The sequence below is a fragment of the Carlito syrichta genome, unplaced genomic scaffold, assembly GCF_000164805.1.
Source record: "Carlito syrichta isolate Samal-C Ts95f unplaced genomic scaffold, Tarsius_syrichta-2.0.1 Scaffold304408, whole genome shotgun sequence".
Classification (NCBI taxonomy): Eukaryota; Metazoa; Chordata; class Mammalia; order Primates; family Tarsiidae; genus Carlito; species Carlito syrichta.
In genome coordinates, this window is record NW_007248504.1 from 781312 (window position 1) to 853400 (window position 72089).

The window sequence follows — 72089 nt, forward strand, 5'->3', positions numbered from 1 at the left end:
GTTAAGGAATTGCATATTATTGGGTCAAAGAATGCTATTACATGAGAAGAGCTGAATAATGAATGGCAGGAATATTTTTAACAGTGTATTTCAACCTATTAATAATTGATCATTAGTTACTTGTCTCATTGACAGCCATTTAACCTTGGGAGGGGAATAAAGTTTTGCAGAAAAGGATGGAGGTAGGACACCCCAGGTTCTTAATCTGAATCTGCAGGTAAATATGTGTCTTCATTTTTTCACATGTGAAAATATGGTATTTATGTTTGGTGATGTTGCTAAAATGTGAGTCTGTAACTTTGATGAAAACACAATGAATATTTTAGTGTTTTTTTTTTTAATTCAAGGAAGAATGTTTTTTGAGCATTCTGGTTTGGTGTCTGAAAAGGATCAGATTTTCCTCTGTACTGTGTGATGTTATATAAAATAGAGTTCTAATGCTTGTAATGTTGTCTTTTTAAAGCCCCCAAAATCCTGAATATAGCCCCCCCTCCCCCCAAAAAAACACAATTTAGTGTAAATGTCAACTCATTTCCATTTATCCTGACTAGAGATTACCTAAACCTGCTGATGGATTAGTAAATCACAGTTGGGGAACATTGTTTTATTGACCCTCGTTCCTCAATTGTAGGAAATTGGTTTCCTGTGCTTTCTGCATAAACTGAAGGATCTCATTAGAAACAACATACAGTTTAAAAAGTTTTGGGGGAAAGTTCTGAGATTTGAGATTACAGGGGTAATTTCTAGAAATTCTTAGTTTCTAAGACAATGTTATTTTTTTCCCTTCTAAACTAGTTTAGTTAATGTCTACTAATTAAGTCACTGTAGTTGTAGCATATTGTGGGGGCTCAAGGACAGACTTTTCCTTTTGATTCTCTGGAGTTTTGCTAAAAATCATCTGATGAAAGGCAGATTAATAGGGGAAAAGGCATACAAATTTATTTGATCATAGTTTTATGTTACACAGGGACCTTCAGAATACAGACCCAAAGATACAGGGGGAAACCGTCCATTTTTTTTGCAACAAAGTATGGACAGCCATGTACTGACTAGGGAAATCGAGCAAGTCTTGTCGTTATGTATTTCTTGGCCTCTCTATGCAGTATTTCTTCTTTCTGAGTATGGAACAGGACTCAGTGGAATTTGGGGTCTTATGACCTTCATTTAAACAAAACAGGTTAAATAATTTCTTGATGATTAGTTTTTCCACAGAAAGAAAAGGAAATGAGATTAATATTTTTAGGATCTGTGCTGACTTTAGAAAAGAAGGATTCTAGTTTCTTTGGCTAGCCTCAGGGGACAATGAAGGACCAAAGACAAGAAGGCAAGAGAAAGTCAGAACTGCTTCTGAGGCCTTCATTTCAGGGTATCATTTCCAGAGCCCTTACAGTGTTATATATATTTAAATTCAACAATGTAAGCATGGCAAAGGAACATTAATCTAACTGAAGAGAGGCAAAGTTCTAACATTTTGTCCATACTTTCTTTTTAAAAAAAATGTGACCCACACATAAACAGTAGTAGAATTTGTATTTTGCCTTTATTCTAACAAAGGAAGAGTATAGTGGTACTGTTTTTGGAGTTTGCTTCAGATACCATCTGGAAAGAAAGCAGTGTTAAACATCTTTTGATTTACTGAGTGTTCTCACAAAGTAATGCTCCCATCTGCTGGAACTTTTGAGTTTTGCTCAACAAAAGTCTGTTAAAGAAAAGAATATAACCATGTGTGTGTTTTTAATGGGATTAACAGTAGCAAATATCTGTCTGGGAACGGGGAAACACTCCATATCAACAGGATGATATGAATGAAACGCAATTGTATACCCAACCCTTAACTGTACCCCACAACTTCACAATAAAAAAAAAAAAAAGAAATGTTAAGCAATTAAAAAAAAAAATTACCTTTTTTTCCCGCTCCATCCACCAATTTTACTGAAGTTTTTGTAGAAATTGTTAGTAAATTTCATCTTTTCTGATATAAATTACTTGTTCTTGCAAACTGATTGGAAAGTGATTTTTTAAATATCTTTAACATATGGATATGAGAAAAGAAAAACAGCTCCGAGCATTTGAGCTCTATGAGATGTGCAGGCCCTGAGAGACATGAGTATGGGACTTTAGTCATAACCCCCCCATTCCCCTGTCATATAGCCAATGGATGGCTTATGCTATATTAATGTTAATTGTGGGTGAACAACTCATGAACTTCCTCTTCTTTCCCTTCAAAAATCCACTTACTAATGGAAGTCTATATTCAGGGCAACTTGAATCTATGCAAGTTGCATCCCTCAAGCTTGGCCCAAATCAACTATCTACTTATATTAATTTTGCATCAGCTTTTTAGTTTAACAGATATAAAATTCACTCATACTTTTGTAGAAATATTTGTTAATAGACTAGAAAGTTATACCTATAAAAGTGTTTTAAGTGTATAGATGTGAGAATTTTATAGGTAGTACTACTTTTCAGCTATGAAATCAGTAATGGAAACATTTGCAAAATGCTGTATAACACAGTTTTCTTTGAAAACGAAACTTCTTTCCTACTTGTATTTTAAAGTTCTAGATTTAAATACATTTTTTGCTTTTTATTTGCTAAGCAACATACAGTTAACAAGCAGCCACTTTTCATCCCAGGAAACAGCTTCGGTTGGAACACCTGGAGTATTTAACTTTTATTTAAAAAATAATAACACCTTTAAGGTCAGCAAGTCAACTGAATACAACAATTCCTCTCATATATCTGCATTGAAGACTCATAGTCCTACATTGTGTCTTAAGGAGCTGAAAGTAAATAAATATGTGATAGTGCCCTTGGAACCTCTTTCTGTATTGATCTGGAACTTAGAGGTCCTGGGTTGCTGTTAGTGATATTACTTAACCTGCTGATACAGGGCCCAAGTGAAGATGTTTCCATTTATATATTAAATATGTGTTAAGCTTAATTTAGCTCTTATTTTTTAGATAAATATTTATAACTTAAAGTTTAAAATACTTTCTTATTACAGAAGGTTATTTTGTACCATCTACCTTACAAATCATTGATCTGCGGCATGGGAAAAATTATTTATCTGTTCTATCTTTGACCTACTTGGACAACTTTGAAGCTAAATAAGTAGGACACATTCACACCTATATTTTCTTGTAAGTGCTTCTTTAGGTATAAGCTCCTGCTCATCTTATGAGTATAGGCTTAATCTGATTTTCCTTTTTCCTAACACCGTCCCTTCACTTGAAACTGTACAAGTATATTTCTGTATGTCTTGCCTCACTATACCCAGTTTGCATTAACCAGTTAAAAAAAAAAACTAAACAAATAAAACTTGTCTGTCTTGTAGTAGTGCTTCGTTTAAAAGGCAGATGATTTCATTTTACTTCAGAAGATTTTAATAAAAATTTTTTTAAATTTATGTTCCATTTGATCCTAGAGTAAGTATTTTTGATTATCTTGCTGAGGTGCGTGGTTCTTTTTCTAACAATTTGGTCTACTGATTATTTTTTTTCCTTAGGTAGTACTGTAGGGAGAATAAGCTATATGTAATATACTTTACATGTGTAGATATATAGGTGTAGAAAGTTGTTCACGATTTTTTTTTTCTTTTTAGACATTATTGTCCTCCTACTCTGTTGCCCAGGCTGGAGTGCAGTGAGCCCGTAGCCCATAGCCCGTAGCCACCGCAACCTTGACCTGCTGGGCTCAGGCAATCCTTTCACTTCACCTTTCCAAGTAGCTGGAACCTACAGGTGTGCACCTCCTCGCCCAGGTAATGTTTTGATTTATTATAGAGACAAGTGCTCACCATGTTGCTCAGGCTGGTCTCAAACCTGTGGGCTCAGGTAATCCTCTCACTTCCACCTACCAGAGTGCTGGGATTCCAGGTGTGAGCCACTGTGCCCAGCCTGTTCATGATCTCTTAAGTGATATATAGCAGTATATAGAGGATCCATTTTGGTTTTTTTAAAAAAATGTGTTTATATACACCACCAGTAGCAATTTTGCTTGCATTCAATTTTTCTGAATTTAACCAAAAAAAAAAGTAGAAATTGCTCACCTTTGGATAGTGATGAAACCAAAGCAATTATTTTTCTAAATCCCAATCTTAGATTAAAAAAAATCCTAGCAGAGCAAAGTATACATCCAGCTACTTAAGAGACTGGGGCAGGAGGATCTCTTGAGCCTTGGAGTTCAAATTGAGCCTGAGCAGTATAGCAAGACCCATGTCTGTACAAAAATTTTTAAAAAAATTTAAAGTTCCTTTTCTATATTGCATGTTTCCATTTTAGACATTATTGTCCTCCTACTCGGCAACATGAAGAAATCAGCACACCTATGTTTTTTATTTTTTGTATGATAATTTTCACACTATCAAGACATATTTACCGCCTGTTTTGCGACTATATTTTTTGTGTTCTTTTTAGTTCCTCTTCTTTATTTTAGTGGATTCACAGCTCACTACCATGTTTTGTGTGTGTGTCAAATTGAATCATACTTTAATTGTCTGGATTTTATTGTTGAGCTCCCTGTATCCTATATGTATACACATCCCCCAACAACTCTATTTGTTCTGTGTACTAAATAAGTTCATTCTCATTTGATACAGCTATACCTGTTACCTTTATATGTGAATGACATCTTTGCTGGCTATTAATCTTGGGTTCTATCTTTCTCTCAGAATTTTAGATACACTGTCTTTCAGCAAATTTTTTTTTTCTCCCTTGTAGATATTTTTCAGTCTGGAAGCCTTAGAAATTCCTTTCTTAAGGTTTGACATTTAATAATTGCATTAGGATTTTATTCAGTTTGCTTTCCTGTATAGTTAGTTGGCACATTAGTGAGAATTTTGAGAATTTTGTTTATACCAGTCCAGCTTTTTTTGAAAGTGAGGTTGAAGTTGTGAGCAGTGCAGAGCAGTTGTAGAATTTTCTGGGCTTTTGTTTATTTTTGTTATTTACTTCTGTCTCTTTATTTGTTTAGTTACTTCTAGAACATTTCTGTTAAACTATGTTTTTGTTTGCTTGCTAGATATTAGGAAAGAAAGATTCATTCCATTTCGTTTTATTTAATCTGCATGATATCTTATTGGAACCTCAGAGTTTCTATACTAAACATGCATTACTTTCTAGTGAGAAAAATTTACAATTTTAAAAATAAAGATGTCTACAAAAACTTCAAATTGTACAAACAGGTATTCAAAGAGAAGTGGATTGTCAGTCTTGAACATCTGGGATACCAGCCATGTTTTTTCAGAATGCATTGATCTTTATTTTTTGTCTCCTAAAGAAAAGCCCAGTGATAAGTTTGATGACTTTTCTTATGTTTACAGGGTTTTTTCATGCCATTTGAGACTAACCAACCTTAACTTGGAGTCACTCAACCTAGCAGATACCACTAGTATAAGTAGGTTATGTGCTCTCAGTCAACTCATTTAAAGTCTCTGTGCCTAGTTTCCACTTCTGTAAAAAAAGTAGACTGTGTGCTCTTTAAGGTGCCTTTCTTTACAAATCCATGAGTTTATCCCTTGTTTTGAGTTAATAGTGCCTTATTTGTTGGAGACACACACACACACACACACACACACACACACATATATTATTTCAACAGGACTGTAAACTATTTAGAATAGAGACCAGGTTTAGTATTTGTCTTCCACAGAGCCTTGTAACAAGTAAACACTCACTAAGCAGTTTCTAATTTAAATTGATTGAGAAGCTCTTGCACTGACTTGTAACTATTGATTGTCTTATTAACTACAATATAAGGAGGCATTATAAAGAATAAACATTTTATTTATTCCTTTTCCAGAATGCACTTAGTTTCTATAGCATTTGAAATGTCATTAAAGTAAAAATTTGTCTTTCGATTTTTTTTTAATGAAAGTGTATCCTTAAACAGTGTTTGAAACTGAACGCATCTGTTTATATATATATATATAAATATATATATATATATATATAGAGAGAGAGAGAGAGAGAGAGAGAGAAAGAGAGAGAGAAAGAGAAAGTTTTGTTTTCTCTTTCTAATTCTTCCTAGTCTTGGTTCTTCTCTTCAATATAATCATTTGTAAAGGGTACTATGTACCACCATGCTTGCATTTGGCAGAATTGCACATCAGGTCAACTATTCAATTTAATGCCCATAATGACCCTAATCTCAAATTTTACAAAGGAGAAAATTGAGGCTTAAGTTGACTTGGAGATGTCACACTATAGAACTAAGGACTCAAATCTAGATCCAGCTGGTGACAAAGCTCTTAAAAACACTGAGACTACCAGCAAATCCAGTTTTCTACTTCTACTTCTGTTCCATGACTTTGTCTTATTTTGCACCAATTGCAATTTGATATATAGATAGTCTTTTTTTAGACTCTCCTTGCTTACCATTCTGATTTAAATAGTATTCTTAAATATATCTTTTATTTCATCACTTGTGACTTTTTTAAAAAACTTAAAATTTTTGGAAAAAAGTTGGTATTTTTATCGTTACTTTTTTTATTTTTATTTTGTTCTGGTTTAATATTATAGATGAAAACCTTTGAACCCTATCTTTTAATTTGTTCAGTAATAGGTTTTAAATCTGTGAGACATACTTTTCAGATAGGCTAAAACTGGCATCCTAACTGCAAGTGTGAAATGAGTGGGGAGGTTATTCTAAATTGGAGCAGTTTTAAGTATGAATGTGGAGGATGATTGGAGTGTTTGTGTTTATTAATAAAATAGGTACCACTAGATTTAGACTAGTGGTTTTAATCGTCATTGGAAATAATCCTCTTAGTCCTCCAGATCTTAATTGAAGGCAGTATAAACAAAATAAGAAATGTGTTGTCCTAAATTAGAAGGAATATATTACTAATCTTTTTTTTACAATGTGTTACTAGCAAGCTGTCAATTCATGATTAAGAAGATAGAAGTAACTTATATTTTGTTTGTTTTTAATTTAGTTTTTGTAGAGATGGGGTCTTGCTATGTTGCCCAGGTTGGTCTTAAGCTCCTGGTCTCAAGTGGTCCTCCTGTCTCAGACTCCTAAAGTGCGGGGATCACAGATGTGAGCCACTGCACCTGGTCTTTTTCTAAAGTCAATTGAATGTACCATCTCTGGAATCACCACACTTGGCAGCTTTATAAGGTTTGCAGCAACCTGGTATAAAAATTATTTGCTTAAAGAAATTATCATGTAATTTATTTTTTTGTTATTCTTGTGGCTTCTCTTGTAAAAGAAATACACTGTAGTTACTTTGAAATTCCGTTGCTATAACAAACCATGATTAATAACATACTGCATTTATTTTAATTAAATTATGAGAAAACTGTAATTTTTTCCTTTTATAGTTGGGAGTTTTTTGAGATTCATGACATGTAATTATTTAAAACTATTAAATTTGGCTAAGCTGTTGATTTAGCCTTATCTTACTGCTTTTAAGAAAAGACTGTTACCTGTGTTTTTTACCTCAGTTTACCTATGGTCCACCACCCACCACTGGCTAGCATTAACTTATTCAGAAAGTATTCTTTTTTAAAACCCACTGTGTGGTAATTCTGTACTGGTTGATTTGGATAAAATGGTAACATAATTTCTGATCCCTTCCTTCAAGAGCCTGTGCTCCTGTGGAGGAATTAGACAACCACACAGTTACTTCACTGTGTGTTAAATTCTGTGACAGGAGAATATGGCATATATTCTGAAAGCACATAATCCACAGACTTTTCCTAGAATGGGAGTATAGAGAGATGTTACAGAAAGCAGTTTCTCAACTAAGATCTGAGGTTGGAATGAGAGAGGGTGCAGGGAATTAGTAAAAGTTCCTGGCAGAATATTTAGAGAAGTAACTAGTGAGTTAAACTGGGAACTACCAATCTAGAACTTTCCTCATAAATTATATTGGGGCTGAGTACAGTGACTCACAACTGTAATCCCAGCACTTTGGGAGGTGGAGACAGGAGGATTTTCTGAGTCCAGGGGTTTGAGACCAGATTGGACAACTTGGCAAAGCCTCATATTTACAGTAAATAAAAAAATTAGCTGGACGTGGTAGTACACTCCTGTAATTCCAGCTACTTGAAAGACTAAGGTAGAAGGATCACCTGAGCCCAGCAGGTCTAGGTTGTGGTAGCATGACGGTGCCATTGCACTCCAACCTGGACAACAGAGTGAGACTCTGACTCAAAAAAATAAATCAAATAAGATATGTTGGAGAATTTTAAGGGTTGGACTTGGAATGGAAAGATTTTATATGAAAATGTTATGAATGGAGGCTAGATTTGGAGAGGGGTAGAGAAGCTTATATACTTCCAATCAAGAAATAATGGTCAAAACAACCCGGTATTGGTAAAAGAACAGACATGTAGACCAATGTAACAGAATAGAGATTCTGGAAGCAAAAACTCAGTCTCTCAACCAATTCTTTTTTGACAAAGCTATCAGTAACAGCCACTGGGGAGAGGAGACCTTATTTAGCAAATGGCACTTGGAAAACCTGACTGGTCACCTGCAGAAGAATGAAACTGGCTACCTATCACCATATACAAAAATCAACAATAAATGCATCAGAGGCCTAAACTCAAAACCTAAAACTGTAAGAATCTTAGAAGAAAATGCAGGAGGTACCATTACTCACATTGGAGTAGGCAACCGATTCTTGATCATAACCCCAAAAGCATATGCCATTAAAAGATAAGATAGACAAGAGGGACCTCATTAAACTGAAAAGCCTTTGCATAGCAAAAGAAACCATCGAGAGAGTGGGGAGACACCCCACAGAATGGGAAAAAAGTATTTGCTGTATCTCACAAAGGCATAACATCCAGGATCCACAAGGAACTCAAACCACTGTAAAGGAAAAAAACAAACAAACAGCCTTGTTAAAAAGTGGTCAAAAGGCATGAAAAGAAGATATATGAATAGCCAACAGAAACATAAAGATGCTCAGCCTCACTAATCATTAGAGAAATGCAAATCAAAACCGCTTTGTGATACCACCTAAGTCCAGTAAGAATGGTCATTAATAAATAAATAAATAAACAAATAGAAAAACAGGTACTGGCAAGGGTACAGAGAAAAGGGAACAATTCTACACTGCTGATGATAGTGTAAACTAGTTTAGCCTTTATGGAAAGCAGTGTGGTGATTCTTAAAAGAGCTAGAAACTGACCTTCCATACAACCCAGCAATCACCCTTCTGGGAATATACCTGGAGGAACTCAAATCATTCTACAAAAAAGATACTTGTGTACGTATGTTTATTGTTGCACAAACATGGAACCAACTCTGCTGCTTTCAAAAGTGGACTAGTTAAGAAAAATTTGGTACATACACACAATTTAGTATTATACAACCATATAGAAGGACAAAATTATGAACTTTGCAACAACTTTGATGAATTGAGTACATCATACTCAATGATCTATCACAGAAACAAAGAAATGAATACTACATGTTCTCACTCATAAGTGGGTCCTGATCATTTATCACAGTAGCAGAATACTGCCAGGGAATTGGGGGGGGACGGGAATCACAAAACATCACTAAGGGTACATGATCCTAAAACAAGGGGAAGTGAGGACCAGTTGGAGGCCCAAACTTCACCTGCACATAGACTACTTTTTTCTTTTTTAACCCAGTCCTGACTTGTATCACACATCTTTATAATAAAGTTTTAAAAGGAAGGGGAGAGTCTGGGTGCAGTGGCTGTAATCACAGCACTTTGGGAGGCCGAAGTGGAAGGATCATTTGAGGGGGGGAAAAGAAAGTGATCCAAACTGAGATAGAGATACAAGTAGATTGGGTTGAAATTTCCTAGGTAGTAGAATAGACTTAGTTGGAACTTTGAGAAGGAAAATTATGATTATTAGCTCTAGCAGAGCATAATTTGAGAGGAGGATCTATTGAAAGCCAATGATATAGCAAGTAGAGAAGCTAAAGGAATAATATAATGGTAAGCTGTTCCTTGGGTTACCCATTTCAGAGCTTCCTATAGTAGTGTGAATAGGTACTAGTGGGATCTACCAAAATATGTGCAACTAAATAATTGTAGTCACCTAGGTTTGCATTTCGTGTCAACATGACTAATCACTTACTTATGCATAGACATGCAGTTCTGAAACTGGCCCAAAGAGTTTAAAAAATAAATAAATAACAAATCCTTAAGTTTTCAGGCTGACAGATAAGAAAAGAACAATTGTTGAAACAGTGAAACTTCCTCCACTTGTAATGTAACAAAACTGACTGAAATTGGATAGAACTGCTATGGCCAACTGGAGTTTGTGCAGAACTCGTAGTCTAAATATCCACTATATATTTCATACTAACTCCCCCTAAGTTTATAGATGGAACCCATGAAGTATCATGAAGAGGTAACTACATATGCCTGAGGACTTTCCAGACCTTCCCTTTTCTTACACCAATTACCTGCTAAATATTTTATTTTAAAATTATTACTGATTCACAAAAGTTGCAAAAATAGTACATATTGCCTTAGAGTCCTTCACTCAGCTTCCCTTAAGGGTGACATCTCATAATTATAGTGCAGTATCAAAACCAATAAAGAGACATTGATCTAACATTAACTAGACTACTGGTCTTATTCAGTTTTTGGCAGTTTTTATTTGTACTTATTTGTATGCACATGTGTAATTCTCTGTAACTTAATCTCATGTATAGATTTGTGTGACAGCTACCACAATTGAGATCATAAATGTTCCATCACTACAAAGCATATCCTTCATATAATGTCTTTATAGTCATTACCTACCTTCCTCAATCCTTGCCTGTCTCCTGGCTGCAAAGAATTTATTTTTTTTATATCTCTTGTTTTCAGATTTCAGGAATGTCATATGCCTTTAAGATCTATCAAGCTGTTGCATGTGTCATTGATATTTTTTGCTGAGTTATATTCCACTGTATGAATGGATATTCCAGAGTTTTTTTAACCTCATTGGCTCATTGAAGGACATAGGAATTGTTTCCAGTGTTTTGGCTATTAGAGATCAACTTACTTATTATGTACATACATGTTACAGGTTTTTTTGGAAACATTAGTTTCTCTCTGGGATAAATACCCAAGAGTGCCTTGCTTTGTAGCTTGGTAATTGTGTGTTTAGTTTTTTAAGAAATTTCCATTACACATTCCCGCCAGTGGTTGTATGAGAGATCCATTTTTTTCTGCATTCTCACCATCATTTTGAGTTCTTTCTCTTTTATTTTAGCTTCCTAATAGATGTGTAGTGATATCTCATTGTAATTTGCATTTCCCTAATGGATAATGACATTAAACATCTTTTCATATGCTTGCTTGCCACCCATATATCTTCCTTGGTGAAATGTCTATTTATATCTTTTAACCATTTTCTAATTGAGTTGTATCTTTTTTTATTAACTTTTGAAGGTTCTTTAGGTACAAATCCTTTGTCACATACATGGTTTGCAAATATTTTTTCCATGTCTGAAGCATGTCTCTTTATCTGGAGTGTTAGAATTGTCTTTTTAAACATTATTATGTAGTGGAGATTTGACCATTATATGAAAGGGCAAAATGTGTTAAAATAACCTCAGATGAAGACTTTTTGTACAGTAAAATTTTATGAGGTTGTAAGTTAGACATCATAGTAATGTGTTTGTTATTTTGTTCATGAATGATGGCCTCAAATAAAGAAAAATGAATTCTCTTAATCACTTACTTGAATTACATTTGATGGATGCAAAGAGGCAGATTAGCTACTTACCTGGAGCTTCAGGCATTTATTTAGCCTTTATGAGCAATGCTCTTAATCCATGAAGTGGGTAAAAAGTATCTTTAATTTCCGACAAAACTGTAAAATAGCTAATGAAACTCTAAAAAATAAGCATTACAAAAGCCTTTTCCCCTTTTAAAATTTCAGTCAGTCTTTTTGTCTGGGGAACAGTTATTTCATGATTTCTTGTGATACTAGATGTTAGCTGGTTAGACAGTCAAGAGCATCATAAACTAGAGGTGGGGATATCATTTTATGTAGCTAAGAAGGTTTTTCTCTCCCACCACACTCATAAGGGGGAAAAATAAACAAATGGAATAAAGTAAAACTTAAAAAAAAATTAAGGTAAAGATTCTCAAGCAAGGTGCTTTCTTAAACATGAAAGGCTGCTAGAAGATTTCATAGGGCCCCTGAGAAGACTACTTTCTCCAAAGACAGAAGATTCTTACAGGTAAAGGCTTAAGTACTCTTTAGTTTCTAATTTGGCAACCTGGAGCCAGATACCTTTTAGTGGTTGAGACTTTGGCTACCTGTTTTGAATAATAAAGGGGACACAGATTTGCTCTCTATCAAGGCTAGCTCAGCTACAGACCTGTTAACATTTCTGGAGAAGAAAATAGTATTACCATGCTTGACTTTCTAATTGTTACTATATGAAATTAATAAATGTGAATATAAAATATGATATTGCCACAGTGGTTGACCTTCAAGTTATTGAAATGTGTTTGTGCTTCCTTTTTAAAACAGTTGCCTAAATAAATCATAGTTGAGTTTAACTCTTGTGGATTCAAATCCTGGCCCTGCCACTTACACATTTTTTTAAATGTATTTTACAATTTTTAAGTGATGAATAAAAATTGTATCTATAGTACACAGCATGATGGTTTTACATATGTGGGTGTGTGTCACATACACACTGTGGAATGACTAAATCAAGCTAATAAACGTATCTGTTACCTCATGTACTTTGTGTGTGTGTGGGTCTGTGTGGTAAGACATTTAAAAATCTACCCTCAGCAGTTTTCAAGTTATACCATGCATTGTTATTAATAATCATCATGTTGCACAATAGATCTTTTGAGTTTATTTCTCCTGTCTGAGATGTTGTATCCTTTGAACCAGCATCTCCCTCAAACTCTCCCACCACCCCCCATCCCCTAGTAACCTCCATTCTACTCTCTGCTTCTATGAGTTCATCTTATAGATTCCACAGACCTATCTGTGGAATCTATACTTATCTCCCCCCTTATCTGCTGTTTTACTTTCTATTGTTTGTGTTATGTGTGGTCAACCGTGGTTCAAAAATATTAAAAGGAAAATTACAGAAATCAACAAGTCATAAGTTTTAAATTGTGCTCTGTTCTGCATAGTGTGATGAAATCTCACAGCATCCTGTTCCATCCCACCAAGGACCTCTGTAAGTTGCATCATATGGTATTTGTATTTCTGTACCTAGCTTATTTCACATAACATAATGTTCCCCAGGTGCATCCAAGTGGTTGCAAATAACAGGATTTCTTTTTTATTGAAGGCTGGATTAGTGTCCAATTATGTATTTGTCCCACTTCATCCATTTATCCATTGACGGACACTTACGTTGATTCCATATCTTGACTATGGTGAATAATGCTGTGATGAATATAGGAGTGAGGATATTTCTTCAACATACTGATTTCAATTCCTTTGGATATAAATACAGGGGGTGCCAAGGAAATATCTACACATTTTAAGTATAACGTTTGCTTAGAAGATGGTGTTAATCAAATGAATGTTGGTGATTTGTTGGCATCACCATGCGACAGGCAGAACAGTCAAAGAAAATGGCAGAAGCATGGTTGAGTGAATGTCATGCTACACATTGCTACCATAATTTAATTCAACTTCGAAAAGTCTCTTAAAATGTGTATACCTTTTTTTGGCACCTTCTATATATCAGGAGTGGGGTTGCTGTATCATATAGTAATTCTATTTTTAATTTTTTCAAGAGCCCCCATACTGTTGTTCATAATGATTATACTAATTTATATTCCCACCAACAGTGTATGATGGTTTCCTTTTTTCTGCATCCTCACCAACACTTATCATCTCTTGTCTTTTTTTGATAATAGCCATCCTAATAGGTGTGAGATATTATCTCATTGTGGTTTTGATTTGTACTTCCCTGATGATTGGTGGTATAGAACATTTTCTCAAATACCTGTTGGCTATTCGTATGTCTTTTTGTGAAAAATGCCTGTTTAGGTCCTTTGACCATTTTTAATTTGGGTTATTTGTTTTCTTGCAGTTGAGTTGTTTGAGTTGCTTATATAGTCGTCCCTTGGTATCCATGAAGAATTAGTTCCAGGACTTCTCTCCTCAGATATAAAAATCTGTAGATATTCAGTTCCCTTATATGTATTTTCCCTTATATGTATGTTATTTGTATTTTTTAATTGTCTCATTGTTATTTTTTGCCCTGAATATTGTCTATCCATGATTGGTAGAATCTACTGATGAGGACCAACTGTATATTTTGGATATTAATTTTATCAGAGTATGACTTGCAACTATTTCCTCCTATTCTGTAGATTGTCTCTTTCCTCTGTTGATTGTCAGTTTTGCTTTGCAAAATCTTTTTAGTTTTATCTAATTCCATTTGTCTGTTTTCACTATTGTTGCCTCTGATTTCATGGTCATGTCAAAAAGCTTTTCTCTTTTTTTTTTTCCTAGTAGTTGTACAGTTTCTGGTCTTGAACCCACTTTTAGTTAAATTTTGTATTTGGTGTGAGAGAAAGATCCAATTTCATTCTTTGGCATGTAGATATCTAGTTTTCCCAATACCGTTTATTGAAGAAACTGCTTTCCCTATTGTGTGCTACTGGCACCTTTATTGAAGATCAGTTGACTGTAAATGTGTGGGTTCATTTCTGGACTTTTTATTCTTTCTTTTTTTTTTTTGAGTGGGAATCTCACTTTGTCACCTAGGCTGGAGTACAGTGGCACACACACGGCCACCACAGCCTCTATCTTCTGGGCTCAGGCAATCCTTCCACCTCAGCCTTCCAAACAACTGGGACTACAGGCATGCGCCACCACGCCCAGCTAATTTTTTGATTATTGTAGAGACGAGGTCTCACCAGGTTGCCCAGGCTGAACTAGACCTCCTGGGTTTAGGCAATCCTCTTGCCTCTGCCACCCAAAATGTTGGGATTACAGGTGTGAGTCACCACTCTGGCCTCTGGACTCTTAATTCTGTTCCGTTGTTCTATATATCTGTTTTTATGCCAGAACCAATGTGTTTTGAATTATGGTAGCCTTGACTAGGTTTTGAAATCAGGTCTTGTGGTACATTCAGGTCTGTTCTTTTTGTTTATGATTGCCTTAGCCATTCAATGTTACTTGTGGGTCCATATGAATTTGAGGATTTGTTTTTCCTCTAAAAAATGTCTTTGGAATTTTGACAGCAGTTGCATTTAATGTATAGATTGCTTTGAGTAGTGGGGCCTTTTAATAATATTGATTCTTCAAATCCATGAACACAGGATATCTTTCCATTTGTTTGTGTCTTCAGTTTCTTTTGTCAGTGTTTTGTAATTTTTAGTTGTAGATCTTTCACCTCTTTTGTTATATTTATTTCTTAAATATTTTTTGTGTGTCTGTTTTGGTAAGAGCAAAACCGAATTTATTTTTATGTTATTGTAATTGGGATTTTAAAAAATATTTTTGTTCAAATAGTTATTAGCATAAATAAATAAATTTATTGATTTACTGTATTCATTAGTTCTAACAAGTTTTTGGTAGTCTTTAAGATTTTTTCTATGTCTGATCATGCCATCTGCAAATAGATCCTCTATGATTTGGATACCTTTTATTTATTTTTCTTGCCTGATTCCTCTGGCTACGACTTCCAGTATGCTATTGAATGGAGATGGCCAGAGTGATGTCCTTGTCTGGTTCTTTATCTTAGAGGGAAAGCTTTCCATTTTTTTTTCTCCCCCTTTCTCACTTGCAGCTTTTTACCTTTGAATATAATTTTAGCTGTGGACTTACCATACATGGCCTTTATTGTGCTGAGTTACGTTTCTTCTATACCTAATATGTTGAGAGTTTTTATCATAAAGAGATATTGAATTTTGTCAAAAGCTTTTTCTATATTAATTGAGATGATTATATATAGTTTTTATCCTTTATTCTGTTAGTGCATTGTATCACATTTATAGTTTTGCATATGTTGAAGCATCTTTGCATCCCTGGATAAATCTCACTTGGTCATGATGAATAATCCAATGTGCTATTCAATTAGGTTTGCTAGTATTTTGTTGTGGTTTTTTGCATATGTACTCATCAAGGATCTTGGCCTGTCACCAAAACGATTCTCCAAGACACTCAGGAAAAGGCATGCACACTAGTGCCTCAGAAGACAGGCCCATTGTCCTTGATGTCAACTATAAACCTGAAACAACTCTCCAGCTTGGCTCCATTCACTCTCACTATGATCTGAGTTCAATCCAAGGACCCAGAGGGAGATACCCTGTCAGTCCCTGGGGCAGACTTGCTGTACTTTGTTCCACAGTAGATCCTGATGCAGCCTTGAAACTCAGCTCCTGCCACTCTTGACTGCATCCTGAGAACAATCCTGCCTGTGCAAGGGACTGATGGGAAACTCACTTGTTTTGCCATCCATACCTGCTTTCCAATTTCAGTCCCACAGCAGAAGCTGAAACAGCTCTGAATCTTGGATCCAGCCCCACTTCAGCCACAGTGTTACAGCAGTCCGCCCTTCTGTGTCCCCCCAGGCAAATTTCAGTCCCACAGTAGATCCTAAACAGCACCGAGTCCTGGCCATCTGATTGCAGTCAGAGAGCATTTCTTTCCACCTGTCAGCACCACACCAGACAGGCTGCCTGACCTACATCTCACAGGAGACCCTAAAACAGCCCTGAAAAGCAGTTCTAGCCCCTCTCGGTGCAGCTTGAGAGCAGGCCTGCTTACCCAGGGACACACCAGGCAACATGCACATCCACGACCCTAGAGACAGGCCTGAAGACCTTAGTCTTGATCTTAGACCCTGAAGCAGCCCTGTGGCTTAGTACCAGCCCTACTCAGCCATGGACTAGGGGCAGTACTGCCTGCCCAGCTCTATATGCAGTGATCTAGCAGGAGCCATCTCAGGGTCTTGCAGGAGAACACCTGTCTGCTTACCTGATAGCATGCCTGTTACCTGCAGACCCTCATCCCTTGTACAGTCCAAGGTCCTAAAGATGATCGAGTCACCCGGGAACTAGACGGAATTCACATCCCACCATATCCCCTGGTAATCAGGTCATACTGGGTTATAGCTAAGCCCTTGGGTACAAGGCCCTTTCCAGGTCTGGAGCCTGGACCACAGTTGAGCAGTCTGTCACTTAGGTGAGGTGCAGCTTTCTCAAAACAACCTTCCTAGTTTTTGGCCTCCATTGGGGTTTCACAAATTCCTACCTGGATCTCAGGGCCTCCCACAGAGATATTTTTGGGGTGGATGGCTGTGAAATTATTGTTGCTATATGGGGATACAAGCAGTATATTTTGCTGTCGTCACCCTCACATTGTGATAATGTTAATTATTAGTGATTTTATGATAGGTCAGCTTGCTTCAAGTTTTAGGAGTTTGGGATGTCAGAAGTTCCAAAATGTGTCAGTAGGGCTGTGTTCTTTCTGAAGACTACGGAAGACCAGAGTACATGACCAAAAAGTATGGGTTCAAATCCTGCCTCTTCCATTTTTACACTGTTTGATTTTGGTGAAATTACTTAACGTTTCTATACCTTCTTATCTTAAAGGAGGATTATAATACCACTTATTCCACAGGATAATTTTGATAATTAAATGAATTGATAAATGTAAAGCATGTGTAATAATTTCTGATATCTAAGTAAATACTGCTGAGGTACTCCTATAGGAAATGAGTGCTAAGAAAATGAAATCTTTTAGTCAAAGGCATTTGTCTATAATATATACTTGAGACTTTTCCAAAAATTATAATTTTTTTCATTATTTTTTTTTTATGTCAGTTATTACTTAATTGCCAACTTTGTTTTGGGCATTATGCTACAATGCTTAGATTAAGAAAATATCTTCAATTTGGAAATACTAGCAATTAAACATGTTTATTTTACATAATTTGACTTTGGACAAAGAGAAATACAGGCACTTAGGGCATTTAGAGAAGAGACATTTAACTAGTCTATAATGGTTATTTGTATACAGTTCATGAGTAGAGCAAGAAAGAGAAGGCTTTTTGTAAAGGACAGTTCTTTGGGATCAATGAGTGAGAGAAACATAAAGGAAGCATATAGGCTTTAAAAAAAAGGAGGGAAGAGAAGATGAATCATAGATTTAAGGGAAAGAGAGGAGTAGCTATAAGTACCATATACTGGCATACCTCAGAGATATTGCAGGGTTCATTTCCACCACCACAAAAAAGCAAGTCACAAATTTCTAGAAAGTGTATGTAAAAGTTATATTTATACTGTACTGTAGTCTATTAAGCATGCAGTAGCATTATGTTTTTAAAATATACATACCTTAATTTAAAAATACCTTCCTGCTACAAAAAATGCTGACACAGAGGCACAAACTGAGCATATGCTGCTGGAAAAGTGGCATAGATAGACTTGCTGGATACAGGGTTGCCACAAACCTTCAGTTTTTAAAAAAGGAAAAAAAAACACAGTATCTGCATAGCGCAATAAAACAAGAGGCAAATAAAATGAGATATACCTGTAAAATGTAGTATGAGTGTCAAATAAGTCTGTACTTAGACAAAGTGGAGCCATTGAAGATTTTTAAAATTTGAGAAATTTGAACATTTTGTCCACTAAAGAATTTGTATTTATTTTGGTTCTTGAATAATAAATTCTTAAATAATCTCTATAAACTAGTATTTGTTTATAATATTCATGCTAATTTTTTTTTAAGGATTTGAATTTGTTGACATGAGCAGTCGTAAATCAAAGAGTAACAACTTAATTCATGCAGAGTGCCTTTCACAGGTAAGTATGTATTTTCATTTATCTCAGGGTCTATTACTATGCAAAGGTGATCAGAAATCCTTTTTACTGGCCATACTATTTTACTGAAAATCTAGAGTTGCACAAATAGTTCTTTAGAACATAAGACTAAATGGATTTACACATAACAATTACACATAACAAAAAAAAGCATTTCAGAGATCTTAGCTTGAATTTTTCCCTTAGAACTTAAGAATCTCTCTTTCCATTCTTAAGAAGATATCTGCACAAGGTCATAAGAACAGTCATCTGGAAGCAAAAATTTCTAAATCCTTTGTCAAAATTAATGTGGACCAACATATTTTGTTGTTATGGTTGCTCTCTATCCTTCTTGTCAGTTCATGTTGTGCTTTTTTTGTTTTATAAATGTCATGCTACTTCTTAATTTCATCCTTTTTAAGTGTGGATATTTGGAATCTAACTTTTACTCGTCCTAAAGTTTTACTAAATATCTACAATTTCACATGAGTAAACTTTTATTGCAATTTAGTTAAATATTATCTTCAGAGGGTAAGTTTTACACTTCTTTTGTTAATGTATTCCTAAGTATTTTATTCCTATTGTAAATGGAATTATTTTCTGAATTTCATTTTTGGTAAGTTCATTGCTAGTGTGTAGAAATACAATTGATTTTGATAAATCTTGTGTCTTGCAACCTGGCTTAACTCATTTACTAGATTCAATAGCTTTTCAGTTTACTTCTTAAGATTTTCTATATACACTATTATATCCTTGCAAATAGAGATAGTTTTCCTTTTTTCCGAAACTGGATGCCATTTATTTCTTTTTCTTGCCTACTAACTGCCTTAGCTTGAACCTTCCTTAAAGTGTTGAACAGAAATGGCAAGAACAGACATTCTTGCCAATTGTTTCATCTCAGGGGGAAAATATTCAGTCTTTCATCGTTGTGTATGATTTTAGCTGAGTTTTTTATAGATGCCATTTATTAGGTTGAGGAAGTCCGTTATGTTTCTAGTCTGTTGATTGTTTTTATAATAAACATTTAATATTATCTTAAGTGTATACTGTATTTCAAGGGCTAAGTGTGTGTGTGTGTGTTTGTGTGTGTGTGTGTGTGTGTGTGTCTTCCTTTAACTTAAGAAACCTAAAGTTTAAAGTTTAGTAGGGAATGGACATATTTCTATTTATCTGCCTTGACCTGCTCTATTTTTATTTTTTAAATAAAAACTAAATGCTATTGGTATCCCTTTATAAGGCCTTACTCTCTTTTTGAAGGAAAATGTTTAATGCTGTTTCAAAAAATGTTTGAGGTATAATTCATGTACCTTTGTGTGTAAAGTACACACATCTTCCATATACAACTGAATTAAGTGCCTAACCACTTTGGGATTTGTGAACCTTCTATTCGCTATAGCTGCGTTTTCTTTATGTCTGTCTTATATTTTATATGCAGTTATGCCTGATGAGTCCTTTTTAAGACTAGGATTAAATTTTGCTTTTTGATTTCTAGTGATCTTTTCTAGATAGAGGAATGCACATTATGATTAGTTGAGTCTGTATATATGCTCATTTAAGTATTTCATAGTTATCAGCTATAATCTCTACAAATACCTATATTTTGTTGCAGATGAATGCCTTATCTACTCTTAAAAATTGGCCTGCCACAAAGTTGTTATTGTTCCCATTTTGTAGATAAATTAAAATTTAGAAAAGACCTAACCTTTGTAAATTCACATTTTTGTCTCTTCTGGAATCAATCCCCTTATTTTTTAACTTATTCTTTATAAGTGTGGATTGCTCTATACCTGAGATTAATTTTCTTTGCTTAGCCTCTGGTACATAGAAAGGAAACTCAGATTTATCTCTTCGGTACATGAAGGATTAATAACCTGCTGTTGGTCTGGGAGAAGCAAATATTCTTGAAGTCTTTTTATTTCAACTCATGGAACCAAATCTGAGACAATCCTATAAAGTTTTTGTCCCTAAAAGACCTCTGTATTAGCTGAAGATCCAAAAAAAGGAATTACTTTAGTGGCCATCTTTTTAAAGACAGTGCTAGATTATCTGACATAATTTGTCACAATTAAGTCTAAGACTTTCATTCCAAAGTGAACTCAAAATAACTCCTTACAAGAATTTGTTTCTTAATTAGTTTCATTGATTCCATACTTTATGGCTTAGATGAATGTGGTTTCTGTCACTTAATTGAGCATCTGCTTTATGCTAAATATCTGCTTTTTTTTTTTTTTTTTTTAGTTTGTTTCTTGAATTGGTTATTCTAGTTTATTTGCAATTTTTTTAAGGTATGGATATGCCCCCTTTAGTAATACTACACTGTCAATCTCATAGGTCCTCAATAATTATGTGAACTTTTAAACTTTGATTTCCATAGAATCCTGACTTTTATGTCAGATACAGATTCATGGGACTTGAACTAAGCCATGTTTAGATTTATTGGTCCCCAGAAGCTGAATGTGTGGTACATGAAGCATTATTAGATTTCTTCCTGTCTTTATTTCTTGGCTGACATATTATGCAAAGTAGAGTATTTATTCACATGCTTTAAAACAGCCCTCAAGTTACTTATGTAGCTAAAGTAAGTAATTCTCCCTCTTGTTGAAACCTTCACTACTAAGTTTTCATTGTTTTTTTGTGGGGCCTGAGATAGTGAAAACACTGTTAAGTTTAGAACTCATGAAAATGGTGCCAGAATTGTTAAGGACAAATAAATAGGAAGAGTTGAGTTGATTCATTAATACCTATTTCTGACTATATTAAATGTACTTTGTACAATTGCTTGTGTAGTATAATATTTTTATTTATTCATCCTATTTTCATCAGGTACAAAGAATTTTGCGTGAAAGATTTTGTCATCAGAGTCCACATAGTAACCTATTTGGAGCGCAGCTACAATGCAAGTAAGTCTAGTTATCCCCTTGTCTGATTTGAATCTTACTTACAGACGCCTTCCAGGCTTTGAAAAAATTATATACAACTTTGATTTTAAATCTAACAAACACTTTTATAGAAGGAAAAATTTTGCTTTGTGTATACAAACACTACTATAATGAAGCAGGAGCAGATATAAATATTACCATAATGAGAAAGCCTTTTAAATAGCAATCTTATTTGGGTTCTGTTATCTGGTTTTATAGAGAGAATCCTGACTTACTTGCCCTTAATACCCAGTAACAAGCTATGGAGTAAAATTCAGAGTGTTAGTAGGAAAGGAGATCTGAATCCAAGAGTCCCAAGAGTTACCCCTCTTATCTTTTCCCCACCATCATAAAAATCAGTATATTCCCAAGTTACTCAGTTTTCTAAGGTTTTCAGAAAATCAGTGGTACCCTACTGCTTATTCTATATGCTTCTGAATAGGAATACTTAAAACCTAAGTCAAGTGTCCAGAGGGAGACAAGAAAGGAATATGTGTGCATATTCAAATTCACCTTTTAAAAAGTATTACTTAGCACATTAATCCAGTTTTATTTTTTAAATTTCGATTTATTTATATTATTTTAGACACTTAATTGAGCTGCTAAAAAGAACTGCTATCCATGGAGAAAGTAACTCTGTACTTATTATTGGACCCCGAGGATCAGGAAAGTCTATGGTAAAAGCTGTTGTTGATTCTGTTATTTGCTTTGGTAGTGTTTGTTGATTCTTATTGTATGTAATATTTAAAATGTTATTCATTATTTTGTAACATCTTGCTTTTTTTTTTTAGATCATAGAAGACATGCGAAACCTTAGAAAGTTAGGGTGGTAATTTGAGTGTAGCATACCTTTTTTCCTCTTACATTTCTTTCAGTGACAAGTTTCAGATGATATTTTCTTCCACCACAGGCTTTTGTCCTCAAAGAATTAGAGATTGCTAGTGGAAAAATAAACTAGCATTTATTGAATACATATTTTGTGCCTTTTTATCTGTGTTCTCTCTTTTATTCTCTGCATCAAGCCTGTAAAGAGGTAAAAGTAGGTTTCACCCCTTTTTTATAGATTAAGGAACTATTATATCATGCATTCTTTTTATTTTCTCTATTTTTTTTTACTGATTGTTGTTTAACCCTAATGTACACATTTTTTCCTATACATGCTCATATCTTCTATAATTCTCTTCTATTTTTTGTCTTTATCATATTTGCTTGATTACCTGAGAAAGGTCTTGCTCTTTCCTCCTGTTTTTTCTTTCACATTCTTTATTTAATATTGGAGACAAATTATGGGTTTTAACATTTGAAGGCATTACTATTTAATCTTAAATAGTTAGGCCATGTAAAATCTGTAAAATATATTCTCATGTGTAACAAATTTAGTTTCTTGACTGATACAGTTTTTACGATATTAAAAAGATATGTACCAGCCAGGCTCGGTAGCTCAGCCTGTAATCCCGTGTTTTGGGAGGCTGAGGTGAGTGGATTGCTTGAGTCCGCGGGTTTGAGACCCGCCAGGGCAACTTGGTGAGACCTCATCTGTACAATAAATCAATATATATATATATATATATATATATATATATATATATATATATATCAGCTGGGCATGGTAGCGCGTGCCTGTAATTCCGGCTACTTGGAAGGCTAAGGTGGAAGGATCGCCAGAGCCCAGTGGGTCGAGGCTGCAGTGGCTGGGAGTGGCCACTGCATTCCAGTCTGGGCGCAGAGTGAGACTCCAACTAAAAAAAAAAAAAAATTTAAAAATTTAAAAAAAAAAGATATGTACCATCTTAAAGTGGAAAAATCGTAAGTCAAACCATTGAATGTTGGTGACTGTCTGTATATAGATTTTACTCAATTTGTGTTTTCTGGCAAAACTCTGAGGACAGGCTTTTCTTTTTTGCCTTCATTATTTTTCGATAATCTGGATAGGCTAGCTTGCACAGTCATAACAACGCCAAAGCTCAGTGTCTTAACACTGCAGAAGTTTATTGTTGCTCTTGTTCTGTGCTCAGTGTGAATCAACACAGTGGCACTGCTTGTTGTAGCTACTCAATAGGAGTAATCAGGTTATCTCAACCTGCTTTTCCACAAGCATCCCAGTGGAGGGAGAAGATCATGGTGAATCATGGACACACTCAAAAGTTCCTTTCTAGAGGTGAATTGAGCACATCTCCTCAGGGTACACTGGCTAGAGAATTACCACTCTTAACTTTGAGAGCAAGGAAGTACATTCCTAATTAGGTACCTAGAAGAGCAGTTAACCAGAAGTATTTGGTGAATGTCACTATTGACTACCATAGCTAACTTGTTTTAGGTTTGTGTTTGATTTTTTTCATGTCTGAGTATTTTCTTTATCTTGGAAATACAAAAAATTCAAGGGTTATATCTGAGGTTGATCTTTAAACCTGATAGTCTGTAAACCCTCTTGATATGAATTTAGGTCTGCTTTCAGTAAATGATAATTTTTTTCTAGTTTTTATTATTTTATTATCTTTGGAAAAGACATCACCATAGGGATGTTTAAAGTGCATCTTTAGATAATGCATTAATTTTTAAAGAAGCTCCATACTGATTCTCTTGTATCAGCCAAGGAAAAGATGAGATCTAAGAAATCAGTACATTAGGAACATTTCACAGTCAACTGTGACTCTTGAAACAAAGTGGCATTACAGTAAAAAAGTTGAATCTCAGTTATTTCTACATCAAGGTGTAGGTTGGCAGGTTTTTGGTTTTTTTCTTTCAGTATTTTAAATGTATCATTCCAACCGAGCTTGGTGGCTCAGCCTGTAAACCTGTGCCTTTGGGAGGCTGAGGTGAGTGGATTGCCTGAGCCCGCGGGTTCAAGACTCGCCTGGGCAGCAAGACCTCATCTCTACAATAAATCAAAAAATCAGCTGGGCGTGGTAGCGCGCACCTGTAATTCTGGCTACTCGTAAGGCTGAGGCAGAAGGATCGCCAGAGCCCAGCAGGTCGAGGCTGCGGTGGCCGGGAGCGGCCACTGCACTCCAGTCTGGACGACAGAGTGAGACTCCAACTCAAAAAAAAAATAAAATAAAAAAATAAATGTATCCTTCCATTCTTTCCTAGCCTATAAAGTTTCTTCTGCGATATCTGCTGTTAGTCTAATGGGAATTTCTGATATGTGACTTGACATTTTTTCTCCTGCTGTTTTTTTTACAATTTTTTTTTTTTTTTTTTTTTTTTAGTTGGAGTCTCACTCTGTCGCCCAGTCTGGAGTGCAGTGGCACACTCCCAGCCACCGCCCCCCGACCTGCTGGACTCTGGCAATCCTTCCGCCTTAGCCTTCCAAGTAGCTAGAACTACAGGTGCGCACTACCACACCTGGCTAATTTTTGATTTATTGTAGAGACAGAGGTCCTGCCAAGTTGCCTGGGTGGGTCTCACACCCGAGGGCTCAGGCAATCCACTCACCTCGGCCTCCCAAAGTGCTGGGATTACAGGCTGAGCCTCTAAGCCCGGCCTTTTTTAGAATTCTTTCTTTGACTTTTGGCAATTTGATTATAATGTTATTTGGAGGACCTGTTTTAGTTGAGATTCTTTGAGTTTCCTGGATCCTGCTGTCCATCTCTTTCGTAAGACTTGGAAAATTTTCAGCTATTATTTAATTAAATGTATTTTCCTCACCTTTTCATTATTTGTTCACTTAATGGTGAGCTATAAGTCTTGTAGGCTTTCTGCTTTCTTTCTTATTCTTTTTTCTTTTCTGCATGTGTTATTTCCAAAGATTTACCTTCAGTTTCAAAAATTTTGTCTTATGCTTGGTGTAGTCTATTGTTGAAGGTCCTGATTATGTTTTTTATTTTATTCATTGAATTCTTTATCTGTAGAATTTCTGTTTGGTTCTTTTTCATGATATCTCTTTGTGGAATTTCATATCAAATCATAAACTGTTTTCTGATTTTGTTGAATTATCTATTTGTATTCTTTTATATCTCACTGATTTTTTAGCAGTCATTTTGAATTTTTCTGGCATTTCATGTATTTCCTTATGATTCAGGTCTGTTACTGGATAGTTATTATTTTCCTTTGAAAGTATCATGTTTTCTTTTTTATGTTTGATACATCTCTACGTTGATTTCTACACATCTAGTAGAGGGTTTCCTCTTTCAATTGTATGGAGTTGGTGTCACAGAAAAAGACTTATTTGTAAGAAAGGGGCTTAGGGTGTTATTTCAGTGTGATGCATTGGCCTTGATTCTTTGTGGATATGGAAGTGTGGTCTCCATGTAGTTTTTCAGCTGTAATTCATACTATTGTCATTTGCAAGTGTCTTAGTGGCCTAGACTGAGACAGTTTGTGAGGTGGCAGTATAACTTTGGTCTGGAGTGAGCTTGCTAAGCTGTTTCTTGGGTTGGGGGGTACATGTATGCATATAGTAAGCCAACCAGCTTTGGGTCTGACTTGCTTTGGGTCAACCAACTTTGGGTTTGAAGCCATGTGGTTGTTACTCTGTCCAGGAACACAGGCACATGGTTGTACAACTGGTCTGGGGCGTGCTTCCCAGGAGTGGCCTGGGCTATTTTCAGATCCAAGACTCAGACATACTGCTGCTTAACTGGCCTGGGGTTGTATTTTCCCAAAGTGGTCTGTGGGGCTATTTCTCAGGTCTGGGATGCAGGCACAAGGCTGCTTGGCCAGACTGGCGTAGTACCTATCACAACTGCAGGCATACAGTTGGTCAGCTGGCCTGGGGCATGTCTGCTGAGGGGTTCCACAGAGCTATTTCCCAAGTGCAGGACTGGGAAGTTGGCACAAGGCTGCTCAGCCAGCCTGTGGGCATGTCTGCCAGGGGTGGCCCACAAGGATGCTTCTTAGGTTGAGGACAAGGGTATACGTATGCTTTATTGGCCTTACGGAATGTCTGCCAGGGGCAGGATCCTGAGTTGTTTCTCAGGTTAGGGACATGGGCACAAGGCTGCTCGGCCAGCTCAGGCAAGTGCCCACTACAGTCAGCCAACAGGTCTGTTTTTCAGGCCTGGTTTCATGTCATAGGCCTGTTTGGCCAGCCTGGGTGTATGTCTACCAAGGGTGGCCCACGGGACTGTTTCTCAGGTCTAGGTCATTGGCTCACAGCTTCTTGGCTGTGCTGATGACGTATCCACCAGAGGCAGCCTTCAGAACTGTTTCTTAGGCCCTAATTGTAGGTACTGGGTCGTTGAGCAGGCCATGGTTGTTTCTGTGAGAGGGAGGGAGTGGGGCACTATGGAGCCTTTTCTCAGGTTCTGAGTGTGAATGCATAGTTGCTCTGCCAGCCCAGGGGTCCTGTCAGCTGCTTGAAGGCTTGGAGGGCTCTCCCGCTTGGGAGATGGCATGCAGCGATTTGACTGGCTCAAAGGAAGGTTTGCCCTGTTCAGGACTGCCAGACTGGTTCTTTTGTTGGAAGTACAGCAGTGGGAATCTTGATTTCTGTGCTGTGCAAGATCAGAGTATTAGCCAGTCATGGACCCAAGGTCTGCATGGCTGAGTTGTTTATAGAACATCTTTAGATAAGACGTTAATTCTGGAATGATTCAGTGGTCACAGGCTTCCTGAGCAGGGTGCACTCCAGAAGTGACTCTAATCTCAAGTTGGCACCATGCTCCAGCAGCTTGGCCTACAGGGTGGGCGAGGATGGAATGGGGAATACACACCTTGTGCTCCCAATCTGGGGCAGTGCAGCTGCATGAATTCCCAGCAGCTCCCCAAACTGGACTCAGGGCTTGTGAGGACTGTGGCATTCTCCTGTGGTAAGGACTGTGGGTATTTGCAGTGCCAATGAGGGCTGGTGGAGATCTTATGCTTAACATTTTCCTAAAACAGAAGTTAGTCTCTTCTAACTCCAGTGAGATCTAGGCAGGGGAAATGGCAGCTGCAGGGGCTGGGTATCTTCATGCTGTCCTTCTGGACCTCCAGTCACCATTGGTATGTCTCCACTCCCCTGCTGCACTCCAGCACTCTTCCTTCGACATGCCGGTCAAATCTTAGCTGCTTATCCCTTGTCTTGGCCCTTTTTTGTAGATAGGGATGAGCTCTAGGCACCTCTAATCAGCCCTCTTGCTGAGATCTCCTCCTATGATGACTCTTTTAAATCTACTTATGTTCCCTTTTTTTCATGTTATATCATCTTTTTATAAGTTTTTATTTGGCTCTTTATTCTTTGTATTAAAGCTTAATGAAGACAGCATTAGGCATGGGATTTATCAGTAAATAAAATGGATCAATTATTCTTGGCCACGGTGACAGTTTATCTGCTTTTTGTTTTGTTTCTTAAACCAGAACCCTGTTCTGGTGCTTTTAAGTCACTTATCTGGTATGGCTTCACTGGAATCTAGAAGAGTCCCCTACCTGTTACTCTATTTGGGTATAGTTATATTTTTTCCTACTACACTCCAATATGGAGAAGTTGAAGAGATGAATATCTTCGTTTAGCTTGTTCCACTTTTATAAATTGTTGTGTGTGTGTAGAAGAGTATCCTAAGATTTAAAAAAAGGATTGAATAAATTGTCAGTTATAGCTTATTCTTAGACAAGAACTCTCAATAGTATAATAATGTAAATTTAAATTTAGAAAATAAGATTTTAGTATGTTTAAAATATTAACCTTGGCCAAACTATCTCTAACCCAAAAACTCAAAATCTGCAGTTAACTAGAAAAGGTAACAGATAGTGTGGCTTATTGTAGTACAGACATTTTATTTTTAAAAAATAGATATGGTTTCAAGTGACAAGTTGAGTTCTAGAAAACACATGGAAGTTACTGTAGATAAAATTGCTAGATAGTTAAATAGGATGTTTTCTCTAGTTGTATATTGGTGAATCTTGTGTTTATTATAATATTTGGAAATATTAATACTTTGTGAGCAGAAAAATCCCAAGATGCTGGCTGGTCTGAGAAAATTATCTGGTGTGTATTTGTAAAATTAATTTTTAGGCATAAAGAATGTGAAAAGGAAATAACCAAATGGGCTATATTGGTCAGTGCAACATTAATAACCAACTAAATCTTTTTAGTGTATAATGTAGTTTACAGTATATAAATAGATGACACTGTATTTATGAAAAAAACTAACTTAAATTAAATGGTTGATTACCTAGCTAATTGCACAGTAAATTTTAGCAATATCCAGATTGAAACTAAAATTATTTGAAGACACACTTGCTAATACATTTAAGTTATAATTTCAGACCATACACACATCCCATAAAACAGTAGTTGGCTAATCCAAGCAAAGCATAAGTTAACGTTTAAAGTAAAAGTGAGTTCAGTGGAAAGAGAGCTAGCTATAAGCCTGTTGTAACTCTTTATGCATATGTAACATGAAGAGGATATTAATAGCCCCATTCCTTCTTGCAAAGGAAGCAAAATGATTTAGAACAAAATCAAAACATAAAACAAAATACTTTATGAATTAAATCAGAAAATTAGAGCCAAAGAAAATACCAAGAAATGGAGAAACAACACCACAGATTACCAAGAAAATCATGCTGAAAGCAATAGTTTGAGGGACCCAGTTTGTATTGTCTAGGTGTGTGCTTTTATGATAGGGCCTGATCTACCCAAAGGTAGAGAAGTATTATCTCTCCTTCACACAGGTCTTTAATGTCATTTCTTAGCTAGGTTATTACTAGTATTATAACAGTTGATATCTTGAGATTGTCTCCTTTTAAGAGGACATAGACAAGCCGGGCTCGGTGGCTCAGCCTGTAATCCCGCGCCTTTGGGAGGCTGAGGTGAGTGGATTGCCTGAGCCCGCGGGTTCGAAACCCGCCTGTGCAGCGAGACCTCATCTCTACAATAAATAAAAAAATCAGCCGGGCGTGGTAGTGCATGCCTGTGATTCCGGCTACTCGGAAGGCTGAGGCAGAAGGATCTCCGGAGCCCAGCAGGTTGAGGCTGCAGTGGCCGGGAGCGACCACTGCACTCCAGTCTGGGCAACAGAGTGAGACTCCAACTCAAAAAAAAACAAAACAAAACAGGACGTAGACTACGTAGACTACTTGTCTAAGGTAGAATTCTCTGTGCTTTAAAAATCATACAAGTATACCAGGAAAAGTTATTGTAAAATCCAATGATTTAAAATAAGTATAATATTTGCTTTTTCCGTTTATACAGACATGTCACAGTAACAAATAAAAGTAGCATGTTGCAAATACAAATATATAGTATTTTGTTTTTGTTTTTGAAAATAGTTTACAAGTTGTCCAAGTACCTTTGTTGAAGAACCCTTTTTGTCCTTACTAAGTTTTGATGCCGTGCATGCAATTTTATTTGTTTATACAGCCTCTTTTCTTGGTCAGTTTATTCCGTGACAGTATACTCTATTTTAATATTAGAAGGTATACACATCATAACTCTTATTTTTAAAATAGTTTTTGGCTGTTCTTAATTCTATTTATTTTTTAAAATGTATGCAGTGGTAATATGAATAGAAGTATAATATTGCAATAGAAGAATAATAGGATGTCACAAAAAGTAGAGAATGTAAGTATGTTGCATAAAAATCTTTTAAGAAAATGTGAAGCTTTATAATTGATATAATTGAATAGTTTAAGGTGATGTAACACTTTCTGAATGTAACATTGAATCTATTTTAGTAATAACTGTTGTTAGTAGTTTTTTTCTTCATTTCAAGCCCTAAGTTTCTTTAATAAACACTTTATCTGTAGCAACTATCAGAGGGAATATCTCATTTTCAACTTATCATCTTAGTATTTCTTTTTTCTGATTTTCATTCTGTGATAACGTACAAAGTAGTTCACAGCATTACATAGAAATTGATGTATTGGGAGTACACATTTTACAATCATTTAGCGTTTTTCTGGTACATATTTTTCAATCACTTTTAACTGATTTTAATTATATTTAGTTCAGTAAATGTCAGAGAGATGTATAATGTACTAACAGATGTGAAGTTTAGAAAGGGCCACAGTTTAGTGTGACATGTAGAGGAATATTTATTTTAAAGTCTGAGGCTTGTTTCTGAACTTTTGTTAAACGTTTAGGTAGATAATTGAGAGAGTGTGGTATCGGTCTTGGATCTGATAACTTAAGAATAGTCAGACCTGAGCTATCTTAGTTAAACCTTTTAATTGTAAAAAATTTTAAAATTTACTTAACTAAAAGGGCAATTTGTTTATATTCTGTTCCCACCACTCATAGTTTGAAAAGAAATATGAGCTTCTTTTTGTCTTTTAAATATTTTATAAACTTTTCATATTTATTTAGTTAATAAATCATGCTTTGAAAGAACTCATGGATATAGAAGTGAGTGAAAATGTATTACAAGTTCACCTAAATGGTAAGTGTGTCATCATTTTGCCATTGGAAATGATAAAAACCATGTGGAGTTTTCATAGCATTAAACTAAGTTGACTTGTCTGTTTAAAGTCTGTATTAATAAGTTAGATTATTTTAAACTAGATCCATTTGTCACATCCTTTAGTTAGCATGCCATACTCAATATTTTTTGGAAATTAAAAAAGGAGGCACATAAGGACTCTGGCTTTTGACCTTTTTTTTTTTTTTCTTTTTTAAAATAATTCCAAAGAAGATTGTTCTTTGGCACTACCAAATGTCCTTATTGCTGAGTTTTAAAAAGGAATTAATGTGAACTAACAGGCTTTGACTTTTATTCCAGTTAAATTTTTAAATAATCGCGAAATATACTTAACTGGAGAATAATCTGCTATATCAAATACATATTTAATTTTAATTAAATAAGTATAAATGGACTTTATTTCAGGACTACTACAGATCAATGATAAAATTGCCATAAAGGAAATCACAAGGCAATTAAATCTGGAAAATGTAGTTGGAGATAAAGTTTTTGTAAGTATCATTTTAGTCATTTTATTAAATAAACTTCAAAGTCAAGTGTTTATAGCATAGATCTTTTTATGTTTCTGGAAAGTTATAGAAGGGTTCAGAGATTCTAAATTGAAACTTGTAGAATTCTTGTCATAAAAGTGTGTAATATATTAGGATATATTTAGTCATCAAGTCTTTATCATGGTTTTTTTTGGTGTGGTAAATACTGGCTATAAAATAACCAGAAATTCAGGTTTACATAGTTATTCTCTGAGTTTGTTTTTACCTGTAAGATAAATATTCTGATTCTCTGTCTAGGGATAGATTAGTACATTTTCAAAAATACTATACCCTAGCAGTCTACTTATAGTTTTCTGAAACTTGGGTACCATAGGCATTGTGGGAAATATACTGAATTTAAAGCTGCATTAAGTAGATTTCAGTCATAACTTACAACCATTTGACTTCCTGGTAATCTTGGACTAATGAATATCTCTGAATTTCAGATTTGGTATGTATTAAATGGGCATTTTTTATTACACATACTTCACAGGATTATACTTAAGAAAAAAACATTAAACTTAAAAAAAAATACTAGTTGATAATATGCTTACAAATGTCAATTATTGTGTTATTCTGTTTTCAGAAATGTATCCATACCTCATTAGCATAATTGCTCAGAGTCTTAGGCAGTGAACATCCTTAAAACAAATTGATTAGAAATGTTCAAAACTTTTCTCATAGATGGCTTTTACGATTTTGAGGTATGTTCCACGTATGCCTAGATGTTCGAGGGTTTTTATCAAAAAGAGGTGCTGTATTTTATCAAAAGCTTTTTCTGCATCTAATGATATAATCATGTGGTTTTTGTTTTGACATCTGTTTTACCTATGTTCAAAACTTTTATCCTCTATGTAGGATAGAGCCTAGGGAATACATGATTATTTAATTTGTAGCTGTCTGATTTTCACGATGAAATCGCCTGCCTTCATACTGCCTATGCAACTGAAGTAGGTTTTGTGCATTCCAAATTCATTTTCTGGTCACTGGTAACCATGCAGTGCTGTCACTCTAACCTCTCAACTGTGTGCTCTCTATAGCAATGACACAGCCATAGTTGTATAAACCTCCTCACATTTAGGAGTTTCGTTCTTTAATAATTATCTATAAAAAGTTGTGTGTATTTTTCTCTTCCTTAGTCTGCAGATCTTTGAAATGCAAGTTCAAAATGCCCCTTCTAAATCTAATGTTTTCCTCCTTTTTTAGAATGTAATTTTGAAGCTAGTGGCCTACTAGGCCAAAGAGTTCCAATTCAGTTTGTTCAGTTTGGTTTTTGGTTTCTAGTTGATCTGGATAGGTGTTTCTGACATTTTTAAATGCACATATTCACACTGGATTTTTGTAAAGTAATATAAGGCACATTTGTTTATCATTTTATTCTAATCATCACTATTATTATCATCACTATGTACAGAGATTATTGCTTTAATTCCTTCACTATATAAATTAGGCATCTAAGACAGCATAATTAACTTGCCTAAGGCCATAATATGACAAAGGCTGGACATTATAAGAACTTAATTCAGCCGGGCTCGGTGGCTCAGCCTGTAATCCCGTGCCTTTGGGAGGCTGAGGTGAGTGAATTGCCTGAGCCCGCGGGTTCGAGACCCGCCTGGGCAGCGAGACCTCATCTCTACAATAAATAAAAAATCAGCTGTGCGTGGTAGCGCGCGCCTGTAATTCCGGCTACTCAGAAGGCTGAGGGGGAAGGATCGCTGGAGCCCAGCAGGTCGAGGCTACGGTGGCCGGGAGCAGCCACTGCACTTCAGTCTGGGTGACAGAGTGAGACTCCAACTCAAAAAAAAAAAAAGAACTTAAGTCACTTAATTCAACTCAGAACTTTTCTGGTCTGATATAATATAGCAAATGTATATGTATGCATGTGTGTGTATATATATATATATATATATATACATGCATATATGTATCTTATACATACATTTATATATATTTATATAAGTATATACTTAATGTCAGATGTAATAGGCTTTTAACCAAAAAAAAAAGAAAGAAACAAGACAAAGCAAGCAAATTTTGAGGAACTGACCACTGATTTCCCAGTATATTTGTTCTTTTGAGCCTTTGTTATGTTATGGTAAATAATAGATTAATACCTCTTACCATGCCTACCCTGGAAATAGTGTTAACATGACAGCATACTATCATCATACTATGTGTGTTCTTAAAAACCTGTTATGCGATTTTATTTCAGATATCTCAATTGGAGAATAAACAAATGGGTCTCTTTTCTGCATTATATCTCCTCAAATTTAAAGGTGGCTGTTTCTTTAAGTTAAGAAATTTGAATGAAATAAAAATTAATGACTTCAATGAAAAAAATTATATATATATTTTTTTGAGTTGGAGTCTTACTCTGTCGTCCAGACTGGAGTGCAGTGGCCGCTCCCGGCCACCGCAGCCTTGGCCTGCTGGGCTCCAGCGATCCTTCCGCCTCAGCCTTCTGAGTAGCCAGAATTACAGGCGTGCGCCACCACGCCCAGCTGATTTTTTTGATTTATTGTAGAGATGAGGTCTCGCTGCCCAGGCGGGTCTCGAGAAAAAATATTTTAATGAGGCTTGTACCCTCAATCTGGAACGTCTGGATAGTTCATCTAGTACTGTATTAAGTTTCATCTGGAATATTTAAATTGTATTCAAAAATATGTTTTGGCTCTATTAAAAGTCAACATAGACAAACTTGATATGAAATATACAAATTCTTGCAGCCAGGCATGGTGGTATGCGGCATGTCCCTGTAGTCCCAGCTACTTGGAATGCTGAGACACAGAAGATGCAATAGAGCCTAGAAGTTCAAGTCCAGCCTAGGCAGCATGGACTCCACCTCTTAAAACAAAATTGCATATAAATAAATACACACACACACACACACATACACATATACACACTCTTCAATAAACAAGCACTATTAGAGTATCTAATATTTCAAGCAAATTTTTTCTACCTTTTTTGTTTTAATCTCATTTAAACTCACAGTCATTTCTCTAGTGGTACAAAGTACTTTGAGACTTGGAAGAGCCCTGTGTGTTTGAAGACCCAAAGTGGAATGCATTTTTAGGTCTCCAACTATATTTAGAATATAGCAACTCTACATAACTACCTTCAAAATAAATTTAACATTTTTTCAGATTTTTCCCAGAAAACATAAAATTTCAAACATAACAGTGCCATTTTCAGTGCTGAGGCATCTCTGCTTTTATATTTAATGTAAGTTTTAGATAGTAAGTTTAGAGACACTCATTTGAGTCTGCACAGTGATTCTAATTACTAGGAAAAATGATATACAATATCTATATAAAATCTAAGAATCAAATAGCCCCCTTTTATTCTTTATTTCACTAAATTTCTAGTCATGTTATCTTTTTGTGTTATTCAGGGAAGCTTTGCTGAAAACCTTTCCTTTCTTCTGGAAGCTTTAAAAAAAGGTAAATATTAACATATTTAGCTGTATCAAAAGACATTTGTTTTTAACTTTATCTTTCCCCTGACTATAAAGGTACTAGATGCATTTACCAAAAGAAAAAAAAAGAGCTTCTCATAAATACAGAAATATAAGAAAGAATAAGATGATTACAGTGTTCTACCTCTGTAATAATGATTATTCACCTGCATCATCTCATTGTAGAGATAGCTGTAAATTTTTTACAAGAATAAAATTATCTTTTCTTTTGTAATTAGTAAATTTTTATGGTTCTGATATATTCTGTTTTATAAGGTGCTGTAGTTTATTAATAATTAGTTAGGACTTTTGTTTCTAATTTTTATAATTAGGAAGAAATCCTTTGATGACAATCCAGATATTTCCTGGGATACATTTCAATGTGTAGAATTCTGAGCAAAAAAGGAATCATATTTGAAAAATAGATATTATCAAACTACCCTAAGTTCACTTTCTGAATATTGTAGGGTACCTTTTTCTTCACATCTTCAAAAACTATTATTAATTTTTGTCTGCATGTCTAATAGAAAAAAATTTATCTCTTAATTTAATTTGCATAATTGTGTTCTTTTTTAATTTATATGATTCTGGTAGTAGTGATGCTCATAATTTTATTGACCATTGCTATTTCCTGGTTTATGTATAGTCACGCACTGCATAATAATATTTTGGTCAACAGTAGACCACATATGTGCCACTGATCCCATAAGATTATAATTCCATGCTTTCACTGTACCTTTTCTATATTTAGATATTTTTAGATACACAGATACCTACCATTGTCTCACAATTGCCTGCAATGCCATTGCCATACAGGTTTGTAGCCTAAGAGCAATAGGCTGCACTGTATAACCTGGATAACTCTAGGTTGTTCACACAAGGACTGAATCGCCTAAGGATGCGTTTCTTAGAATACATCCCTATCGCTTAGTGACACATGATTGGGTTTTCTGTTGAATCTTTGACTAATTTTGGTAATGTTTATCTCATGCTTATCTATGGGAATTATTGTGCTTATTTTTCTCTTCGTTTAAATTTTATTGGGATTTTTCTGCTGAACTGAAGTTTTACATCTTCTATACAGTTATTTTATCTAGAATTTTTTTTCTCTCCTTCAGATTATGGTGACATTAACTCATGTTTTCATTTAACACATAGGTTTGTAAGTTATAATTTGGAGTTTGTTTTGTTATGAGTTGTAAATTGTGGATCAAACTTTGATTATACTAGTTTTCTCCACTGATATATAATGCTACATTTTATCAAATACTAAAGTTTTACTTTAATATATAGGTCTCTTTCTAGACTTTTAAGTACTCTTTTGTTTTGTACCAATATTAAATCATTTGTGCTACTGTATTTGTTTTATTGTCTATTGGAATAAATCTTCCCTTAATCAAATTTTTGTTTTATCTTTTTAATGCAAATGTAAAGCCTTTAAACCTAAGGTAATAGAGATTCTTGAACTAAATTAGTTTCTATTGTTGGGATGAGAAAAGTGTATCCAGACAGTCATTTTTAACTTTTCTCCATTGTTGAAATGTTAAAAATTATGACTAAAAGGCGTTAAGTAGTTTTGTCTAACCATTGTTTACAGGAATTGTTTCTATGGGAAAGTATACTTTGCATTTCTACTAACTAAAAAAATCTCTGTTAAAACAGTTGTTTTGTTCATGAATTAGTGACTCCCGTTTTTTGTTTTGTTTTGTTTTGTTTTTTTGAGTTGGAGTCTCACTCTGTTGCCCAGACTGTGTCACTCAGACTGGAGTGCAGTGGCCGCTCCCAGCCACTGCAGCCTCGACCTGCTGGGCTCCAGTGATCCTTCCGCCTCAGCCTTCCAAGTAGCTGGAACTACAGGCATGTGCTACCATGCCTGACTGATTTTTTGATTTATTGTGGAGATGAGGTCTCGCCTGCCCAGGCGGGTCTCGAACCCGCGGGCTCAGGCAATCCACTCACCTCAGCCTCCCAAAGGCACGGGATTACAGGCTGAGCCACCGAATCCAGCTCCATTATTTTTTAAATCCTGAAGTGTTTTAGTTCTATTAATATATAGGTATTAACTAGTTTATATCAATTTTGTAATTATTAAGAATTATATTTATATAATTATAAATATAATTATTTTTGAAAATTGTCAACAAACTACTAGAGTCTGGTAACTAGACTATGAACTACTTAAGTGCAATAAGGGCTGTCTTTGTCCTGTGAGTAATTTTTTTTGTTAAGTAGATATATGAGGTCTGACAATTAAGTTTATGAACTAATCCTAGTAAAAGTACTACATACCTTATTGCTGAATATCACTGTGTGATCGCCTTCAAAATACTCCCCTTGAAACTATGCACACCACTGCCTAAACCACCCATCAAAACAATTTTGGAACTATTTTTCTGGCATGGCCATCAGAGCTTCTGTTGGAAGAATGTTGGAGTTTGAATTAGAGCAATGCACAAATATTAAATTTCTTGTTAAACTTGGCAAGAGTGGAAGTGAAATCAGAGACATGTTAGTCCAAGTTTATGGGGATAATGTTATGAAGTAAATGACAGTGAACAAATGGATTAAACATTTTCCTGAGGGGAGAGGAAGCTCACTGATGAAAAATGGTCAGGGCAGCCAGTAACAAGCAGAACTGACACAAACATGGCAAAAAAATTTTGAGTTTTATGTTAAAATCACTGACTGACTATGAGAAGCATAGCAGATCAAATAAACATCGATAGGCCGGTTGCAGTGCTTCAAGCCTGTAATACCAGCACTTTGGGAGGCCAAGGTGAGAGGATTGCCAGAGTCTGAGGATTTGAGACCTGCCTAGGCAACTTGACGAGCCTTCGTTTCTACAATAAATCAAAAAATTAGCCTAGTGTGGTGGCTTACGCCTGTAATTCCAGCCACTTGGAAGGCTAAGGTGAAACTATCTCCTGAGCCCAGCAGGTAGACACTGGGGTGGCTATGAGCATGCCTCTGCACTCCAGCCTGGGCAATGGAGTAAGACTCTAACTAAAAAAAAAAAAACCAAAAAACATTGATAGAGAAACAGGAAAATAACTGAAAATCTTGGCATGAGAAAGGTATGTGCAAGAATGGTCCCATAGAAGCTCTTATGTCACAGCAGTGCACCTGCTCAAACAGAACTGTCTATGAGGGAATTTTTAGCTAGTAAGCAAATAACTGTATTGGAACATCTTTCCTACTCACCTGATCTGGTGCCCAATGACATTTTTCTTCACCTGAAGCTAAAGGAAATATTGAAAGGAAGAGATTTTGACGATATCGAATATCCAGGGTAGTACAATGTAAGCTCTGATGGCCATTGCAGAAAAAGAGTCCCAAAATACCTTTGATGGGTAGACTAGGCACTGGTGTTGGTGTATAGCTTCCCAAGGGGAGTACTTAGTACTTTTCCTAGGATGAGTTCGCGAACTTAATTGTCAGTCCTTTTGCATGCATCAGTAAATTCCCTTCCCAGAGTGGGTTATTGATATGTTTGTTGAATAGTTTTCAAACCAAATATAGTAAATAGCTTGGAAATTTAGTCAAGATTGGTATAATTGCTTGTTAATATAATACTCTACTTTCATTTTAGGTGATCGGACTAGCAGTTGTCCAGTAATCTTCATATTAGATGAATTTGATCTTTTTGCTCATCACAAGAACCAGACACTCCTCTATAATCTTTTTGACATTTCTCAGTCTGCACAGACCCCAGTGGCAGTTATTGGTCTTACATGTAGATTGGTAAGTCTATTGTTCTATTTAAAAACAAGGTTGATTATAATGTAGTCCTTTCTTTAAAGTTATTTTGGTCATTATATTAGGCATTTAAAACATTCGTTTCATCGCCTGACTTGGTGACTCAACCTGTAATCCCAGTACTTTGGAAGGCTGAGGGGAGTGAATTGCCTAAACCCGCAGGTTTGAGACCAGCCTGGGCAATGGGGCGAGATCTCGTCTCTACAATAAATCAAAAATTAGCCAGGTGTGGTAGCATGCGCCTGTAGTTCTGGCTACTTGGAAGACTGAGGCAGAGGTATTGCCAGAGCCCAGCAGGTCGACACTGGAGTGGACATGAGTGTCCCACGGCACTCCAACCTGGACCACAGCAAGACTCCAACTCAAAAAAAAAAAAGAGTTGTTTTACCAGTGCCTAGTGTATTTAGCTTACTTTTCAACTCAACTTGAAGAAAACAAGAAAAAATTATCTTGTGCACTCATAAGTGAATACCTCCCTCCACCCAATGAATCATTGAAGAAAAAAATGTGAAATCATAATATACAAATAAATATTTCTACATTAGCAAGTAAAGAGGTAGTTAAATACTATCACCACTATTTTCTAAAAATTAATAATAGTTTCTACTTTTGAAAATGCTTGAGGCTGGATACAATGACTCATGCCTGTAATTCCAGTACTTTGAGAAGCTGAGGTGAGAGGACCTCATGAGCCCAGGAGTTTGAAATGAGTCTAGGCAACATAGCAGGACCTCTTCTCTACAAAACGTCAAAACTTTAGCCTGGTGTCATGGTGCACGCCTGTAGTCTCACCTACTTGGGAGGCTGAAGTGGTAGCTACTCCTGGGGCAGAAGGATGGCCTGAGTCTAGCAAGCTGAGTCTACCGTGAGCTGTGATTGTGTCACTGTACTTGTCTGGATAGCAGAGTGAGATCTTGATTCAGGAAAAAAAAAAAAAAGAAAGAAAAGAAAATCTTGGACCTCTAGATGATATTATACCAACTTTCTAAGTAATGGAAGAGACCTTATCAAGTAGTCACAGTAAATAGTGACTTCTCTGTTCTATGGAGTATTTATTTTAGAATTATTTTAACGATAGCCTCAATGTCACTACTATTATACTGTCAGTTTAATGTACCTTTGGACAGCTGTACAGTCCTTTTTATGTTTACTTTCATATACTGTCACAGTACAGACTTTCCTACTGAATTCATATAAAACTGGTATTTAAGAGTGTCTTAGTCCTTAACAGAATATCTGAAATTGGATGATTAATAAAGAAAAGAGGTTTATTTAGCTTTTTCTGGAGGCTAGAAAGCTCAAGGGCATGGAGGTGGCTTCTCGAGAGGGTTTTTTTCATGCTGCATCATAACAAGGCATAAGGTAAATGGGGGAGCAGGCATGTGCAAATAAGGACCAAACAGCAAAAGGCACATGGCTCATAACACAACCACTTTTTTGGGAACTAATTCATTCCCATGAGAATAAGAACTCATTGTGGTGAGAGGGCCTTAATCTCTTCATGAGGGATCTGATCTGCTCCCATGATCCAGACACCTCCTACTGTTGCATTGGCAATTAACCTTTAGCATGCACTTTAGGGACAAACTACAGTCAAGCCACAGCAAAGTCACCTCTTTTTCATACTATGACTACCATGCCATTCTTTTATACTATACCTTCTTCCATTCTTTTCCTCCTCCATTCCTGGCAGACCTCTGTCAAGCACATTCATTTTTTCCTCCTTTCCTGCAACTCTTTTTTAGATAAATACGACTTTTGATTAAGTCATCTTTCAATGGTTCTCCTCCCATTGCTGTTTTTCCATGGAATGGCTGTCTTTGCACCTGCTTCTCTTGTGCTCTGGACCCTATAATTTAATGTGTGACTCTAGAATAAGCCTCCTCCATTGATCATCTGTCTGGTGCTCCACATATCTTTATTTCTCCTTGCCAAAAGCAGCAGGCTATCACAGGGATAAAAGGAGCACCTCCCTTGATTTTAAAAAAAAACTTCCTTTGGATAGAAGTGGCAGTGGCAAATTTTATTGACTCATTGAAGGAGTAAAGAAAAGATCAGCAACTTCCTAGCCCCGTTATCAGATGTTCTTTCTTTATTCTGTATGTATAATTCTCCAACTCCATAATTCCTTCAAGTGTAATTATATCTGTGTATCCAGATTTATAGGGAGGGGCCAAAAGGATAGACAGAGTAGTGACTTTGCCAGCAAGCAGCTTCTTCCCCTGTAGAAGTAATCCTTTTTTTTAAAAAAAGCCATTCCTACATAGTCAATTTCTGTCATTACTTGTACACCATTAAACCATCATTTACTTCCATCTGTTTTCATTTTCAAGTTCATACTCTTAATTGTTGTTTGCATCAAGTATCACTTCCACTAACCCACTAACTACCTATGTGGGTGACTTAGGACTCCTCCTTAACTGAAAGTAAATATACTATACGAGGTCTGACTGTTAAGTTCGTGAACCTAGAGAAAGTGCTACATACCTCATTGGTGAATATCACTACAGTCACTTTCTAAGTACTCCCCCTTGGGAAGCTATACACCAATGCCAGTGCCTAGTCTACCCGTCAAAACAATTTTAGAACTCTTTTTCTGGATCGGCCCTCAGAGCTGTCATCATATTATTCTTGATGTCCTGGATGTCATCAAAATGTGTTCCTTTCAATATTTTCTTTATCTTTGGGTAAAGAAAAATGTCATTGGGGACCAGATCAGGTGAGTAGAGAGGGTATTCCAATACAGTTATTTTTTTACTGGCCAAAAACTCCCCCACAGACATTGCTGTGTGAGCTGGTGCATTGTCGTGATGCAAGAATTCCTTCAGGACCAGTTTTGCATATACCTCTCTCATGCCAAGATTTTCAGTTAAGATTTTTCTGTTTCTCTATCGATGTTTATTTGATCTGCTGTGCTTCACAAGTCAGGTGATGATTTTGACACACAATTCAACAAATTTTTGCAATGTTTTTGTGAGTTCTACTCGTTACTGGTCGTCCTGACCACTCTTCATCAGTGACATTTTTTCTCCCCTCAGAAAAACATTTAATTCATTTGAATGCTGACTTTATAACATTATCCCCACAAACTTGGACTAGCATGTCCCTGATCTCACTTCCACTCGCCAAATTTAGCAAGAAATGCAATGTTTGTTCATTGCTCTAAATTCAAGCTCCAACATTCTCATGACAGCACACAAAACATGCAACAGCAATAATGAACACCACTCAGCGAGACTCTGCCACATATCGACATGAACACAACTGTGAGACACTGATACACCAAGATTATAAAACCTTACTGAGTTGTTTGTATAGTGTTGCCAACATAAGCACATGGTGGCAAGTTCACGACCTTGTATGTTTGTTTTTGAACATAACATTTCCCTACTTTAATTCTCATACTGACACTATGATTTTCTTTGCCCTTATAAAAACATTCCACGTTTTTTATTCATCCTTCCCACTTCAACTTAAGCTATTTGTCTTTCCTGTCCTCCTTCCCGAACTAACCATGATACTGTTTTGATCACTTGAATTTTTCTATACCATGGTTTCTTAATAATAATAACCCAGTTATTATAAGAATCATCAGGCTAGATTTAAGAATTTACATTTCTGGGCCTCACAACACCCCTTTTCAAAAAATTTTATTATAGAAAATGTCAACAGTATAAATAGGAAAGAATAATAAGATAAGCGCTAATCCTTCTTTTCCAGTCATCACCTGGATTCAACAATTACTACAACTAGTTTTATTTACCCTTTTCATCTTCTTCAGTCTCATTATTTTGAGACAAAAGCCAGGCATGATGTCATTTTATCAGTAAGTGTCTTAGAATGTATTTTCAGAAGATACTTTTTTAAAATGTATTTCTCTAATACAATTGTTTTATCTTAAAAATGAAGTGATTTCTTGAGATAATCCAATCTCATGTCATTGTTCATGTTTGGGGGTGGATTTTTTTAACAGCTTTATTGAGATATAATTTACATACCATACAATTCACTCATAATTTTTTATATATTCACAGATTTGTGCATTTATTATCACAGTCAATTGAGGAGCCCTATAACCTCTAGTTATTGCCTCAAGTCCCCTTCTTCCCTCTTAGCCCTAGGCAACTATTAATTTACTCTCTGTCTAGTAATTTTTAATCATATAGTCTTTTGTGACTGGTTTACTTTCCTTAGCATAGTGTTTTCAGGGTTGATCTGTGTTGTAGCACATATCAGTCTTTTATTACTTTTTATTGTCCATTAATATTCTGTTGTATAGCTATATCACACTACACTTTCCTTATCCATTCATCATTTGATAGACATCTTGGTTGCTTACATTTTTAAGCTGTTATAAATACTGCCACTGTAAACATTCATGTACACTTTTTTTGTGGCTGTGTGGCTTCATTTCTCTTGGTTGTATACCTTAGAGTGTAATTTTTGAGTAATATGATAACTGTACCATAACATCTTTTGACAGATTGAAAGTTCAGTAAAAAAGAAATTTAGAAATGACAATTCCTTCCCATATATGTGACTTAAGAAGACAACCTACCAATTGTGCTTTTGATATCCGGGGCACTGAGTGCATGTCAGGATTGTGAAGTATTTCCCTTATTTAAGAAAACTTTGTATGTCCTTTAAGTAGTACATTCGTTATCTTTTGGTGTCTAGTGTCCTTTGACAGTAAATTGATTCCTGATTTCTTCTTAAGGAGAAATAGCATAAGCACAAGTAGTTTCTAAAAACATCACTATAAAGAAAAGTCAAAAGATGAATAACTTATTACCGATGTCATGCTACACTTCTGCCAGTTCCCTTGTCTATAGTTGATTACTCTGCCCATCTTGCTTAGCTTAAATCTGTAGGTATTTTAGCGAACTGAATTTTGCTCCATTTCACATACTGCTTCTTGAGTCTTTGTTACATAAAACCAGGAAGAAGATGTCTAATTTTTTATGAATGTAATAAGTCTCACTGCATTTCATTATTTTAATTTTCATCTTCATATAGAATGTACAAAATTCTTTATTGAAACTCTTGATATTACTGTGGCATATAACTTCAGTAAAGTCAATTTTTCTAAACAATCGTTTTGGGTCTTGGAATGTTACAGATTAGCTGAGAACAACATGGTAGGGAAAAGGCATATATCATCAATAAGCCAGCAGATACCTAGAGAGGGATTATTTAACTTATGTAAAAGTTAAAAAAAATTTTAATGATGTTTTATAAAATCAGCACTAATTATTGGCAATAGTTTACTTATCCTCTAACATTGCTGCAGTAGTTTTTTAATCCACATCTTACGGGGGTTTTTGTTTGTTTTTAAGGATATTTTGGAACTCTTGGAAAAAAGAGTGAAGTCACGATTTTCTCACCGGCAGATACACTTAATGAATTCATTTGGTTTTCCACAGTATGTTAAAATATTTAAAGAACAATTATCTCTACCAACAGAATTTCCAGACAAGTTTTTTGCTGAGAAGTGGAATGAGAATGTTCAGGTAACTTAAAGGCAATAACGTTAAAGTAATTTATGTGCCTTGCTTTTACAATTTAAAGCAGTTAAAATGGCAAATTTTAAAAATAACAAACCGAATGTCACTGTGGCATAAGACTGCAGGAATGCAATTTATATACTTTTTTTTAATGGTCATTATACTTTTTTAAAATGTTCATTGTATAAAAGACAATAGAAATGTCATGTGACCTAAATTCTATCTCAAAAGAATATCACAGTTAAGATTTAGGACTAATGTCAGTTTCAAATGAACTTTAATGAAGTTTTTGTCTTATCTATATCTGGTTTTTATTTTAGATAATTAATGAGTTTGCATAATTTAGGGGCCTTGATTATGAAGAAATTTCTATAATATGAAAATACTGTTAAGGATTATTAGATCTCTGAATATTATTACAGTCTGTATTTACTGGCTCTTAAAAAAGATGATTTTATGTTAAAGCAATAATGATGGCTATAATTATTTTTACTATGAAATCTAAAATGCCAATACTAAATTAAAAGTGAGAATTTTGCGTTATTTTGCTTTTTAAATGATTCTTGTTGATTTTAAAATACAGTCTGCTCATTTAAACACTATTAATTTTGACATTTTATTTTCAAAATGTTTCTCTCAAAAGTTCATTGAACAAAATTTAATCAATGCAAAAGGATATTTGGCAAAAAGTGAAAGTTTTCCTTGTACTCATGTCCATTTTCCTTTATTTTACTATGGAGTAATTATTTGGTTTATAGCATTGCAGAGTATACATACTTGCTAAATTTGTTATTTTTACATAAAGAGCTCAAAGTCTACATATTATTCTTTGTTTTGCTGTTTTCACTTTTTTCTAATACAACTATGCATAATTGTATGTTAAGATGACTGACTTTATCCTTAAAATTTAGATGTTGTGGCTTGCTATCATTAGATGTGGATCCTCCCTTCCACTCACCTCCCCAAATTAATCTTGCCTGGGACTCAGATCTTTCAGTTAGCTCAGGCAGGTTTTCTTTGATACTGTTTCTAATTATAGGATTCTGTTCTGTGGAGCATTTTCTTTATGGTTGGTACTCCCACATTGTTCTCGCTCTTACATATGTCTGGAGTGGATCAGACCTTTAAATCGTCATTCTTTAGATTCACTTTTCAGTGCCTGACAGACTTTGACCTTGTACAACTCCTGAACTGATGATTGTCTTATTCCAATAATGTGTTTTTCTGTGTATTTTAGAGATCCAAATGTCGTCTGTTACAGTATTTAACAGAAATCCATGCTCACCCATGGCTTTTATTCTGTTCCTGTTCATGCTGACTCTTTTTCTGAGGTGACCACTTGGCCCAGGTTGCATTATGCCATCATCTATTTTCTGTCCTTCCCAGCTGTGTTGCATTCTGGGCGTCTCAGAGTGGGTATATACAGAATGATAATGAGGGTTACTAGTGAAGCATAACTCTGGAGGACTTAGAAAATGGTAACCATGTGGCAGTAAGATAACTCAACCCTAGTTTTCTCTACTCGTTGCAGACATTATATTCCCTAAACTGAGGGCCAGATGGTAGCAATGAATGTGAGAACTATCCTAGATCAGTTTCACAAAGTAGAACTAACACCACTGTTTTGTGTCTCTTAGTTCTAATATTTTCTTCCAGTATCCTGATGATCTTGTGCCACATCCCTTTGGTTTGCTAATGAATGAGCTTCACTTGAAAAATCTGTCAGCACCACGGTCAGAGTCCCTGTCCTGTGAAGAGGTGTGGTGGTTGCGTAAAAGGAGCTATTGTTTCTCTCAGTGCTGACTGACTAGTAGATTTTTTTTTAATTGCAAGTCCAAACCAAAAGTAATAGTGCCAATAATAGGTCACCTCCAGAATCTTATCCTAGAAATATCTTCAGGATAGAGTTGAACCTGGACTTCCAACCTAACTTGAAGGTTTGTTGTGGCCCTATCTCAAATGAGTCAAGTAAGCAGAGTAGACTCTACCTTAGCATGGTAGTGTAAGCTAAATCACTGAAAATGAGCACTTAAAAGAGTCAGTTTTAATTCTCCTCAAAGGAAATCCTCCAGAGTACTAAAGCTAAGTTCAGGTGGTTATTGATGATAGGCTTATCTTCAAATAGTTTCTAGTGTTTGAAACAAGATGAAATATAAAGTGTAATGGGAAAGGTTAGATAATTGTTTTGTTTGCTTTAGTGACTCACATATGTGCATAATGTAGACTTTTTAAAAAGCAGATTAAGTAATTAATGGAAGCAAGAAGGTGATAACTTTCAGAAAGAAAGGGAGTTGGGGTCAGACCACTAAGAATACGGAGGTAAAGTAGGAAAGCAGGAAAGCGGAGTACAGATTAACCCTTTGAAGCATCCTGCCAAAGAAAGACAAATACAATTTTAAAACTAATTGAATTCTTGCAAGTTATTTTCTTAAGCTTTCTTAAGTGCTTGTGCCACATTAGTTTTATAAGTGACTTCATAAGAGTCCAAAATTACAGAAACCAAGATGGATGGTAGTTTGCCTGTGATTTTTAGCTTCATATTTTAAAAATTTCTTTCATGTTGAAATTTGAAAATTTTGGAAAGGCTAACTTTTTTATTTGAAAAATTATTTTTTTTACTACTTTGCTTTATTATTTTATGTTTAATCTGTGTACTTCTAATGATATTTTACGTTGTTTATGGTACGAAGACATACCTAGTAACAACAGGAAACTCTTTAAAATACAAAGAGAAGACTAAAAACAATAGCAAGGCAGTGGAAACTAGAACTAGGATCGTGTATTTGCCGAGAGCATGACATTCCATTCCAGTAGACTAGAGATTATTTCTCAATGTGAGTCTTTTTACAGTGGAAGAAGTAAGCACATGTGGCTGTAGCTGTAGAATGTAGAATTGCTTAGTTTTAAGTAAAGAAAAAAAAATTCTTGCTCCATGCAGATAACTTGAAAAATTATGTCAGTCTTCCCCAAACTTTTCTTGGCTCTGCTGCCTTTGAATTTACTCTCCTTTTATCAAGTCTCTTCTTCAGTGTTCCTCACCTTCCAATTCAGTCCTAATTCACTGCAGCCACTTGTTTCTTTTAGACATTGCCTTCTCAAAGAGCCCTGTTGAGCTTTGAGTTTCTAAAGCCATTAGTCTCTTCTTAATTTAATTTTACAAAATAGCTTACATTGTTGAATACCATTTCCCTCTTGAAATTTTCTTTGTTTTCTATAACACTGCCCTCTCTTGTAGTCTCTCTTCTAGTCTTTAGTATCTTTCTTTCTTGCTTACTTTAATTCTCTTTTCCCACTGCGTCTTAACTATTGGCAATCCATTGTTCATTTCTTGACCACATCTCACTCTTTATTTTTTTTTTTTTGAGTTGGAGTCTCATTCTGTCGCCCAGACTGGAGTGCAGTGGCCACTCCCGGCCACCGCAGCCTCGACCTGCTGGGCTCCGGCAATCCTTCCGCCTCAGCCTTCCGAGTAGCCGGAATTACAGTCATGCGCTACCATGCCCAGCTGATTTTTTGATTTATTGTAGAGATGAGGTCTCGCTGCCCGCGGTCTCAGGCAATCCACTCACCTCAGCCTCCCAAAGGCACGGGATTACAGGTTGAGCCACCAAGCCCGGCTTGAATCTCACTCTTAATGGGCCATTCTGTCCCCTGTAGATCAGCTTTGATTTTTCTCTTCTTCTTTTCAAAACTTTCCTTCTCTTTTCCCCAAGAATTCCCAGTTGATTCTCTTAGATATCTCTTTTACAAATGTCGTAATTCTCTCGTCTTCACATCACTCTGATCATTCAGATGCCCCCCTTGCCTCTTGTGTGAACTGTTGCCTCCAATTAGGTTTTCCTGACTTATTCTGTACAATCCCTTTACCAATAACTGAAACTTGTTTATGTGACAGATGGCTTAAACATTCTTTGTAATACATTACCTTTTTTTCCCCATGTATAGTAACTCTCATTCTTTGTTGTGTTTTGTTCTGCATTTTGTTCATATCACTAGTATGATTGTACAGTTTTCCTAATAAGAGTAGAAATTTTGGAGTAGCAAGAAGTTAAAACATACTTTGTTGAATTAACGTAAAGGGAAAAGAAGAAAATTAGTACCCGGAACTTTTATTTTGATTTTAGTGTTCTACCAATAAGACCAGCATCTATTTAATAATTAATATCAAATAGAGTTAGTAAGGTACACCAACCAGTAAGGTACACAATTAGGATTATATTTAGGTTTTAGACTGCATTGTTCCTCAATTTTGTTTTGATTTTTTTTTTCCTGTTAGTGTCTCTCAGAAGATAGAAGTGTGCGAGAAGTACTACAGAAGCATTTCAATGTTAGCAAAAACCTGAGGTCATTACACATGCTTTTGGTTTGTATTAGTTTTATTTTTGTCTCTCACACTCTTTCACTAGATAAGTAAGTTTTGATGAGAACTAACTAAATCTATAGATCAACTTTGGGAGGATTGACATGCTTACTACAGTGAGTATTCCAGTCTCTGAATGATGTATATCTCCTTTAATTTGTTGGATTACTTTCATCAGCATTTTATAGTTCTCATTATAGATTGTGCGCTTATTTAAAGTGTATTCCTAAGTATTAATTTTCTTTGGAACAGTTGTAAATAGATTTTAAAATTTTGATTTCAGCATGTTCATCGTTAGTATACATAAATATGATTGATTTTTGTGTGTTGATCTTATATTCCATTAACTTGCTAAACTCACTTTAGGAATAAGCCAATTTTTTTTTTTTAGGAGGCATTTTTTCTTGGGATTCTTGGGGATTTTTTTGTAGGCATGTGTATTTTTCACAAATAGAGACCGTTTTATTTTTTTTCTTTCCTATCTGTATAGCTTTTCTTTCTTTTTCTTGCCTTATTTTAATGGCTAGAATTTCCAGCACTAGTTGAGTTAGCATGGTGATTGTTCCCAATTTTAGTAAGAAAGCATTCAGTTTTTTACCATTAAGAATGCAGTTAGCTGTAGGTGTTTTATACATGCTTGTTATCAAATTGAGGTATTCCCCATCTGTTTCTAATTTGCTGAAAGCTTACTATGAATGGGTGTTGGGTTTTGTCAAATGCTTATTCTGGATCAGTTGATATGATCATGTAATTTCTCTTTAGCCTATCCACATGTTTGATGCATTGATTTTTGAATGTTGAACCGGCCTTGCATACCTGGAATAAATCCTACTTGGTCATGGTCTTTCTTTTTTTAAAATTATGACTTAGTATCAATCAAGGGGTACTTAATTGTTCTGAAAATTAAAGAACGTCCTTCACTAAGAGTATTTGGTTTTAGTCTAATATTTCTGGAAAATTATCTATGACAAATACCTTTCGAAGAGAAATGAGTTTTGGTTTCATTAGTTTCTTAGTCACTTGTAATAATAATAGAATAAAAATAATAGCATCTACCACTTTTTGACTAGTGCATGAGCCAGGTACCGCAGTTACATTACCTAACTGTGTCAAACCTTTGCAGTAATCGTAACTTTTTATCCTTACCTTGAAGAAACTGAGGCTCCTTGAGGTTAAATAACTTGCTCAAGGGCACACAGCAAGTAGGTGGCAAAGCCAGAACTCAGTTGGCTTCAAGCTTGTATTCTGCTTTGCTATATGGTTCTGCCATGTATATTTACAGATTATCTTTTCTCATTCCTGTTTTTGCTGAGAAAACCTAAGTCTTTTATACCTTGTATATACTTTTACTCTATTAGCTTACCCTCTCCTACCAGAAATACTCTGTCCTTTTCAACAACACTATCTGTATCATGAAGGAACCTGGAGACTTAAGAAATTTTAGAAGGAATACATATTATGTATGTCAGTTATTTTTTCTGGGAATATATCTTGGCCTCAGTATTATCAGCCTGAACAACTGTTGTTCTGCCAGTTCTCTATTACATTTTAAATTATTGGTAAGGAATTAAATAATGGCTTGTTTTTTGTCATGTGACACTCTTCTTTATCGTTGTTTGTTCATATCCTTAGCTTACCCCATTCTTGATTATCTTTGTGAAGATAACCTGTGGAAGCTCTCTATAGATTATAGGTCTTCAACCTCTCCAGCAACTGGGGAAATGCAGATAAATGAATGCTACAAATAGACATTTTTTTCCTTGCTAATCTGGTGGATGTCAAAGGTTATAGCTAATGGTATAATGTTTGTAACTATTAAAATGTATTGCTGCCAGCACTGTAAATATGTATAGGTTCTTTGGAGAGCAGTTTGGCAAATTAGCTGACTAGAGAAAATTAGAAACACAAGAAGACATGTACAAGATTGCTTACTGAAGTACTTATAGTTGCAAAAAAGAAAATGACAGATGTCTACCAATAGAAAATGAATAATTGTATATACAAAGGAATACAAGAGAAAAAAATGATTAAGCTAGAATTGACACCTCAACATGGATAAAATCTCAGATGGTCAGTGAAAAGAGTTGTGCAAGTACAATATAATAGTTATGTAAAACTTGAAAATGATTGTGTTGCCTAGAGTTGCATACATATGAAGTAGAAATATAAAGTAGAAGTATAAAAACATGCATGGTTGTCTTATGCAGGGAAGAGTCAAGGTCAATCAGGAAGAGACAGGCAACTCTAAAATTTTATTTTTTAAATTGGGAAAGTGATCATGGGTATTCATTGTATGAATTCTCTTTTGTTGCCTTTTTTGTATGGTAGAAAATGTTTTGTAATAAAAGAAAACCAACAGGAGAAAAAGGGAAGGAGTACTGGCAACCCCAAGTCTCAAGGAGAATGAAGGAGAAGGGTTGCCAAACTCTTGTGTTCCAACTAAGGCACCTATGTCCTGGTTAAAGTGGAAGAGAGATTTTCTAGATAAGTATGTCCCAATTATTGCAAGGTACATACTTATACTGAGAAATTATTGTGTATTTGAAATTGTCATTTAACTATGTCAGTCATTTATATCTGTAAAATCTGTTAACCCTAAGTGAATAAATTTAACTTTTATGACAAATACAAATAAAGAAAAAAAAGTCTTCAAATATTTGAGTGGCAACCCTAGTCTAGGAGCTGTGTTAATTTTTGGAAAACTAAATGAAAAGCACAAGAGAAGTAGACTCTCCTTTCAAGAAGAGTTGTTTCTGGGTATAAATTTGGTGTTTGTTTTCTTTTTTGTACATTTGAACATAAAATAAAGCTAATCTTTGTCTCTCTTAGCCTACCTTACACTAACCTTAGCTGGTTGATTTGGTGTAGAAAAAGTTTACGTGAGGCATAGATCTGCCTTTTTGGCTTGTGTCTGGGACTTTGGTTAGTGTTCTTATTTTCAGTTTGTTCTCCTTACCTTACTCCTCTTTAAATGTTCTTTTGAGAAGCAAACAAAATAGGCAAGAGGGAAGGGGTAGGGAGAGTAGCAAGAACTTTTTTTTTCCGGCTTTACATGTATAGAGTTATATGGCATATAGATTGAAATACTGGATTTTAATAGAGGTAAATCAAAGAATGCCTTTCCGAGACATTAACATCTACTCTCCCTCAAGAACAGACTCTATAAATGAAATTTTACATAGTAGCTCCAAAATACCCAAGAAATACGTAATTGTTTTTCTGACCCACATTTCCCTAGATGCTTGCTTTGAATCGAGTAACTGCATCACACCCAGTTCTGACTGCTGCAGATCTCATGGAGGCAAACCAACTGTGCAGCATGGACTCCAAAGCAAATATTGTACACGGTGAGAAACCGACTTTACTCATTTTTTTAAATTATGGTTTTTAAAAGTTTGAATGTAGATAATGGAATGTTTTTCAACATTTAATTAACATTGGTATAGTGCTTTATATATAGAATACTAGTATTTCCATACCTCTTGAACTCAGTCCTTGTATGATCACTCCCTTTGGAAGGGAAAGGAACTTGGTGCTCTATTCCCTTGCCACATTGGAAATCCAGGTAAGACTATATTGCAGACATTCTTGTGCACCAAGTACTGCTGAGGAGCACTCACTGGCTTCTAGTCATCAGGGTCCACTCTCCCTTTGGGGAGCCTAATGAACTTTTTCTCTCCAGGGGAAAAAAGGGCATGTGATTTTAGATATAATTTCCAAGGGTTTAAGGATTCTCTGGATAAATGTCACCCATGGGTCCTCTGTGATTTAAAGTGACATCATAATTGCAGCTTCTGTTTGTTGTTTACTGTGGGCCCTATGGTGACTGCTTGATGATATTGTCTCTAAACCTTGTAATATCTCTGTAAATTTAGAAAGATTTCTATTTTGCTGATGCCAAAAATTAAGCTCAGGGAGGTTAGGTAAATTACTGAAGTTTATGTAGATAATAGTGATTGAAACACATTTGAATCTAGGAGGGTCTTGACCTCTATAGCACTCAAAACCATGGTCTTTCACTACATTATACCCTTCGGAGAACAGCTGTTTCAGTTTTATGTCATTAAACTACAATTCATAGTTTTTTCCCTTTTACTGTAGGTCTGTCAGTCTTGGAAATCTGCCTTATAATAGCAATGAAACATTTAAATGACATCTATGAAGAGGAGCCATTTAATTTTCAAATGGTCTATAATGGTGAGATGAGACTTGGACAGTTTTTTCTGTCTCTCCTGCTGCTTATTTGAAAGTACTAATGTTGCCATTGCTTTCTACCCAGAGTTTCAGAAGTTTGTTCAAAGGAAAGCTCATTCTGTTTATAATTTTGAGAAACCCGTTGTCATGAAGGTAAGATTTGGTTTGCTGTTATCTTTTTGCGGACAAGTATACTTTTATATCCAGTTGATTATATATAAAGTTCCATTCTTATTAATTTTTAAAAAAATAGATATTTATCACTGAGTTTTTTCCAAAGCAAATGATCTAAAATGGAAATAAGGAAGCAGCCAATTGTTCTACAGTTTGTGGAGCTGTACTGCCCTCTCGTGTCTATTCATAATACTTGCATCCTGAAAAGAACTGTTCATTAGTCAAAACACATTGCTACAACCCTATCCCCTCTCTAACCCAAGGTTGGTTATATCATCTCAGTAAAGGGAGACAAAAATACAGATATGAGCAATTAATAAATTTAAAAACCTGTGAGGGTATTCCAAGAAATTCTTACTTGGTGGCTGGGTGAGGCATTCGTTATAAAACTTGAGGACTGTATTTTAGGGTACTGGTGTCTACTGGAAAGATAATGTGAGCCACATAATATAGTTTTAGATTTTCTAATAGCCATAAGAAAGTTTTTAAAAAGGTGAAATTAACCTTAATAATGTGTTTAATTCAATATGTTAAAATATTTCAAAGTATATAATCAATAAGGGAAATTACTAGTAAAATATTTTTCTTTCTTTTGTATTAAATCTTTAAAATTTGGTAGGTATTTATACCGATAGCACATTTCAATTGCCTAAATATTCATTAGAAATAAATTGTTTAGATTCCATAAAATTTATAGCTGAAAAAGTAGATTTACATTTCAAAATTGTTCTGAACATAATTAAACTTTTGTATTTAGACCAAGTATCAGTTTTTAACTTTAAACTTAAAGTTGAATAAAATTAAAAATTGAATCCCACAGACTTTTTTTTAAAGCAGTAGATCCATAAGTCTTTTGATGTCCGTTATAGGCTCTAGTAGTCAGAATTTAATTTCTGGTAGCAACAAGTGAGTACAGAGAATTACTGTTTCTTCAAGGAAAAAGGAGAATTGTTTAACATACTGAAAGCTGTTTTTTTCTTCCATAACTCCACATCTGTCTGATAGTGATAGTTTGTGAAAGTTGTGAAAAAGGAAAGGTACCTAAGCATTTAAGTTCTTGTGAATAATTTGTAGCTGCCCATGTCTACATTTTCAATAAGGAAGTATTTTGCTGCTCAGAAATATTTTAAATTGCTTCAATTTTATTCTGCCCCAATACCTGCAGCCTCCAGTATTTTCTCACTTTCGGAAGTTAATAGTATCTGAGCTGTCTCTTCTCATCATAATTTTATGATACAAAGACTATATTTCAATGATTTTTTTTTTAATAATGAGCTATAAGAATAGAATGCTCAGGAATCTATCTCAGTTTGTCAGTATGTAATGATCTGTGTGTCATGATTTAATGGTCTGTTGTATGCCCTAGTAACATACTTAAAACAACAATCGAGGTTTGAGGGGTAAGAAGCAGCAGCTAGTAGAGAGCCTGTTAAGATGGAGAAAGTGGAAGAAGGGAGCTTGCTGACAGGTTGTGACAATCTCAGCCTTCTTTGAGAAATAGGAGCCTGTCCCCTCGCCTCCCATGTCCATACCACCCTGCTGAATCATTTACTTACAGAGCCAGCTGACTGGGCCTGGTTTCCTCTGGTGTCTGCTTTTTGTTACAGTTGTGTTAAACTTTTACACAGCAAAGTCTTACAAAGATAGCGACAGAATGTCAGTACAAATGTTAGTAACCTAGGTAATCAGTAGGTTTTTGTACAGAACTAGAAACCCTTTGTTAATTAAAGTCTTAGGAGGAACTAGACTATAGAATAAGGTTAGGAAGAAAACCATATTGTACAGACTTTAATTAAAGTTTGCCCTGTTTATATTCAAAAATACATGGACAGATAACTGCACTGACACTGTTTTAGCTGCTGACGTGAAGTTTATGACTTGATGAGAAGTGTTTTTGGACTCTTGAATTTTATTACGTTTTCTTCCTGATACTATTCTACAACTGACTGAAACCGTCACTGTTCCCTCACCCTATTCAACCTAAACTATTTCTTTCATCTTTCAGGCTTTTGAACATTTACAACAATTAGAATTAATAAAGCCCGTGGAAAGAACTTCAGGAAATTCACAGAGAGAGTACCAGCTGATGAAACTACTTTTGGATAATACTCAAATTATGAATGCTCTGCAAAAATACCCTAACTGTCCTACAGATGTTAGGCAGTGGGCAACATCCTCACTGAGCTGGTTATGAATATAGCCAGTGACTTCAGTTTTGGTGTTTCAGGCATACTTCAAGAGAACTAAAAACCATTGTCCTTTAATAAGATGTTATTACATTTTCTTATATTTATAAACATTTTTGTATTTATGGGCAACTTGCTGTGTCTTGCCTTGGATCATGAGCAGATACATGAGTTGTTATTTCAACAACAATTGATTTAGATGATGTTGTAAGGAGCCGTTCAAAAGATTAAAATGCGACTCTTTGAGGAATTGGATCATATGCTTATTTAACACTTGTATTTATATGGTCTATTTGAAGAGTTCATTTTAACATAGGAGGTAGGTGTTTTTACAAACCTTAAGCCAAAGCAGGAAAAGAAAATGGTAAGAATTGAAGTATAGTAAGTAATCTTTTTGGTCCAGTAGGGGTGCTGCATCTTTTTTTTTCTCTGTACACATGCAGATTTTTTATTTTATCCTAGATCCAGGTCTTCTAGTTCAGGAGACTGACCAGCTTAGACAGAGAAGGGTTCACATGGAAAAAAAAAGGCCCAGGAGTTTTAAGATTTTTCTTCTAGACATCTCAAAATGTGATACTTATACTGTCTACATCAGATTCCCTTGTAGGATTTGTTTAGAAACTACAGATTTCTGGAGCCCACCTTGTGTCACAAGGATCAGAATTTGCCTTTTTAACAAGTCTAGTTAGTTGTGCCACATTGTGGTCAATGACAGATCGCATGTTACAAGGATGGTCCAATAAGATTATAATACTGTATTTTTACTGTACCTTTTCACGTTTAGATACATAAACACCATTGTGTTAGACTTGCCTATGGTATTCCGTAAAGTAATATGCTTTATGGATTTGTGGCCTAGAAGCGACAGGCTATGCCTGTAGGGCTAGTATGTAGTAGGCTACACCATATAGGTTCGTGTAAGTACACTCTATGACGTTTGCACAGTGATGAGATTACCTAACAACACAGTTCTCAGAATGTATCCCCATCATTAAGTAGCTAGGACTGTACTGCAGATTTCTGGAAAACCACTCCCACAAAGAATGGGAAATGTAAGGAAATGTTAGCTGAATCTACTTATATCAAAAAGTAAATCCCTATGAAGAATGAGGAAATGTCAGTCAAAGCATTGCCTTATAAACTCAGAGATCCACAAACTAACACAGATATGTTTAAAATGAAATTTAATAAGTACTCAGTAAGTTTAGTAATTTCATTTGTTTAAGAATATTTTGCTCACCTATTGTGTGCATGTGAGATTTAGAAAAAACAGAGTATCCCTATCCTTGTGCAACTTATAGTCAATCTACTTAACTGTCAGGGGCCGATGAGATTCAGGTATTTTATTTACAGATTAGAAAACTAACACAGTAGTGGCAGGTCCAGAATCACATCCAAAATCACACAGGTTGGGAATGACTGACAGACTCAGGAATTCAACCTGAAGTTCAACAGTGGGATCCTTACCGAGTATTTTTTAGAAATATGCTTTAAGGAGCAGTTTATCTGGCTTTTAAGCCTGATATAGATATCTCGGATATAGAGTAGGACGTAAGATTTCTGTGCATAAATACTGTAGCTCTCCAGTAGTTATAACCCGTTGCTTTGCATATTTAAGCCTTTCCTTCCCCACACAAAAAAGTTCAGCATTCTAAGTCTTTAGATAACTGTCATTTGCCTTTCATCAGTTTCATTAAGACCTAACGCTTGCAGATTGATTCTTTGCCATGGTCTGTACATTTGCAGAGAATATTTTACCAAAATACTTAACATGGTAGTATCACTCTTATTCCCAGAAGCAAGAATTTTACACTTGAGCTATAATTGTCCTTTTAAAACAATTTTTGAACTATTTTAGATAAGTGTTATCCACCTTAAAGGGTAACAGCCTCATGAAATCAATTGTGGATTGCAAGTTTTTATTAGCTTAAGATGTCACTTCAAAGATGATAGCCCTCATCTCCCTCCCTGGATACACAAGAGCTACAGAAGATCCCTCAACAATCAGATATTCAGATTTTAAAACCAAGTAGCAAGGTGGGTTTTCATTTTCAGTGAGGTAAGCATGAAGTAGTAATTATAAAGCAAATTATTTAAAAAAAAAAAAAAAAAAAAGGCATACAAGTAAATGCCTACTACATTCCCAAAGCATTTTTTGTGGGGAGGAGACTTGTCCATATTCCCTAATACAAAAAAGCTAAAATATATTTGAAATTTTTGAACTAACTTCATCTGTTAGATTGCTTAAACTATCATCAGTAAGACAAATATCCAAATCTGGAAAGCCCTAGGAAGAAAAAACTTTCAAGAATAATATAAACTTACCAGCATGACTTAAAGATACTTTCGTCTTCATTTACTAGAGGAGGAAAAAGCAAAAACAGACACTCATGAACTCCCCCCGGTCATCAGATTGAAAAGCAGGTGACAGAATATTACTTAAGTGCAGTTTTTACTCCTGTATTCCAGATCTTGTTTAAAAAGACCGCTGTGCTATGTATGCATGCCTGTGAATGGCTCTGGGGAACTGAAACCTGTTTGGGCTAAACTTACTGTATCATAATGCCATATACGTTGAACACATAATACCTGTTAGCTTTCTAAAGAATCAGTGTTTTGTGGAATGCTATGCTATGGAAAACAATTCAGTCATTCCGTAGTTTTCATGCAGGTTCTTTCAAACCACCATGACCTAGTTCTGCCCCCCCGCCTTTTACCTTTAACCTAAAAAATATGAGACTCTGTTGGTGTGAACTGTGACTATGCCAACTAGCCTCTGGCTTCCTAATATTGGCAAAACTGCAATTCATACTTGGGTGGGAATATAATCTGCTTAGACAACAATGGAGGAAAATGTCATAATTGACAAGCCTCCTGTTACCACTATCCCCATTCTTGCAGATCTCAAGGTGTAAGCCTCACTACTCACTGTAAATTACAAAGCTACTATTCCCCTCTTTACCAACATATAGCTAAAGAAAAACTGCATATGCAAATCATATCATATTCATTTTTTTATTTAACTTGGGGATGGAATGGGGATAGCATACATTTTATTTGTACAATATTTAACAATCACTTATCCAATGTGGGGTTTTATGGGAATTTTTTTTTTTTTAGCTTTCTGTTAAATACTTGCCAAAAAAAAAAGTAGCAAGTACGATTTGACAGTAGTACAACCACCTGTGCCCAAAAACACTGACAAGAAATACAGAGTAAAGCTAAAATAATTGCTTACCATATTCTGAGAGGTAACAAATAGGATATGGGTTGAGACTGCATAAAAAATGTACTGCTGGTTGAATATCTGAGGTAAATGATGTCCAATCAAGATGCTACTTGTATCATTTTGCCCATAATCAGTAAATAATTTTATGTACATCATACCAAATGTTCCTAAAAAGTAATTTTTCAAAAAAGTAAAAAAGAGAAACCGGAAAATATCTGTGATGAAGCATTTTTTTAAAAAACAGTAATCAGTTTATTCCACTAAACTACCATCTGGCCAAGATTTTTTTTTCCCCTACCACCTGTGTTTCACCTAAATGTAGCTGTTACTTAGGAGTGAGGAAATGGGACAGAAGAGATTCTTTTTAAATTTCAAGATATATGATTCTATCTTTAAATTCCAAAGATGTTGATTTTTTTTTCCTGATTATATTTTCAAAACATCACCATGAAAGATAGTGCAAGTTCACGGGACTAACAATTGTGAGGCACAGTCTCTGTTGTGGAATTCACACGGTACCTGTAATAAAAACATTCAAACAAGAATCACACATCACATGCTAAAAACTTCCTAGCATCTACTATACATACAAGAGCTGTGCAGGGAATAAACTTTGAATAAAGCCAAACACTGGTTAATCCATCAGTCCTATGGCAGTTAATCATAAAGCATTCTTTACACGGAGATCTGGGCAAGGTGAAGAGTGTAAGTTAGAGGAGCAGTTCTGATGGGCATCAGAAAAGCAACATACAAGACAAACCATGAAGAGCACCATACACATGAGAGTCACTGGGGTCTGTTCGTCCCAACACAAATCACCATCTTTCTCACTCTTAGGTCTTTCTTCTTCCAGTATCCCTAGCTCAGAACTTTTTGTTAACTTGCCCAGTCTGCAATGACTGTAAACCAAACATTGAATACCCTGCAAAAGAAAGTTTTAACAAGACTAGGTATCAGGACAGGTAGTCACTGGAACATTCTTATTTTACTGCTTATAGAAAAGATTTTCTATTAATATAGTTCTCAAAAGGATACAAGTTTTAAAATTGATTAGCTACAGTTAAGTACAATATCCAGGATGTCTAAAAACTTCTAAGTTGAAGAGAAAACATCTTCTATTGTGAATAACTGGTTTTTAAAAAATTTATTTCTAATGCTCATATAAGCCAAATATTCATCATAATATCCCTTGTTTGTTTTGGTTTTGTTTTTTAGCTTTTAAAAAAGAGGGTGAATGTTTACCACAGGTAGAAATTTGTCTTCAGGAGATTAACAATTTTCTTGTTTGCACATTCTCAATATTTTCCCCCTTCTTGATGAGTTTTTAAATGGAAGCAAAACCAAATCAAGAAGTTGAGAAGCCAAGTACTTTGTGAAATAAAGAGGTGAACTCAACATTGAAATGGGAATTCTTAGGAATACAGTGAGACCTTAGATACACACGTGCCTAGAGTACAAGCAGTTCTGCACGGTGTGTGGCACACAGACAGGAATGTTATTACTCTTCTTTCCCTCCCTGCTCAGAGTCTGACCTGTTTATAAATAACAATTTATTATTCCCAGAGATTAGGTGCATATTATATGTAAAATGTAGTGTACTGCATGGCTAAATAACCACTTGAAGATAACATTCACAGTGAGCTCCTAACAGTGACATGTAAAAAATTCTTTTATAAATTAACGTACAGGTTTTAAAATGACCTGACAAAAGTACGTAGCATAATACTGGCTATTTGTTGATTAGTAATCTGAAAATTCAGATAATTAATGTTTTACTTCGGCCTGTATCAATTTGGGAAGAAACCAATTGTATTCTAACATAATCTTGTTTTGAAAAAGCACTTTGACACCTACCTACCATCGATTCCATCTTCTTAGCAAGGATAAGGCATGGACTATCCTAAATTAATATCCGAGCTAGTCATGAAAGCAATTTTGAGGAGGAAGGCTAGACATATAGGTATGTCCCCTATATCAACATTGGTTACCTCTAAGTGTCATTGCATATTTTAAGTTACATGTTTAATTTTTTTAATCCCTGATTTGTTTTAAAGCAGTAACATCTGAAATCTGCTTATGGTTTAATATCTCTACCCTAGGATAATTCTTTACATATCACAGACATCAAATATTACTCTGACAAGATGGCACCAAGCAGAAGTATTGTGATAAAGTTACAAGTCTCAAAGCAGAGAGTGAGGAATTCTGGGTAACGACATTTCCTGAGGTGATTCTAAAACAGTGATAAAGAATGTCCCACACACTGTTTGGTAGAAAGAAATACACTACAATTTTACATATATAAATAGGAAAAAAATCTATTTTAAAGATAAAATGAAGAGCTTTCCAGTGTCACAGCTCACTTTAAAAAATTTAAATCATGCTTTAAATTTTCAAATATTCCCCAAACACAGCACACCTTAAAAAAGAAAAAAAACAAAAACACCTAGGTAAGGTAAGTATGCAATATTTTGGGAACTGAATAGAAGATGGAGCTTTAAAACATGGGAAGAAAGGAAAAATAATACCATCTTTTCATTTCAAAAAACAGCATTTTTTCTCCTAAATTACAAGCCAGCACGAGAAAAGTGAAAACACTGCTTTACGAATGGCCACATACTGTTGGCACTAAGTATAGCTTACACCTTTTTTCCTTAAATAACACAGTGAATTTGTTACAAAACACGGATCAATTTATTATTCAAATTTTGTTAGTGTTTTTAATTTTATAATTTAGCAACCGTGGAACTGAGGTATACCTTGTTGAGGGAGGTTAAAGTAATGCTTGGAAGCCTCTTTACTGTACCCCACTTTGATGACTTTATGTACATAGAACAGCAGCACACTAAACATTCACAAGCTGTGTCATATTGGCATTACAATAGTCATTTATAGAAACAACAACAGCAAATGCAATAAAAACAAGTTACCCTTTTTAAAATCTGAAATGAAAAGTTTTTGATTTAAAAAAAAATAGCAGTAGTTCATTTAAGGAATTAGTGTCTTCTGACAGACATTAAGAAATCTGATGTCAGTTTTCAAACCCTCTAGTCGGGTCCAAGAGATCCTTGATGTAGAGAGGGCAACATTCTTCATGTACACTTTACCAAAGTTTCTTGATAGAGTTTGCAGTTTCTCTTCGTCTCATGTCCTTCACATCTGTGCTGTAGGCAATGCGGTAAGTCTCCCAGGGCCGTATGTTCAACAAGGTCTTCTTCCTTGGTTTCCAGGAGACATCCTACTCATTTCACACAGGAAACAAACTACGCAGTTTCATCAGCTTAGCAGCTCCAGTTCAGAGTCCCACTTCTCAGTGTGCACAGATGGTGCAACCATCATAGACTAGATTCTTTGGGAGGAAAGTCAACATTTGTCACCATCGTGACCACTGTTACAATGTCCTCTGTGGTAATAATATTTGTGAGTCTTTGCATCTGGGTGATTCTTTCACCCACACATCCAGCTGATAACCTGGCTTCTGCATCATGATCCCAACATTCTTCTATCGTCTCACAGAGCATTGCCATTCCCTGAAAGGACAAAAACATTCAAACACCACAGCAACTTCTGTTTTCTATTAGGAAATAGAGTAAAATTTTCATCAAGAAATTGCCATTTTTGTGAGTCAAAGTTTCAAGGTTAGCCAAGTTTGATCCTATCTGTCATCCTTCACTTAATTATTGAGTCTCACGTGCAGAGTCATGAAGAAAAGCACTAAGAGAAACTTCTTTCTTTAGTACTGGAGACTCTCACAATAGGAATTTTTTTAATTCCAAAAAATCCCTATCCACTGTTCATGAAATCAAGGCTAAAGCAAGATCTACCAATTTTTATTTTCTTAGTTAATCTAGCATTTCTATCTTGCGACTAATTGAAAGATCCTTGAGGATTCTCTACCTGATTTTATCCCTGTTTCCAGTTATAATTTAGACCAAAATGATCAGTGCAATACCATTTCATCAGGTGCCTAGTCTCTAGTTTTAAAGCTATCTTAAGAACTTGGAAATCTTCTAAGCCCAAATCAAAAGGCTAAAACAAACTCCTATGGAGAGGAGAAACATGGTGCTAAATAAACTTTTTAAAATGTTCTCATGTTGGAAGTATTGGAAAGTGGCGATAGCAAAGTTACCCAACTATCCACAGGTGAAGAGTCAAGCATTCCTTTTCCCTGGGAATCTTTCTAAATAGCAGACATACTACTATCTGCACAGGACCATTGAGACAAGAGCCTTCTAATAAAGCTCTGTGACTTCACAATCTCCCTTGTGGGTATACTGACATACATGCCTCTAATTCTGCCTCTAGAAGCCCAGTACAAAATATCCTGTGTAAGATCACCTCCCCAGAAAATCCTCCCAGAAGAAAGAACAACGTATGGAGGTAAGTTATACTCTGAGAAGTCTTCTACTGGAATCTTAAATGAAAAGCTAACTAACTTACAGCATGCTTCTGCCAATAATCTCTTAAAACGGGCCTCTTTTTTTTATGCACAACGACTTCCTGCATGTCTTCAAGAGATGGATGCTGGCCAATTTCCTCCTCAAATGGCAACATGTACTCATCTACAGGTCCTGAAATTAAAAAAGAAAAGTGAAAAATCATTTTAATTAAAATCTTCCTGACTTTCAAACTGGTATAAACTTTCTAATATAAACTTTGTATCACCCTTTCCAACTGTTGACTTGCTGCAAGGACAGAAGAGAAACATACTCAACTAGACTCATACCACAGTATGAGCATGATCGGGAATGAAAAGGTCTGCAATCTGACATGTAGCCCCATTGAAAATTGTGTAAGGAGCTTTCTTATCTATTGTATGAGGAAGCCTACATCCATCTGTATATGGGACACAGGGAATAGCTGACATTTGCAAATCAAGGATACAATATCCCTTTAAGTTACCCACTCCTTGCAATTCAGATCAGAATATTAACAGTTGTATTTCCATGTCTGGAGACTGGGTTCAAACCATTACAACCGTCTTCATTCTGAGCCGACCCAACCCCCTGCAAGCTCCAACCGAGGAACTGTGTACCTCTGAGGCCTCTTCTCTGCCTTCCCTTAAAAAAGCTGCCAAAAGTACATGTTTATTTATTTTTAGAAAATCACAAACATGCTCTCCAAGGTTCCCAACAAGTTAAAATGTGCCTTCATAGACAAGATGTTACTCAACAACACAAATAATTCCTTTTACTTAGGCCTCCTCTGATAAATTGAAAAATGTGTTTAAGCTCACGCCTGTAATTCCAGCACTTTGGGAGGCAGAGGCGAGAGGATTGCCTGAGCCCAAGGGTTCAAGACCAGCCTGGGCAACTTGGCAAGACCTCATCTCTACAATAAATAAGGTGGCGTGCACCTGTAGTTCCAGCAACTTGGAAAGCTGAGGCAGAAGAATTGCCTGAGCCTAGCAGGTCAAGGCTGTAGTGGCTGTGAATGTGCCACTGCACTCCAGCCTGAGTGACAGATTAAGACTCCAACTCAGAAAAATTCAACTAGGAGTTAATAACTAGTATTCAGTGATTACTCTATCCTGATAAGGAACTTTACATATATCACTTACTTCACAGGGTGAAGATGGGTATTACCTCTATTTTACAGATAAGAAAAGCTCAGAGAAGTTACAGAATATGCACAAAGGTATACAGCTGTTAAGTGGAAGAGTTGGAATTTGAATCCATCTCTCTGAATAACTCTAAAGTCTGTGTTTTCAATCACTGCATTATTGTCTCTCACTGGCAGGAAGAGGTCACTATTGAGCAATTTCAGCAGCCAGATATGTGTATACATAGACATAAACCTTGCACAAGCTTTTAAAACATACCAAATACTCCTGGATAGAATATAATGAATCAAGAAGGGATCACCTAACTTAACTTTCTTCAAATGCAAGAATCCTTGCCGGCTGAACAGTTTATCTCTGCTTGAGCACTTTCAGTGACTTAGAGGACTGGTTCTCTGGTGTCTGTCTATTCAACACTTATAGGATCCATAAATCAGTATTACTGGCATTGGCTAATAGTTTGTAAAAACAATGCAGAACACCAGGCCTTGAACCAGACCTAATGAGTCAGAATCTGGATTTAAACGATTTCCCAGGAGTTTGCTACGGCTATTAAAAGTCTGAGAATCACTGTATTTAACCAACAACTAACCAGATTAGAAAGCACCCACATTAGCAATGTTCACATTGCTTCCTGTGGCCCAATTTCTGACTTAGAGTCAGAAATGTCTGACTGCCAATTATTTCATAGCACATACAAGGTATTTAAGAAAAGTCATTTTTTTCCAAAAAACTTTGCTGATACCCCTCTTCCCCAAAACACACCATACTGTATTCATCCAAAGACGCTTACTGAATACCTATGTACTGAGCAGTGGGCTAGACAACACACCTTGCTCTTAACTGTCTAAGATATATTTTATTGTCTTAACTAAACTGTTTATTACTTGAGGACAGGGCCTTGTGTCCTCCATAATGGTATGCTACAGAGAGTTCATATTAATAAAGTTATGAAGTATATTTTCCTATATCATCTGTCTTCTGACCTGCTTCCATAAACACATATAACTCTTCTTCCTCTTTGAGTTTAAATACTCTGAACAGCTTTCTTTTCTTCCTATAGGCTTTTAAAATTATTCCCAAATTGCTTCAGCCTTTGAAAGTGTAGTATCCAAAATCAAATTTCATATGCAAGAGGCAGTCTTTCCTATACTGAAAGCCTATACAGTACTGAGAAAATAAAATATTCTTATAACATAGGTTAAGTTGGTTATGCTTTTTGAAATACTGGCTAACAACCACAGTGAGTCTTAAAGCAATTATAAGTTAAAATGCAAAAACCAGATCAAGTTCATTTACATTTGTTTGGGAGTTCAGCAGCTGGGAAATTTGCCTTATATTATCTAAAAAAGTGCTGCAACATATTTGAAGAGAGAGTAGAGAGCCAATGAAGGAACACTAAAGATAAAGTACCTAGAACACTAGGTTTGTCATACTGGGAATATAGTCACAGCAGGTTTCACCCCAAAAAGTAAATTTTTAAAGCACAAATATTTACAGAACTAGAACAAGGATTCAGTAACAAGAACAGAGCCAGGAGCAATGGCTCACTCTTGTATGATCACACGAGGCCCAGAGTTAGAGACCAGCCTGCACAATATAGTGAGCCCTTGTCTCTACAAAAAAATCAAAAGAATTAGCTAGGCATGATGGTATACACCTGTAGTCCTAGCTACTCAGGAAGCTGAAGTGGAAGGATCACCTGAGCCCAGGAGGCTATGGTTATCCAGCCTGGGTAACAAAATGAGGCTCCAACTCAAAAATATAAATAACAAAGAATAGTAATCTTTTAGAACCAAGGTTCTATGGTAGGGAATTTGACTAATGTCCACAATAATGTCTCTATCAGACTTTCAAAGCTTTAAAAAGGCAGGATTTAACCCATGGTATATCCTAACACATGATCACAGCTCTGCATCACAGAGGCTAGACTAAATCTAGTCTGGTTAAATATGCTGGCATCACTGGGGGCTGGAAAGACTCACCCTGAGATCAAGTCCCTTCCCTACATGCATCCACTTACTATAGCTGACTTCAGAACCTGGCAGGCAGGACCCACATGATCTTACCAAAAGAGCCTTACATCTGGTTCAGAGTTTCAAATCTAGGTTTTACCATTTACTAACTTGAGGCTAAAATAGGCAAGCTACTTAATTTTTCTGAGTCTCAATTTCCACATCTGGAAAAATGAGGTAGCAATACCTCCTAAGCTATTTTTAGAAATAAGCAAAAGGTATGGGAAGTGTCCTGCAAACATCAAGTAGTGTTTCCTTTCCTCTCCTGCCCTACCCTCTGCTCCTTGTGTCCTGAACTCTCTACCACCTCTTGGAGTCTATTAAAAAAAAAAAGTACTTTAAATTATCACCTTTATAATCATCCCTTTTCATGCATGTGTAGTAGGCATATATATCTTTTAAAAAAAATTTTTTTTCCCTTACCATCTGCAGCAGTACAGCGAGAAGCCAGTTCCCAGAGGACTAATCCCATGGCGTACATATCTATCCTCAAAAATGCATCCCTTTGGAAGTTTATAGCACCCTCTAACACCTCTGGAGCCATATACCTCCGGGTACCAACCTGAAAAAGATGTTGAAAGCAAACAATACTCATTCATTAATTTTATGAATTAGTATTTTATGATTCTGTAAAAAGAATAAAAATTAATTGGTCTATTATCAAGGTAAGACACATCAGACAATAGTATATATATATATATATATAAAAGTAAGATCCTTTCTGAATACACTTAAAAAAATATATCAATGTTATGCTGGTACAGGCTTGTCCCCTCTTCTCTGGAAGTAATCATAAGAAAATGATGATTATTAGGTGGAAGAAGATGGAATAGAGAAGAAAGTTGCATAGTTTCAGGTGTACCTCTGCATACTGTTTGAAATGTACCTTTAGAAAAACAATTCTTTTTGAGGCCTTGTTTTTCTCTGTATTAAAACAAATAAAAGTAAGCATAAAATGTACAAAGAATCAGCCAAGAAAAAGATGGAATGACTTTTTTACAAGTTCTGTTTTTATAAAATCTATGTATTTATTTATTCATGAATTCTTCTGACTTAGAGTCCTTTATTTATATCTGTCCTCAACAATTTGGTATTTCTTAGTATTGTAACTATGGTTACTAAGCTTGTACAGCTAGCTTTCGTTGGTGCTTGACAATATTCATATATGAATGCTTAAAAAATGTGTGTGTGAGGTAGCTGGGTAGATCACAATATATGTGAGTTGTAGTCATTTAGGGAGCAGTCTGGATATTAGTATTTCCATAAAACTCCATCCTTAGGTGACTGTGATCTCTGGACTGGAAGTTGGGCAATTATATGCACATGTAAATATAACAGAAGTGTTCTTAAAAAATAAGGACAGATCACTAAGACTAAAGTTCAAGTATTCATGTAATAAAGAGAACACTTTAAAGAAATAAAAAGTAGCTCTCCTCTTTTTTTACTCTCTGAATTCTAATCATACGATAAGCAAGTGTTTCCCAAAAGCCACATTTTCTCTTAAAGATAAAGGTATGCCATCCAGAGTACCTATTTTACTATGAGATTATGGCTTACCTGCCATTTTAGTGTAAAATGTCCTCTTATAAGTGTTCTTTCTTTGCAATATTTACAATGTGCAATATCACACAAATCCCTCCAAATATTTTTGAGATTTTCTGGTCCATGAAATAAAAATTCAAGAAACCACTACAATAAGCAATCAACTATGTTTAACTCATCATGGAGCCAAATCATGAGGGAGTTCAAAGATGGTGCAAATGAGTTCCAAAATTTTCCTCAAAAAAATCAGGGGAAGGGGTGCTTATGAGGTACCAAAGAATGACAGTGTTCCCAAAATTTAGTCTTCTGATAGTCAGTCATTAATTAGTTTAGAAGTTTGCCCCTAGACTTCCTACAAAATCTCTATCTTGGTAGTATTCGCCACAAAACTGCCTCCACTCCCATATGCACTTGGTGTAAGCTTTTCTAGAGCTGCTGACCATTACCCTAAACTAAATTCTTAAACTCTCAGTCAGTATTTCCAAAATGTGTTCTGCCATGATTGTTTAAAACATATTCTCGGGGATCAATAGGATATGCTGGGAAAACAAAGTTAGGAATCAGGTCACCAAGTAAGGCACAGATATGAAAGATAAAGGAATGATAAAGCCAAAGCCTGAATCATTTAGCTTTACAGGAAATGTCACCTTTCTGGTCAAACTGGTTTTCCTGATTACAAGGTTATCCGAGGAGTGAAGGCACCTTTCCCAGCCTCACAGCTTCTGAGAATAAAATGTATGGACAATGTTTTTTCCCCTCTTCCTCTTCCTAAATTCCCATGGCTGAGATTTTTTTGTGCAGACATCAACTAGAGACAGACACCTCACTCTGGGCTTTACAGGTGTTACTGAACTCTGGAGAGAATTCTGAGAAAAGTCATCAAGCTGATTAAAGGGTTAATGGAGCAATGAAGAGCAAGAAGCAGGAAACTAACTGCATGGAAGAATGGGCAGGGAATGTTAATACCTCACAGCAAGAACAGTGACTGATTATTCTTCCACTACTCCCATGATGGTGGACGAATGAAGTGGGAACTACTGAGTGAATACTAAGAACGTCTTAAGAATAAGGTCCACTAAAAGGTGTTGGAGTCTTCTTTGGGCCAATTTTTTAAAAAGGATCCTCTGACACGTGTCTAACGGTTGCTTTATGAAGTGCTTGATCTAAACGACCTCAGTCTTCTACCACCATATGAAAATATCTTCCTTAGAAAATTTAACATTAGAACTCTTTATATTAGAGCTGAATTAATTACCACAACACGTCCTGACATGCCATTCTAAGAAAATACGGGACAAGCTTATTTTTTCTTACATTTTATAATTATCACCCTTACCTGTCCATGGGTATCACCTGCAGACTTGCCGGCCTCAAATTTTAATGCCAACCCAAAGTCAGCAATGCAAGCTGTCAGGTTGTTTTTCAACAGCACATTTTTACTTTTGATGTCCCTTGTAAACAGAAAGATAAAGATAAATTAAGTTTAAACTAGTTATCTTTTTAAAATTTTTACTGAACGTGGAAAAGGGAGAATATGCCTGCAATAAAATTGTTATTTAATATGAAACGCAGAGAAAAATCAAGCAAAGTCCCCAGACAGCCTAACAAATTCCTATTAACAATACAAACAATAAGAGTCCTCTCCATAAAGCAGTCATATAAAAAACTGCCATTCCAAAAGTATGTGTTATCTATGTCACACATAGCTTTTTAAGATAATAAGATTTAGGAGTTTATAGTTACAAACTCCCATAGAAACAAATTAAAAAGTCAAAATGAAAGAATTTTCAGAAAATTGCTGAATTGGGACCTTTTGCCTATTGGTATATTTTGGAGTAGTCCCTTACTATAGTGGTTCTTATCTTCTCCCACCTGGTTGTTGAAAAGCATCTTTAGGAAAGTATAACAGAAGTTTTTTTTACTGTAACATACACTGCTCTAGTCGGATCCTGGTGTTCTGAAAAGGGTAACAGTTTTTTTGTTGTTGTTTTGTTTTTGAGTTGGAGTCTCACTCTGTCGCCCAGACTGGAGTGCAGTGGCCGCTCCCGGCCACCGCAGGCTCGACCTGCTGGGCTCCAGCGATCCTTCCGCCTCAGCCTTCCGAGTAGCTGGAATTACAGGCACGTGCTAACACGCCCAGCTAATTTTTTGATTTTATTGTAGAGATGAGGTCTCGCCTGCCCAGGCGGGTCTCAGAACTCGTGGGCTCAGGCAATCCACTCACCTCAGCCTCCCAAAGGCATGGGATTACAGGCTGAGCCACTGAGCCCAGCTGGGTAACAGTTTTAAGGCAAAATCTCCCCCTCTACATAACCGGTCCATCCTAGAGAGTACTATACCCTAGCTAAATGCACTTGTGCCGTGACCAATGGTTCCATTTATGTGTACAGACATACTGACAAAGAGTAGGAGAGAGGAGGAACAGGCAGGCACTCACAAATGCTACAAAAACCAATCAGTGTTAGTCCCAAAAGATTTTCACTCCTAATACTCCTAATAGCCTTTGCGGGGGATCCAAATGATTAGTTCCCTATACAGCTAGGTGGGGCAAGAAAAAAATGAAGGAAGAGGCAGTTAGACCGCATATAGGAAGAGAAAGCTACTTCTGAGTAGAAGTCGTGTAAGGTTTGTTTGCAAAATCAAATTCTAGTGGAAGTGAACTTAAGTAGTAATGCCTCCCAGGAGCCTAAAACACCATCTGGCACTCAACTGAATATTTGTTCAATGAATGAGTTAATGCTTAATATTAAAAACAACCATCTTTATATAGAATACAAGATGACAAACTGAATTCCACATTCAAGAAAATTAAATCTCATGTTTAAGAACAGACATCCTTCTTTTGGAAGGTATGACAATTGTTGGGCCTAAGTACTATTTCTTCACTGGACAATTGTTTAAATGATGCCTCCCTATACCTTAGGTAAAAATGATAAAAGTCATTCAGAAAACTTGCAAAGAAGATATTCAAATACATGCCTCCCTAATTACATTCTCCTGTATCTAATTATAATCATCTTTAAAGTATACCATGTTTTGAAGTAAAACAAATTTCTTTTTCCTTCGAGATAGAGAAAATACAATTTCATTTTCAACCATGCTTCCAGAAGTGAGACAAACTAAAACATAAGTGGATCATTAAACTTTACTAATGATTTTACCCATATACATTATCCAAAGTACTTCCTGGCCAATCTCAAAGCTAATTTAAAAAAAATGACTGAAAATCAATTGCAATGAAGGCATCACTGCATAATTAGGGGAAAATAAATTTTATTCAGGGGGTTAAAATTTTAAATAATAAACATATCTTCAATTATCAGGGAAAACAATATAAACAGAAAACAATATAAATATAGCTCTACCTGTGCGATATGGCAGGTTTGTGGCCATCTTTTAGGCCAGGTATATCCTCATGCAAGTATGCCAATCCTCTAGCCATGGTTTCTGCAATATGACACAGTTCATTCCAAGAGACCACATTAGCCTTAAGAAAGTCTGACAGTGAACCCTAAAGAAAAGAGAAAAAAAAGAAACTTAAGTTCTTGGCAAAAACCATATATATATATAAACTTTTATTTTTACCTGTAAGAGATTATGGAAGGGACTGTATCTTTCCTTTAAGTGCATAATAATATCCAGAAAGCCATCTTTCTGGGATAGTTTAAGCATCCTTCCACCTCTCATTAACAAACATTTGACCAGAAAGAAATACCACAGATCTTTAAAGTTCTGTTACAAGAACAGTTCATTCCACCAATTTAGAAAGCAAAAGTTTTTGTTTTGTTTTTTAAGATTAAAAATCTTAAGTTCTAGAAAATATTCTGAAAGTTAAAAGTATACTGACTATAGAAATGTCATATCATAGGACTAGGAAAACACAAAATTATGACATGAAAACAACAACTAATATAAAAACTCTCCCTCTGGAAATTGCGGTCATCCTTTTGGTCAAAAATTAAAAAGTAAAAAAGCCATATGTATCTCACAATGATGAAACTGATTACCATAAACACAATTTCCTACTTCACTAATGGTACTTTCCCATTAACTCTGAAAGTAGAAAAATTGAGGAAAAAGAGCACTAATGTTTCAGTGATAATTACCCTGCAAGTCAGTGAGAGATCAAGGATCAGATAAATTTCCTGACTCTGATTTTGTCACTGAGCTAGATTGATTAGTTTTAAGACACAAAATTCACGCTGAAAAATGGTTCACGTAACCAAAATGACTGTAAATGGTAGATGAAAATTACTAAGCACTGTCTATACTAAAATAAATATTTGTAAGAGCAGTAATTATAGCACAAGAAATCAGGGACAAAACACTAGTATTATATGAGTATAGTTAAAAATTACCATCTGTGCTCCTTTATTAAATATACATATATTTATACATATATTTTTTGTTTTTTTGGGTTTTTTTAAGTTGGAGTCTCACTCTATCACCCAGATTGGAGTGCAGTGGTACACTCATGGCTACCGCATCCTTGACCTGTTGGGCGCAGGTGATCCTTCCACCTCAGCCTTCCAAGAAGCTGGAACTACAGGAGTGCAACACCACGCCCAGCTAATTTTTTGGTTTATTGTAGAA

At 35.6% G+C, this 72089-nt stretch overlaps 2 protein-coding genes across 5 annotated transcripts in view; one reads left to right on the forward strand and one right to left on the reverse strand.

Moving 5' to 3' along the window:
* The first annotated feature begins 3623 nt into the window (after window positions 1-3623).
* Window positions 3624-55400, forward strand: ORC4 (origin recognition complex subunit 4). 3 transcript variants are annotated; one of them, XM_008059872.2, is made up of 14 exons: window positions 3624-3743; window positions 18660-18733; window positions 21554-21630; window positions 22235-22325; window positions 30878-30950; window positions 31395-31480; window positions 34914-34962; window positions 38566-38717; window positions 44069-44242; window positions 48513-48599; window positions 51835-51943; window positions 52698-52793; window positions 52876-52943; window positions 54970-55400. In XM_008059872.2, the coding sequence occupies exons 2-14, from the start codon at window positions 18677-18679 to the stop codon at window positions 55156-55158; spliced, it is 1308 nt and encodes a 435-aa protein (XP_008058063.1). In that variant the 5' UTR covers window positions 3624-3743; window positions 18660-18676; the 3' UTR covers window positions 55159-55400. The 3 variants fall into 3 exon arrangements, with proteins under 3 accessions (XP_008058063.1, XP_008058064.1, XP_008058065.1); XM_008059873.2 differs by lacking the exon at window positions 48513-48599 and having other exon boundaries at window positions 54970-55282; XM_008059874.2 differs by lacking the exon at window positions 18660-18733 and having other exon boundaries at window positions 3737-3763; window positions 54970-55282.
* Window positions 55401-58146: 2746 nt separating this feature from the next.
* ACVR2A (activin A receptor type 2A) overlaps window positions 58147-72089 on the reverse strand; it is an 85764-nt gene continuing 71821 nt past the window's right edge. Inside the window, exons 7-11 of one of the 2 annotated variants that reach the window (XM_008059875.2) lie at window positions 70862-71007; window positions 68833-68947; window positions 66378-66516; window positions 62820-62950; window positions 58147-61909 (exon numbers count right to left, since the gene is read on the reverse strand). In XM_008059875.2, the coding sequence (XP_008058066.1) occupies window positions 61715-61909; window positions 62820-62950; window positions 66378-66516; window positions 68833-68947; window positions 70862-71007 (726 nt within the window). In that variant the 3' untranslated portion in view covers window positions 58147-61714. The remainder of the gene's footprint in view (window positions 61910-62819; window positions 62951-66377; window positions 66517-68832; window positions 68948-70861; window positions 71008-72089) is intronic. The other variant, XM_021713287.1, reaches the window with a different exon arrangement.

Bases quoted from the DNA above. Each gene is read 5' to 3' on its own strand.
- ORC4 (XM_008059872.2), top strand. From the start codon at position 18,677: ATGAGCAGTCGTAAATCAAAGAGTAACAACTTAATTCATGCAGAGTGC. The intron at 18,734-21,553 runs GTAAGTATGTAT...TATTTTCATCAG, and splicing joins ATGCAGAGTGCCTTTCACAG to GTACAAAGAATTTTGCGTGA. The intron at 34,963-38,565 runs GTAAATATTAAC...CTTTCATTTTAG, and splicing joins TCTGGAAGCTTTAAAAAAAG to GTGATCGGACTAGCAGTTGT.